The sequence below is a fragment of the Gobio gobio genome, assembly GCF_949357685.1.
Source record: "Gobio gobio genome assembly, chromosome: 11".
Taxonomy (NCBI): Eukaryota; Metazoa; Chordata; class Actinopteri; order Cypriniformes; family Gobionidae; genus Gobio; species Gobio gobio.
In genome coordinates this window covers 44,414,633-44,475,580 of record NC_137104.1, presented here as the reverse complement: position 1 = coordinate 44,475,580, position 60,948 = coordinate 44,414,633, and the positions used below count along the sequence as shown (strand labels likewise).

The following is a 60,948-nucleotide window of genomic DNA, read 5'->3' as shown; positions in this document are numbered from 1 at the left end:
CTCGAATCATGCTCTCAGTTTTTTTGTGTGTTCACAAATCTAATACTAGATTAAAATTCCAAATGTGGTTCATAGGTTCAGTTTTTCGTGTGTGTGTGTGTGTGTCAATATCACATTCTTGATGTTTTAGAGTGTCACCCCTTTACTGCTGTGTACTTTTTTCAGCATGGTGGTCGATTTGTAGATTGTACACACACAAATTCTGTGTATTGTGTCTTTGCAGATTTCCCATTCATTTCTTATGGGGGTCATTTTTGACCAAAGAGCACAAGTGGGAGTAATTTTTTACGACCACTTAGCATGCTCGAATCATGCCCTCAAATTTTTTTGTGTTAACATACCAAATGCAAGAAAAGTCACCAAGTTTCATATCATTCTGATGAAGCTGTGATTTTTAACATTTCAAAACTGAACATTTTCCGGTCAGAAATGACCGAAGAGCACCTGAGGGTTAAAGAAAGGTTTTGAGACTTGAAATTGCATGTAGTTATTTATTTATTTTATTTGTTGTTGTTGATTTAAATGAGTTTTGAATGAACTGAGTGGATTTGAAAAGTTGTTAAAGCCATATTGATGAAATTGTATTGTCACTTTAAAGAATGTTTTTGAAGGACCAATGTACTGAATAGTATTTAATAAAATTGTTCACTCATTGGATTGATTATTTTTTGATTAACTTGATAGTTTAGGTTAGTTGAACAGCAACTTTAAGTTTGTAAATGCTATAAAACTCAAGTTGAGTAAACTAAAAAGTCCTGTAGCTGGTTGCTTAAAATTAAATTTCTACATTGAGAAAACTCAATATTTATAGTCAACTGAACATATTGGTAGTGTAACCAAGTTAGTTAAACTTATTATATTATGTTGATTGATTGAACATACACACACATTAGTTTGTACAACTAATTGACCCTAAGTTGAGAAAACGTAAAAATGTTCTGCAGCTGGTTGCCTTAAACTTTTAAGTTTTCTCAACTTTTTTTTTTTTTTACAGTGAACGATTAGGCAATATACACAACAAGCTTACGATATATCTTTAGGATTTAGTTCAAAACATTAAACAGTAAAAACAAATAATATGATTTACCAAATAAGCTCAAGCAGCACGAACAGGAAAAAAACGCTAATAAAGCAGACTGGACAGTTATTGTGCTCAACTTAAAAACTTATCGTGTTTATTGTTTCATATGCTCATGTTGAGGAAAAACAATACCACCACATGCTCGGGTGAGAATGCGCTCCGCTGACAGACAGTTGCAGAGGCACACAGATAACAGTGTGCTATAAGCGAAGTTTCTAACAGCACTTTGTGTTTTCTGTTCTTTAACCCGTCTCATTCGACGAAACTTAAAGGAAGCATATGTCTAGAGATCATTTTGCTATCACATGTTATCATCTCGGCTCATTCAAGGTACAGCTGCGCTTACCTGCAGTCGTGAATGCAGTGGACAGCTGCCTTTCCTCATTCTACATGGTGTTTGGATTTCGTGTGATTTCTTATTGTGGTGGTGATATTATGATAACTTAGTTTCATTTATGCATTTGATAAAAAGTAATATCGCAAGGCAGACGACATTATGTGATCAAATCGGATCAAATACAATAAACTTATCAACACGATCCACAGCGCCACCCAGAGAATTTATTTATAACTGTGAGCTTTATTCGGATTGATAATTTACGGCCAGCAAAGCAACTTAGTAAAATTTGAATAGTATTTTTTTTTCTTCCGAATATTAATTACAGATTGAATATTCGTGCACACCCTTAGTAAGAGAACTGATTGAGGTGTAAATCGTGTAGATGATTAGGGAACTGATTAAGACACACTCATACAAAATATGCAGGTTCCCAGAACCATGATTGAAAACCACTGGTCTAGTCCATCTTTGTGTTTTAGGGGTCTCAACTTTGCAACAGGTTATGCTATTAGAACTGTGTTTGAGTCTGTGCTGAACTGCACAACTGAAGTATTTGTCCATTCGTTGGTCAGTAGATCATCTCTGTCGTTTGCCTATAAAATAAAACGAAAATGTTGTAAGCAAATAAACTTTCCACAGTTTACTGTTGTGTTGGTTCTGTTTTTAAATAAACAATTTATTTATATATATTTTTTCATAATTGTAACTTGTATTGTAAATTGTATTTTCTTATTTTTCCTAAATAAATAATTTAGCATTTTGTCAAATAATATTGTTTATATTGTTAAAGAATTATTTACCTGCAGGTCTGTTGTTATTTCTGTTGCTTCCTCTCTTGTGATTGCCTTTTCTGAAATGTTCAGGGGAAAAAATATTTATAAAAAAAAAAGAATAGGGAAGAGAACAATAAATATTGATTGAAAAGTGAATGTTTATTGAAAAATTCAGTGTATTATATAATAATCATCCTCATAATAGTAATAATAATATTAGTCATAAAAATAATAGATTTCTTACTATTCCATGACCGCAATTTCCAAGAAACTCCAGATACCAAAAATAATATAAGCAGTGCTCCATATACTAGTGCAATCACCCGAATAGCGCCTCTGAAAAAATAAGGAAATTGCTAGACTCAGCTAGTATCACATACTAATAAATAGAACTGAACAGATATGAAGTAGCATTTATGTTTTACTAAAGATTTATTTGAACATACCTGTGTTCATAAGTGGGTGTGGGTTCAAATATTCTCCCTTTAGATGATACAGTAACTGTAGAGTTACTAGCAACATATGGAGATGTTGATCTACTGGTTAGTGGAGTCCTAACGGTCCCACTGCTGTGAGATTGGTTCTCTTTTGAGTTCTCTGTTGTGGCTAGATAGGATGAGGACTGTATCGTAGAAAGAAACTGCTTTGGTGATGCAGTAGATGTCTGGTCAGGTTTTTCAGTCTGAATCGAAGTGCTTTCTGGTAATTTGGATTTTGTGGGTACAAGAGGAGTGACTGAATTATGGTTGTCTACATCCATAGCTGAAGTGAAGGATGGTGCTGTGGTATATGTGGAAGGTCCTGTAAATAAAAAAGAGCAGGTCAATGACACAGTTAAAAAAAGTTTTGCTTTACCTAGAAACTCATTAAGAAAGTTATTATTTATTTTGTATGCACTGCCATTGTCTTTGAAGAAGAAGTGTGTAATTCCTTGAATGTTAAAATACTTTCACAGTCAGAACTGTGGCGCAGTGGTCTGTATACACTCATGATATAAAATGTTAGATTATAGGACCCAGTTTCTCAGCCCCACTTTCGTGTCTACACTTTTGGTCTTAAAGGGATAGTTCACCCAAAATGTTTTTTGTTTATTTGTTTGTTTTGTGTCCATTTATCCATTTAATCCATTTAACATGTTGCTTTCAAAATATAGCTATGTTTGTTTGGTTGGCCCTATGGCAACACTGACATAAACAATGGCGGGATTTTGGGGCAGGTCTATCTGCTTAGCTGACCAATGAATGATGAGGGAGTTTTCGAGAAAAACTTTAAATGACATTTGAAACAGGTTTTCGCAATTCCATTGGGGCCGAAATGACACAATTAAGGTGTGATCTCATTAGAAGAATTTTGGTTACATTTCTTTGCAAAAAAGGTCTACAGTCCAATGTCAATAGTGTAGTGTTGTATGAAGCAAAAGCAGGTTTCTGTTGGTCAACACAGTGAATTTGCTTGGCCCTATAGGTCTTTAACCCTCCTCATCCTTCGGATTGCCAGACAGAGAAGCGTGATTCGTCATTCCAAAGAACATGTCTTTACTGCTCTAGAGTCCAGTGGCGGTGTGCTTTACACCACTGCATCTGACGCTTTGCATAGCATGATGTGAGGCTTGGATGCAGCTGCTTGGCCATGGGAACCCATTCCATGAAGCTCTCTACGCACTGTTCTTGAGCTAATCTGAAGGCCACATGAAGTTTGGAGGTCTGTAGCTATTGACTCTGCAGAAAGTTGGTGACTTTGGCGCACTGTGCACCTCAGCATGCGCTGACCCCGCTCTGTGATTTTACGTAGCCTACCACTTCATGGCTGAGTTGCTGTTTTCCCAATTGCTTCCAATTTGTTATAATACCACTAACAGTTGATGGTGAAATATTTAGTAGTGAGGAAATTTCACGAATTGACTTATTGCACAGGTGGCAACCTATCACGGTACCACGCTTGAATTCTCTGAGCTCCTGAGAGCGACCTATTCTTTCACAAATGTTTGTATATATATATATATATATATATATATATATATATATATATATATATATATATATATATATATATATATATATATAAAGTCTCTCTCTCTCTCTCTCTCTCTCTCTCTCTCTCTCTCTCTCTCTCTCTCTCTCTCTCTCTCTCTCTCTCTCTCTCTCTCTCTCTCTCTCTCTCTCTCTCTCTCTCTCTCTCTCTCTCTCTCTCTCTCTCTCTCTCTCTCTCTCTCTCTCTCTCTCTCTCTCTCTCTCTCTCTGTGTGTGTGTATGTGTGTGATTTAAGATATTTTAAGAAATTATAATTTAAGTTATTTTTAAGATCTGAGGTAAATTGTTCATTGTTGCTTTCATTATGGCTAATTAAGTCATGAAAAAAATGTAGTATATAAACTCAAATTAAACCATTTTGTGTTGCAGAAATAGAAACCATTTCCAGAAATAGAATCCCTGGTCGCTCATCGCATCTTGCCATCTTTTCTCATTAGGAGAAAATACAATTAACATGTTAAAGATACGTGTCGCTGCGCATCTGCTAGGGACACAGTATTAATCCAATATATTTGTAAACTACATAACATACATGGAAACTTACTTGTGTTGGCATCTGTAATGAGTTGCCTTGAATGTACATTGATATGAACAGGAGCCTGCACATCCCCAGCCATACACCAAAACCATCCTGCATCTGCCGTCTTCAGTCCTGTCAGTGTCACTGTATAAACACCATCATATGTATCGTTTATCTGTACAGCTGCACCAGTTGATGGCTCTAAATCCTGAGCCGTTTGACAGGAGTGCAAATTTCCACTTCTGCACCATTTTTTCTCATCGTCTTTAAGTTTGTCACTGTAGAGACATTGGATGGTAACATTGCTACCCTCTTCACCTGACACATTGTTGCTGGCCACTGACAGATCTGGAGTACCTGAAAAGAATCAGATGACAACATCAATTACTTTTGGAACCATCAAATATCTCATAGTGGTGCTAAAGTATCTCAATAACATTTACCCTCAGTTACGGTGAGTTCAAGAGATGTTCTAACAAAGGAACCTCGCCTCTTCACGGCACACCAATAACGATTTGAATCACTTCTGCGTAGGTTCGTCATCGTCATGGTTGTTACCAGTTCATCTGGGCTGTTGTAAAAGCTAATGCCTGGTCGCTTCTCTTGGTTGGTAGGTCGCATTATCATGCAGGTATTCCAGTATTTTCCCTTGCACCAGAATTTAGGAAGGTCCTTGAGCTGGAGATTGTAGTGACAGGGAATGGTGATAGATCCCCCACTTTGAGCTGTTATCTTCGTTACTGTCCATAGAGAGTTGGTGCCTGTGAGTCATAAAATGATTAAATACTCTAAAAATATTTTCTTTGTAACACAAAGACATTGAAAGGCCAATTCACACTGCACCAACAGATACTGCTGACCAACGCTGACAATCACCAGTTTACAGTACGTCACTTCTCAGACATCCCACGACCCGATAAGTGCCGATTCAACATGTTCAATTGGCTAAAATAAGCTCTGTCAGATGCCAACAGGCGCCGACAGGGGTAACACACTAATCCGATAAAACCCGTCGAAGAGTCTGTTGCTGTCGGTCGCTGTTTGTTGGTGCAGTGTGAATTGGCCTGAAAAATCTAATGCTGAATTTTTCAAAAGGTAAAATACCAGCAATATGGTTTTGGAATGACAATGAACATGATTTTTGGGTGAAAATTCAATATGAAGGCGTTGTACTGGTCGTAGTAGGTGAGCATTAAGGTCTGATGCTCACACAGTACAAACTTCATGTAAACTTCTCTCTACTGTATATTAAAAAGGTTTTTTGTCAGATGTAAACTGCTTCAGATCAACAGCAGGGTCACCAAATCCGACAGGGCAGCATTAAAGGTTACCCAAATACATTACCACCCTCTACTTCACATAGAATGACTTTAACGTTAGCCAAATTCACTCTGATGATGTCTAAACATATTTATCTTATATTTTAGAAAGTAATTTTCTCTGATGTGAACAGTTGCCGATATCTACATCAGGGGCCACCAAATCCATTACCCTCCTGAATTTCACACACAATGGCTTAAATGCTACGCAAATTGAACAGTGACTTCTAGTCAAAAATACACAGATATTAGGAACCTGTTCCCACCTTTAGGTGGGTTCCAACTGCCATTGATTCAAAGAGCTGATTATGAGGTAATAATAAAACTGTTCAGCGAAATTAAGCTTCTATACTTAACTGCACAGTTTACAGTGTGCCATAGTTTCATTTGGACAGCTAAATGTGAACAAATAATTGCTGCTGTGACCCAGTGACCTTTAATTACTTTTTTCCCCTTCTGCATTGCATGGATGAGATCCTGTGGACACCCCTGCTTTGTGTTCAATATTCTACAGATTGTGACTCTTTGTTTTTGCATTTAAGCTATTTCATTAGCCTTTGGTCTGCTTTTAATGGATGTACACAAATATACTATGGACTGTTACATGAGAATATCCAACATTCTGTGTCACATTATCAGTATATTATATAATTATAGGCTGATAAAAATATTAGCCTAATAATTAGCTTGTTTCTGCCACAGAATAAAAAAGGTAACAAGGTAATAAACTTTTTTATCTAACAATTAAGACTTTTTTCTCACAATTGCAGGTTATATCTCACAATTATGACTTTATAACTCACAATTCTGAGTTAATATCTCACAATTATGACTGTATTACTTACAATCAGGGACATTTTTGGTCAACACGTGGAGATTTTAATTTGTGCTCTTGTATGAATATATTTTAAAATGACATAACTTTAGATACTTTTCTTCCTTGTTTTTCTAGCTAAAAAAGTCCTTAATAACATCAGTAAAATCCTATGTTTTAAAGAGAAGTCATTCACGACATTAGTTGTTGTTGTTTTATTTTTTATTTCCAAAGTTTTCAGAATGACTGGCTACACTCACACTGTGTTTGTGTGATTAGTGAGTCTTGAAATATCCTGTTCTCTTGAATGTATGACGTTACAGAAAACTATTGTTCAGTCCGGCTCTGTTCACACAGCAGGTCTTTGGCAAAAATTTTTATTGCGAGTACAGAAATTGAATGGGTGTGAGTTTGGTGATAGAATGTGGTTGTCACTCCTGTAAACTTATTTTACAAAACGTATTTTTGTGCAGCCACTCTCCTCGGTGTAGCTCATGGAAGCCTGTTGGGCCCCTCACAATTGCTTGTTTATATCTCCCAATTCTGAGAAAAAAAAGTCACAATTTACTTCATTCTTTATTCCCATTGTGGAGTGAATAAACTGTAGAAAAAAGAGGATGTCTGCTGAGAGGGAACATCTGAAATCTGGCATCTGTCATCTGACATCTGTCATCTCTGTTGCAATGACAGGCGAGCATGATTATGTAAAAAACTCCACGTACCCAAAACCCATATAGGCTACTTTAAAAATTTTTTTTTTTTTTACTATCGCTACTGATGAAGTACATAGTTGATGGTCATATTAGTCATTGTATAATATGCAACATTCTTATATCAGATTTATTATTTTCAAAACATATGAAAAATGTTTCAAAAACATTAAAACAGCATTTTTATGACTGACAAAGCAGGAATAGTGTTTTTAAAGAATCCTATTCCCTAGAAAAATTTAAACAACCAACGCAGGTTTAGTATACAGCATTGGATTATTTTTCCTAAGGACTTACCTTGGACTCCTAAAAGCAGCACTAGGGTAGTCAGCAGAAAAGCCATGATTTAATCAGTGATTTTACAAAAATGATAAACCTTCCCCGCATGTATCTTCGACTTGTATCCTAACCATTTGAATCATACTTCCTTTTATACACTATTCTGGATTGCAACATTTCCTGCACAGTCTCATATCCTTCTTTCCTCTTGGTTCCCCCACACGGGTTGGGGTTGGTTCTTCACCATGAGAAAGTAATCAATATTACAAAAACAAGGCAACGCAACGCAAAGCAAATATTGCAAAATGTGTCATCACAAATTGTAAAAGTCACTAGTGTTTATAAAGTATGCCTAACACTGTCCAACAAAGACACCCACAGGTAAAGTTAATGCATCTCTCATGCCTCTGATTTCATTGCCTTAAAGGAACACACCGACTTTTTGGGACTTTAGCTTATTCACAGTATCCCCCGGAGTTAGATAAGTCCATACATACCATTCTCCTCTCCGTGCATGCCATAACTCTGTCTGACTTACCCACCGCTAGCATAGTTTAGCACAAAGACTGGAGGTAAACGACTCCATCTAGCCTACTGCTCAATAAGTGACAAAATAACGTCAACATTTTCCTTTTTACATGTTGTGATGTGTATATTTACATTGTGTGCTAACACCGCCGGAAAATGAAAAGTTGTGATTTTCTAGACCGATATGGTTAGGAACTATACCCTCATTCCTGCGTAATGATCAAGGGACTTTGCTGCCGTACTATGGGTGCAGCGGTGCAATGATATTACGCAGCGCCTGAAAATAGGCTAACTTTCGTCAACATAACCAACGTGACAACCTGCTTGCATAGAGAGCTTGCTGGGGACTATTTTCAGCTGTTGTGTTATATCCTCGCGCCGCTGCACTTTTCCAGCAGCACCTGACCAATCAAGAATAGCACTTATCATTCTATTAATTTTCTGTTTGTTCATTTATTTATAAAAAAAAAAGTTAAAAAGACTCAGGAGAATAAATACTGTGACAATTATCCATTTATTAACAACCCAGCAAGCAATAAAGTACTTTGGCATAAGCCCCGTCCGTAGCTCGCAATCTGAGGGTCCGGACTCTGCATATCCTGCCTGAAGACAAAGGCAGAGGCGCAGCCGACCCCCAAAAATTAGGTGGAAGAATGCTTCTACCCAGACGGAGCCTATCCTATCCCCCAAAAACGGTAAATAAAGTAGACCCACCGGTCTTGTGTCCTGGAGTTCCTACAAAGAAGAAGAACAAGAGTTAACGTGTTAAGCGTGGACATGGAACGCCACCTGCTGATGGCAACAAAAAAAACCACACGGTCTGCTAGACCACAGAGACAAGGCCGCAGGGCCACACGGTCTGCTAGACCACAGAGACAAGGCCGCAGGGCCACACTGTCTGCTAGACCACAGAGACAAGGCCGCAGGGCCACGCAGTCTGCTAGACCACAGAGACAAGGCCGCAGGGCCACACGGTCTGCTAGACCACAGAAATAAGGCCGCAGGGCCACACGGTCTGCTAGACCACATACACATTTGTTTTTTGTTTTTGTTTTATACACATTTACATCATTATTAAACCACCACCAGTAGTTGCATAGGGATTTACTTAGATTTTAGACCATGTACTATTTTGGGTTAAGATGCGAAACCACTGACCATCGTAGTTCCTGACGCGAGATTCACAGCTACCATGACGTACGGACATCTATTGATAGGACACATGGGCCACAGGCCAACTTTTGATAGGACACATGGGCCACAAACAATCTTTTGATAGTACACATGGGCCACAGGCCATCTTTTGATAGGACACATGGACCACAGGCCATCTTTTGATATAGTAGAAAGACCATGCTATCATAACGTACCGAGCCGAATTGGCAGGAACACCACCACCAGTAGTTGCATAGGGATTTACCTGAACCATTACTGGAGAGCTTGCTGAGCTTCAAGGATGATTTTTGAATCGGTCTTATATAAGACTCAAATGTAGAAGAACACCATCTCCCCAGTAGCTTGAAATTCCGCGGTCGTAGCTATAGGAAAGTCCGATACGAAGGGAAGGAGGTAAACTGCAGCTTTTAAGGTCAGTATAAAAGTGGGTTTGAAACCAGGCCTTAGAGAGAGGTGCTCCATTAGATAAAATAAATAGGGGGAGTGGTCAGGAGTCTTAGGACGAAGATATTTAACCATGGAAGTGAAGGGACAGAAATTATTCTTCATCTTAGAAATTGTTAGTGTGATACCAGAATCTTTAGAGTCATTCTAGAATGCTTAAGTAAAAGAGTAAAGAAATTGAGTGAGAAGTGGAGATCAGAATAGGAAAGACCGAGAGTAGGATCAAACTGATTAGTTTCTAAAGAGAATTTCCCTGGACACATGAAGCCGAAAAGGGCTGATAAAACACGGTTTCTAGCAGAATATCGGTGTAAATGGAAGAGCGACCTTTACGATTTAAGTGTTAGGAGTTCAATTAAAAGCTTTGAACTTACCTGATGTTTGTTAAGATAAGTAGGTAATCTTAGTTTTACCTTTGGAATTATGGGAGTTTACTGAACATGCCTGATGGTTTGAGCATTGCTGAAGAAAACCATCTTGACTATCATGGAATCCCGCATTCAGATGCTTCTTGATAGGGGAGACCTTGGTAGAGGATGCCAACTCCGCGCATTGAGCTATGTTCATAGCAACACCAATCTGAAAGAATGGCCCATGCACAGGTGAGTTGGAGATCACATTTCTTTCCATCTGCAGTTAGGAGGATTCTAAACCCCTGGGCGTAGCTCCCCCTCACAGCTTGATAGAACACCATCTAACCGTCAAACCTGCTAAGAGAACCCCCAAAAGAAAATAAACCAGAACAGCATGACAAATACATAACATGCGCATGTGATTGAGAACACCAGACGATGCCCTTGCAAAAGGAAAAGAACTTTACTAGCTAATAAAACCATAACTAGCTATATAGGACCCGACACAGCTACTGAACCTATGAAAGAGATCAATGCGAGATTCATCATTTGATAACCTAAACCAGGATAATACTGTGTGATTTTGGCCACGTTTGACAGTATGAGACAAATATTGCAATCCTAAAAATTCTTTTGACCTTGGAATAAAATCTGATGTCTTCAATAGTTAGTTTGACATGCTCACCAACGCCATGATTAAATTTTGGCCTGAATAATTTTGCTCAGTGAATGGTTGTTGTAAAACTCCGGACAAGTCCTTGTGCGTCTGATTAACGTACAGCCTGCCATTAATGCACTGAGATCCCACAGGGTGGCATCCGGATCACAGTCTGAAAAGCGACAAATCACAATGACTATAAGCGCACCGTGTGTGCCAGCTTTAGTGAAGAGAAAAAGCTCACTGCGAGAGAGCTCGTTGTTTGCGGTGCAGCCAGGAATCAATACGCATGTGCAGACTGTGTCAACAGTCAATGCTATATTTACTCCCCTGTATATTGTGTTAGTCATGATAGAATTAAAATATGTTGCCGTTTACAATGCGAGTGTAGCCGATCACAGACATGTCTTTTCTGTAGCTCAAACAGTAGAGCGTGGCACTAGCAACGCCCAGCCACGATTCGATTCCCAGGGAAAGCAAGACCCGAAAAAATGCCAAATGTGGACCCTGAATGCAATTCAAGTCGCCCTGGACAAAAGCGTCCGCCAAATGCATAAATGTTAATGTAAATGTCTGTTGAGCACTTGAATGCAATGCCAAATTGGAGGAGTTAACAAAACACAAAACACGCAATCAGATTGAATGGTTCAGAGCTTGTTCACTGGCTAATTCTGCCCTCTAGTGCATACGTTTGACCAACGAAGAGTAGAACATGCAATAGACTCATGATTCGTTGTAGTCAGATTGACCACAGCAGTTTCCACTGGTGTAGGAGTTTATCTGAACTGAAGCATTTGACAGTTTCATGCGTTTATAAAGGGAGTGCACTCTGCTCACTGTATTCATAAAAGATTTGAATAATTGTGTTCCTGTGCTGCGATTTAGATGCTGTACGATGCAATGTAAATGGGTCGGATTGAGTACAGAATTAAATTAGTGCTGCTATCGAACATCCAGTCAAACCTTGTTTTGTATGCAAACCTTACCCGACATATGGTGCTGAGAGTACAAGCGAGATACACATTTGTTTTATCCATAATTGTAGCCATGGCGTCCTAGCACGGAAGGACCAAGTGAGACGTAACAGTAAATACTACGTTTCTAGAAATAGAAAGAGGTATCCAGATATCAGTAGCTGAATAAAACACGAATAGAGACAAATTAACTGAAGTAAAGCGAAGACAAAAGCACACAATTACTATATATATATGACGTGTTTGTTTTTATTAACTAATTTATTAACATGTAGCGCATATTTATAATGCAATTAAGCACCTTTATATGAACACGTTCTTCCTCATAGGAAAGGAGCCATGTCGAATCACAAAAGGAAGCCATTCCAACACTGGGTGCCTGTATGTTTGAGCAAAATATGTACTCTGCTGGATAACAGGCCAAAACACTTCTAAGCTTGAAACTATGTTGTGTCAGTTAAATTGCATGTTATATGTGACGAACTCACAGCGCTTGGAAGATTAATCTAACGCCATTGAATCAGAACGGATCAAAGCACTGATGTTGGTGCTGTACTTAAATATGCTAATTTGCTTAGCATAGTTTTTAAATTCAATTTTAGCGATCTGATAACACTGAACCCATTCGCGATTTCGGTTTACTTCAGTTCATCATGAAGCCCTGATTAAATGGTTGCGTGTTGCTTTAAAACCCGTGTTGGTTTCCTTGCATTCGTGGGGAGAATGATAGAGGCTAATATGCTGTGCCATCTGTTCTGTTTCAGCTTTTCTAACAAAATACTATCAATAACGGTAACCGGTGTCATGCGAATCATTTACGAGCACTATGGAAAGTTACGACATAAGCGAGCCACAACGAGCGATCACGTTGCACAAGCAGACCGGCAGACACCTGTGCGCGTCTCATACGATGCATGTGTCTGCTCAATACAGACATGCTTGCGACATAATTGAGAAAGAGTAAGATACTACACCCAATCTACAGAGGTTTCTGTGAGAACAGCAGTTTTTTGTGCAGCGGTGAGCACGCGTTCGCACTAATCTGTGCTTTAACGCCAACACCAGCGATCCTCTTCGTTCTCCGGTCTGTAGATAGGGATGGCAGATGCGAAACAGACGTTTCGGGGCTTTGCCGAGATCCCGAAGCGCAGATGTTTTGAAACACTGCTCCGAACTGTGATTCGAAACACCCGTGTCACGTGACTATGGCTAAATGAAGCTTCAAAGTGTTTCATCAGGTGGCGCCTGCCGAAACTGCGTTGATTAAAGGGGGCGGGAAGAAACCACACAGTCACACATCTGTATAAACCTAATTCCCCACAGTTTAAAAGTGAAGTACATCCATCTTCACCTCGTGGGTTTTTGTGAGAGGAGAGTGATTTTGTGATAGCAGTGATTTTTTGATAGCAGTGAGATTTATAGTGCGCTTTGGTTAGTTATATTTAGGCTAGATTTAAATTTGATATATTGACTGATAGGTATAGACAGTGACATATAGTTAGGATAGATATAGTGACACATTCATATAGGCTAAGTTAGATAGTGACAGATAGATAGCACAGTATAAGTTAGATATGTAGAATTATATAGATATAGATTCATAGGTGATATATAGATAGATATATTAATAGAATATATAAAAATGGAGGCTCCACGCAAGAGATGCCGTACATCTGTGGTGTGGGAGCATTTCCATTTGGAAGCACCAAATAAAGTGAGATGTGTGTATTGTGATAGGCAGCTAGCCTTCTGCAACAATACATCATCCATGTATTTACATCATCCAAAAATATTTGTGCATGCCAGCAACAAGTGTCCCTTGTGAGAGGACTTTTTCAAAGGCTGGAGAAATTATATGTAAAAAAAGAAGTCGGCCGCAGTCCTTCAACCGCAGAGCAATTCATATTTTTGAATAAAAATGTTTTGTGACAAATGTGACACATTGTAGCTTTATTTATTTCATTAATGTTAATTTTGTATAACAAACAAAATATATATAGTTCTTTACAATGACGAGGCTACAGGTTACAAAACCAATATCATGTAGTTGTCAGACAGATGTTAAAAACAATTTTTTTTTACATGGATTATTGTCAAGGTATTTCAGATCAACACATGCAAATGACCACTAGATGGCGCTGTAGAGACGGGTGTCAGATTGATTCGAAGCTTCGAAACAATATGGCACATTTGCTTCAACTGCTTCAGTGCTTCACGAAGCCTCGGTCTGCCCATCACTATCTGTAGACTCTTTTCTGTAATAGGTGCTCTTGGGGTAGGGAAAAATCCAATGACACAAAAAAGGCAGGTCCCAGGCACTCAGTCAGACGTAAAAAGAGGAGAAGGAATGAATTAAAAAGCCTTTATTTGGTATGGCTTAAGTCATCTTTTAAAAAGCTTCAGGAGCCAACATGTTTTGACTAACAAATGGTCTTCTTCAGGGCAAAGCAGCACAAAGCATGAGAATGACACCAACTTATAAGTTGAACCCCACCCATAGTCCGAAAGCATTCAATTAGCCTAATACAATCAATTAACCCAATGAGGCAATCAGGTCTACAGGATTGGGGGAATCAACATAATGAGCAAAGAAAAAAGTAAAAAGAAAAAACAATACAGAGTGTTACGAACGCCTTGAGCGGTTGGAGGCTCCAATTGACAGAGGAAACAGTTGCTGTGGTTAACAGTGCTTTTATTATGTTTGACAGTGACAGTCACTCCAAATTTGTGGGAAGAAAACAAAAACAAAATCAAAACTCAGATGCAACAGAATATGAACGGAACAAAACTAAGGTCAAAACAATTTTTATAAACAAAACATAACCTGACCTGTATGTGCAACTGCACTACATAAGCAGCACTTTCTCAGAGACTCAGACTCAGACTCAGACTCAGACTCAGACTCAGACTCAGACTCAGACTCAGACTCAGACTCAGACTCAGACTCAGACTCAGACTCAGACTCAGACTCAGACTCAGACTCAGACTCAGACTGTCCATGGTCTGCCTAGACCTCTCCTCGCCTCCTATCTCTGAACTATCCAACTAACTTTCTGAAGCCATTTTATAGGCCTGACTCCTCCTACTCTGGAACGTACCACATGAAAGGTAACACGTTTCACATACATCACAGGAATACATAATGAAAACAACAAAAACAATAAATACAAATAAACATACATGCAAGACATCATATCTGCAAGTATACATAACATACATATTCAAAGGAAATAAATAACTTGAGAAACCCTTCTCCCTTACAGCTATGCAAATGGACTCTCCGGTGACATCACCCACATGCACAAGATGGTGGACACAAAGACCTATAAATAGACCGACTGCTTAACTGAACAGGTTTGGCAAATGACTCTTCAAAATGTGGTAAGCATAATCTGTATCTCTTACACTGTATTCAATAAACTATGTAAATCAACTACTTGTGGTGGCAATTTATTTCTGTATATGAGAAAAGACAATTCTATCATGTTATCATATGCACTCGTGTTATGGTTACTAGTTCTCATAACTCAGGTAACACTACATACAGGACATCATACCAGTTTACAACAGTGACATTGAAGGTCCATGCATACATAAATATATGTCGGCTAACAGACATACCTGACGCCGGTGTGTATGCGTAATGTGCATGTGTATGTGTGTGTATAGTCCATGCATAGTCACAGGCTTACCCTGTGACACAGAGAAAAAAAACTCTCCTTCAACGTAGGCATCCTGGAGAGAAAAAGCAAGTATCGCATATTAGAAAAAATGAAAAACAAAGAATGAGAAAATCAAGGCAAGAAGTAGAAAGCAAGAAAATCATAAGGACATAGAAAACACATCATAAAAAACACTTGAACTCTGTTCTCTCGTTCAGACCTGGATAACGAAGCGCATCCAGCTGATGGATCCAAAATGACTCGCGCTGGTTGAGTCTGCGGATCCTATCACCTCCTCTATACAAAGGTCTCACATGCTCTAAAACCTCTATTTTTAGTAGGTAATCATTCTTATTTTACATATGTAAAAAGTGTTGGGCCATCTGATATTCAGGATTACTGGTACGAATAGCATACTTATGCTCCGCCAATCGATCACGCAGAAGTCTTTTAGTACGACCTACATAAAACACATCCTTACATGGGCAGGATAAGCAGTAAATGACAAATGTGGTGTTACAGTTTATGAAATCTTTTATCTTGAATGTTTTGTTAGATTTGAAATCCACAAAGGTTTTCGAAGGGATGACATTACTATAATGGGGGCAGTTCATGCATCGGTATAACCCAATTGGTCTCTTTAACAAACTTTCCTTAAGCCAACTTATCAGGAAGAGTCGGGGCTCTTCTGTAAGAAACCAAAGGAGGTTGAGGAAAGACCTGTTGGAGGGCAGGGTCAGAATTAATAATGGCCCAGTTATCCTGAATGATCCGTTTTATCTGTCTAGCCTCCATGCTATATTCTGTGATAAAAAAGGGGCGGGATTGAGTATCTCTCTTGCGTCCCTTCTTAATCAAGGTATCAGAACGGTTTAAGGATTGGGCTCTGGAACGTGCATGAACGACGATATCTGGTTTGTAGGCTCTTTTAATAAAACGTTCTGACATATTGTCTGCCTGTTTTTCAAAATCAACGTTATCATCACATATGCGGTGTAACCGCTGGAATTAGCCAAAAGGCACATTATCAATGAGTTGTGGAGGATGAAAAGAGTCAGCCCTAAGAATGGTGTTTCTAGAGGTCTTCTTTCTGAAAATTGTGGTGTGTAACTTCCCTTCTGAATCAATGGAGATGGTTAGGTCTAAAAAATCAATGCTGTTTTTGGAGTATTCTATGGACAATTTAATATTCCTATTGATGGAATTAAGGTATTGTTGAAACTCCGGTACCTGAGTCTCAGTACCCTTAAAAATAAATAATAAATCATCAATGTAGCGACCATACCATGTTATGCAATGATAGAACGGATTAACCGAGTTCAGGACATGCAAATTCTACCATAACCCCAAATATAGGCAATCATAATTGGGTGACAAACAACAGCCCATTGGAACACCAATTTTCTGTTTGTACAGCTTGTCAGTAAACACGAAAAAATTGTTGTGAATAATAAACTCAGTGAGTTGTACAATGAAGTGAGAAGGAGGTCTGGTGTCATTTCTATCAGAAATAAAGTGTTTCAAAGCGTGTAGACCCTCCTCATGGTCAATGTTGGTATACAAAGACTCAACATCCATGGTAATTAAAAATTGGGACTCAACGTTACCTATACTAGACAAACTATTTTGAGACATCCACAGTATCCTCAATAAAAGAAGGGAGAGTCCTAACAAAAGGCTTAATGAAAAAATCAACAAACTTCGTCGCTGGTTCAGTAAGTGTACCATTACCCAAGATAATGGGTCGCCCCGGGGGGTTATCGAAAGGAGGTTTGTGCACTTTAGGAAGTAAATAAAATGTAGCCAAGGCAAAAATTCGGAATGGATTACTGAGAGTGTAATTAAATATATGACAGTTGAACCCCCCGTTCAACTGTCATATATTTAATTTCACTCTCAGTAATCCATTCCGAATTTTTGCCATGGGTTAGAATGTTATAAAAATATCGGTCAATTCAGACAAAGGATTACTTCGAACTCTTTCATAGTGTTTGGTTTCTAGTTGTCTTGTTGCCTCTAGGATATACATGTCTTTAGACAAAACCACTACAGCCCCACCCTTATCAGCAGGATGGATAATTATATCATCAATCATAGAGGGCTCCTTAAGAGCCTTACGTTCGCCTATCGTCAAATTACATTTCTGTGTGGGTCTGGACTGGGCATCAAAGAATTTCTGCACATCAAAATCAATTTTCTTACAAAAGGCGACAAGAGAAGGATTCGATACCACCGGTGTAAACAAGGATTTAGGTCTAAACAAAGGGTACGAGTCAATGATGTGAGAGCTGTCAGAAACAGCTAAATTATTAAGTGTGCTGTCAGGAGGAATGTCAGAGTTGACACCCGTCGTAGAACAAGAGTAATTGTGTCCTGGCTTGTGATAAAACGTCTTTAAATGTAAATTGCGGTAAAAACTGAATAAATCCACTCTAGTGTTAAACAGACTGGATGTATGAGTGGGTGCAAAGGACATACCCTTAGACAGTACAGACAGTTGCTTGTTGGACAGTGGCGTGTCAGAAAGGTTGATTACCGAGGATATTTCTTCCTGGATAACGGTCTCAGTGCTGGTGGTCGGGGTCGCTCCTCTCCCTCGAGAGCCACGGCGCGTCTTATTGGATCTTGATGATTGGTCTGGAGCCGCGGCCAGTCGTCCTCCAAAAAATGGTCAGACTCAGAACCCAGGGAGCGACCCTCATCTTCACTGGATGTAAGGTTGAAGGACACCTTATAGGTTGGCGGAGGCGTGGTTGATGGTCTGGTTGACAGTAGGGATGACGGTGATCACGGGACAGGCGTGGTTGGTTCCACCGATAAACCGGTCCTCTCTGGTAGTCCTCCACGTTGCGCTTGAACTTCCACACCTTCATCTCCTTGATGGTCATCTCGAGTTTGAGTATTTCCTCTCTGATCGTTTGCATAATAGGAACCTGTTGCTCCAAAGGGGTGGGTAAGGAAGACTCAATGTCTCTGATACGGGACTGGATTTGCTCCCTCTCTTTCTTGCCCTCTTGTATGCAAGTCCATTGAGCATTTATTTAAAATAGACTTCCATTTCGATTTGAAAGCGACATCCTCAGGTAAGGAAGCAGGTAAGTGTTGCACAGCACACTCAGACCCCACTTCGGGCCGCCACCAGGCCGTCCGTGTCGGGTCCCTGCATGCCGCCTCGCTGCCCCGCTGGGGGGGAGCGTCTGTGGTGCCGTTGGTCCCGCCCTGCACGGTCCCTGGGAGCCTGGCTAGCGCTTCCCAGACCGTCTCGCTGGCTCATCCGTACTATCAGATTCGGCTATGCGATTCGGTTCGCCCGGCGGAGATTGCGGTCCTACTGGTGAAGGACGTGATAGAGCCGGTCCCTCTAGCCGATATGAAGACCGGCTTCTACAGCCCGTACTTCATTGTACCCAAGAAAGGCGGCGGGTTACGGCCAATCTTGGATCTGCGGTTCTTGAACCGGTCCCTTCACAGGCTGCCGTTCAAGATGCTCACGCAGAAACGCATCTTCAGGTGGATCTGTCCCCAGTGTTGGGCACGTTACTTTAAAAAAGTAATTAGTTATAGTTACTAGTTACTTCTTACAAATAGTAACTGAGTTAGTAACTGAGTTACATCATTATAAAAGTAACTAATTACCAGGGAAAGTAATTACTGCGTTACTTTTTTTTTTTTCCCAAATGTTCAAATATGTCAAATAACTTGGATGCCCCCAATATTTAATATGTTAAATGAATGAATTGGACACTAAATAGAATAATTTATTATTAGAAAACATTGTACATTAATGTACACTATTGTAATGTTGCTGTGGGACAATGTGAGAGACACCTATCAAATTCAATGCATTATTGTGTAAATATTATCAGTAGGCCTACTATAGTGTAAATATTGTGTAAATATTATCAGTACTATACTTTCCTTTGGTAGTGTAGCTCACGTTATCACCTGGGTTTTTAGCCACTAATTTTGTGGCTGTGATGATGTGAGGCGCTTCAGAATCACTTGCCACCGGCGTGGAGAGACTCTTTCTTCCTGGGCATAAGTTGAACGTTAAATAAATATTCTTACCTTTCACCTCAACGAGGGAAAAGTAGCGCTTATACTTCCAGTTTGCGAAAGCTACCTTTGAAGTCGTTGGACCATCGCTGAATGTGCATATGCGTGTGCGTCATAGGTGTGTGTGTGTGAACCATAGACCGTGAAAAAAATATGTGTGAACTCAACCTATCAACTTCAACCTTGTCTCCCACCCACCAATCATCATCAGTTATGTGTACCACCGCACCCACCCCCAACACGCATGGCTGGTGCGCGCGCACACACACACACACACACACACACACACACACACACACACACACACACACACACACACACACACACACACACACACGTTGCAGGTCCGACTGACAGAGAGCCTGTTCGGATGAAAAGCGCTTCAGTGAGCTCAATTATAGTAACGCGACTAACGCCTTATTTTTTTTCCTCAGTAACGCTAACGGCGTTGTAACGGGAGAAACAGTAATTCATTTGATTACTCGTTACTGAAAAAAATCATTACGTTAGTAACGCCGTTTATCTGTAACGCCGTTATTCCCATCACTGTCCGTCCCCAAGATTGGTTTGCAGCGATCGATCTGAAGGACGTGTACTTTCATGTCTCGATTCTCCCTTTTCTTCGTTTTGAATTCGACGGACGAGCATATCAGTACAAAGTCTTACCCTTCGGGCTAGCCCTGTCGCCCCGCGTCTTCACGAAAGTCGCTGAGGCGGTAATTGCTCCCATGAGAGAGCGTGGTGTCTGCATCCTCAACTACCTCGACGACTGGCTGATCCTTGCCCAGTCGCGAGGGCAGTTGTGCGAACACAGAGACATGGTGCTCCGACACCTCAGCCAGTTGGGGCTTCGGGTCAACTGGGAGAAGAGCAAATTCTGCCCCACGCAGAGGATCTCTTTTCTCGGTATGGAGCTGGACTCGGTCGCCCAGACAGCGCGCCTCACCTCACCTTCAAACGCAGGACAGCGGTACCACTGAAACATTTTCAGAGGCTCCTGGGGCATATGGCATCAGCAGCCGCGGTAACGCCGCTCGGATTGCTTCATATGAGACCGCTTCAATGCTGGCTACACGATCGAGTCCCGAGATGGGCGTGGCACAGCGGATCCCTCCGTGTCTAAGTGACACAGAGATGCCGCCAAACCTTCAGCCCGTGGTCGGATCCTTCATTTCTATGGGCTGGAGTTCCTCTAGAACAAGTGTCCAGGCATGCTGTTGTCTCCACGGATGCCTCATCCACCGGCTGGGGTGCCACGTACAACGGGCTTGCAGTTTCGGGTCTGTGTACAGGACCCCAACTGCAATGGCATATAAATTGCCTGGAGTTGTTAGCAGTTCGTCTTGCACTCAGCCGCCTCAAGGCAAGCATGTTCTGGTCCGTACGGATAGCACTGCAGCTGCTGCGTACATCAACAAACATGTCACAACTCGCCCGCCATCTCCTCTTGTGGAGTCAGAAGCATCTGAGGTCGCCTCGTGCCCCTCACATTCCGGGCCTGCTCAATCGTGCAGCCGACGAGCTCTCACGTCAGCAGGTGGTTCCCGGAGAGTGGAGACTCCACCCCCAGGTGGTCCAGCTGATCTGGAGTCGCTTCGGGACCGCACAGGTAGATCTGTTTGCTTCCCCGGACACAACCCTGTCCAAGGTCAGGGAGGACGAGGAGCAGGTCCTGTTGGTTGCTCCGTATTGGCCCAACCGGACTTGGTTCCCGGAACTGATGCTCCTCGCGACAGTACCTCCTTGGCCCATTCATCTGAGGAAGGACCTCCTGACTCAAGAGACGGGGCACCCTCTGGCACCCACGTCCGGACCTCTGGAGACTCATGTCTGGTCCCTGGACGGGACGCGGAGGTTCTAGGTGGCCTGCTACAGAACGTGGTAGACACCATCTCTTCCGCTAGAGCTCCCTCTACGAGGCGGCTCTATGCGTTGAAGTGGAACCTGTTCATCGACTAGTGCTCTTCTCGCCGAGAAGACTCCGAAGGTATACGATCAGCTCAGTGCTTTTCTTCCTACAAGAAGGGTTGGAGCAAAGGCTGTCTCCCTCCACCCTTAAGGTGTATGTTGCCGCTATTGCCTCTAATCATGACTTAGTAGATCCTTAGTAGTCCTTTGGTAAGCATGATCTGATTGTCAGGTTCCTGAGGGGGGGAAGGAGACTAAATCCGCCTCACCCTCCCTCTATACCCTCTTGGGACTTATCTCTGGTGCTTACCGCACTGCAGAGGGCGCCCTTTGAGCCTTTGCTGTCAGCTGAGTTGAAAGTTCTGTCACTAAAGACAGTACTCCTGACTGCATTGGCCTCTATCAAGAGGGTAGGGGACCTGCAGGCATTTTCGGTCGAAGAATCGTGCCTGGAATTCGGGCCTGGTAACTCTCATGTAATCCTGAGACCCCGGCCTGGATACGTGCCCAAGGTTCCCACCACTCCCTTCCGGGACCAGGTGGTGAGCCTGCAAGCGCTGCCTTCGGAGGAGGCAGAACCATGCCCTAGCTTTTCTTTGTCCGGTCCGTGCCCTACAGGCCTACGTAGACAGAGCGCAAAAAGCTTCAGGACCTCAGAGCAGCTCTTCGTCTGTTACGGAGGACAGCAGAAGGGAAAGGCTGTCTCCAAGCAGAGGATGGCCCACTGGATAGTGGACGCCATCGTCTTGGCGTATGAAACCCAAGACGTGCCCTGCCCGCTTGGGTTAAGAGCCCACTCCACCAGGGGTGTAGCTTCTTCCTGGGTGTTGGCTCATGGCGCCTTGCTGACAGATATTTGTAGAGCTGCGGGCTGGGCGACACCTAACACGTTCGCTAGATTCTATAGCCTACTTGTAGAGCCGGTAGCTTCCAGTGTGCTCGCTTCCCAGAGTCAGTAACACCGGAGTGCCCGTTCTAGTGTCGGCTTGCTGCGCCATTCCCTTCCCCATGGAACGGATACGTGCGCTTTTATTGCTCCAGTCGAGTTCCCCTAAGGATAGGCGAACCCTGTCAAGTCCTCCGCAACCTGCGGCAGTCGGATGTGGCGGAGCATCCGACACCAGCTCTAACACTCGTATGCATTGGTGGAACCTGTTTTAGGCTGGGTTCCATATGTTGTGACCCCCACGGCGGTTCCATATGTGTATTCTTCCACGGTACAGCTCCCTACGGCGAGCTTGTGTCTTTCCCTTGGCAGAATTCTCTGCCGTCCCAGTACGGTGTTGTTCTCCCACCGTAATTGGCCGGGGCCACCCCTGGGACTTCCGTATGTTGCACTGCCCAAGGCCAGTCCATACGTGTATTCTCCACATGGTAACTCCCTCCGGGCATGATGTGGCTTCCGCAGCGGCCCTCTGGGCACGCTTTCCCAGCATTATCCAATAAAAGTGTTCTGAATGGGTCTTGCGGAACAGCAGTGCGACTCTCTCTGCGTGAGTTTTCCCGCCTGGTACAGACGGGGTCTGAGGGGCTCTTTGCTGGGCGCTCGAAGTGGTAGTAACTGTGGCGTTTTCCAATGGATCCCCATTTGTCGGTGACGTACGTCGAACGTGACCGACTGAAAGGGAACATCTCGGTTACGTATGGTAACCCTCGTTCCCTGAAGGAGGGAACGGAGACGTACGTCCTGTCGCCACAGTTGCTGTACCATCACGGCAGGGCCGAGTCACTAGTTCGGCTCCTCAGTGAAAAACAATAGTGCGCTGCTCTCGCTCTCTGTTCATACCCGCGATGCGGGGAGGAGCGCAAGATGCTAATCTCGCACACCATTGGCCCATTGAACCATTCTCTATATCTCGAAGCTGATAGGGGCTCCCTGAATTGATCGCAATTCGTCGGTGACGTCCGACGTACGTCTCCGCTCCCTCCTTCAGGGAACGAGGGTTACCATACATAACCGAGATGTTTTTTGTGTTTGTTTAAAACAAGACAAATCTGATATTATTTTAATCTTATATCTGTTATTTAACAGTTGAGATCGTTCTTTAATGTTGATCTAACAGCAGAAGACGGGCCACGGTTTAAATCCTATTTGTGCAGGTGGGGTGCGTTGTAACACTGCGTTACAATGAGCCCCTATTAGAACTACGCTATTATATTCTATACTTTTATTAATTCTTTTGAGAAACCATGAGAAAAGGGTGAATAATGACTGAGTCAATGTTCAGAAATTATTCATTATCATTGTGTTTAACTATGCTGTTTAGCTGTATTTAGCAATGTGTTTGTTGTCAAACTCAAAAATCTGTATATATTTAATGATTAAAAAATGCCATTATTTTATTTTAAAAAGTTATTAATTGTATTTTATTGACAAAATATTTTAGTTTGTTGTATATTTTTTTATTATATCAGGTAACATTTTAAGCTGTTACAAGCACAGGGGCATGTTGTTACATTTCACTTCCATTCTTTCGGGATAAATCAAGAAAAAAGTATACACTGTTTTAATGAAGCAAAACCACATATTTGTACTAGACATGTGGGGAATTTATGTGAGAAAAAATAAATACTCTGGACCCCAAGTGAATTTACACAAACTGAGTCAAAAAGCATTAGGTTGTGCCCCGCTCTCCCCTACATAGGGGTGTAACGGTACACGTATCGGTACAAGCTTTCGGTTCGGTTCGGTTCGGAGCACGCGTGTACCGAACAATTCCGATTGCGATCTTTAACAGTTCACAGTCAGCTTGTTTTAAGCGTGGAACACACTTAAATCCAAGTTCCCACATGAACATATTAAGTATTCAGTCCATTTTATTGTGAAATTCAAACAATAAATGACGTGACTGAATAGGCGCTATATAGACGCATCAGTTCGACTTCAAGCGGCAGCGCGGCGTGCAAGTGAATGCGATCATCTCTTCCTAAAGAATAAACATAAATTATTATCTCTTAAGGTATGTTGAGGATACATGACAACTTACTGAAATGTATCATATGTCATATAATCGTTCAATCTGTGTTTCAACCGCAGAGACAATAAAACAGCTTGTAAATGTAGCAAGTGGCTGATTTGTAATGACTACGCCACCCCGAAAATGGGGAAATTATCAAAAAGAACACGCAAATAAGCTCCACTTGGAAAGGGCAAGAGGCGTGAGTTTCCGTTTAAACAGATATCTTTATTAAAGTTAAAAAGAGTTTACAAAATTTAAAATCCTCACAGCATTTAATTGTCGTAGTCAAATGAAAAAGAAAACAAAATTAATCAATGCAAAGGGAGGCTGAGGCTTCCTTTATGAGAAGCGGGCTAGTATGGTACACCCAGTGCACAAAAGAAATCTCACCAATCAAAATCACATCCACAAAGAATCACTGCAAATAATGACCAGAAATAGTGACACAGCAATAAATGACAACCCGTACAAAAGTGAAGCCTGTGTAACCCAACACCAGCCCGCTCCCAAGGAACACTCAGCTCCTGCAAAACACAGAAAAGAATTACATTAAAAGACAAAGAAACCAGAATCAAAATACTGAACAAATATAAACAAAACGTACAATACTCAAATTAGAAAAACGTAAAAGTATTAATTAAAGAAGGCAGCGTATACTGTCACAGCAGCAAAGCTCAAACTCAGAACTGATCACGGCTCAAGATTGCAATATCACCGAGATCATTGATACCGCATAGCGGTAATCACTTCAATTAATAGTGACTGTTAACAAAACAGTCAAAATCACAAAAGGAACTGAGAGTTGGTGACAGTAATACAAAATAACTCAATACAAATAACAAAAACAAATTAAACCAACCAAAATAACGACCACAACAAAAAGAAACAAATATCCAGCCCACTTAGCCACTGGACTAGAAGTGTCTGATGACCCAAAGCAGCAGCGCGGCCCAGAGCGCGGATTGGAGAGAGAGAGGAGAGAAGGCGCAATGCCTTAACGAGGACCCTAAACGTAAACATTTATTACACTTTCAACTTAAAACATACACGATTTACAAGGGAGAAACAAACTACTCACCTTATTAGACGATGGGACACTCACAACCACACACACACGTCATACTGTAGCTCCTTTAGTTGGTGGGTGAACAGCTGGTGCACGGATCTGTCTACTGTGCTGCCCGGACGCACAGGTGGGCACCCTGTAAACACACCGCGCTAAAACGCATAACTTACAGGAAACTTAAACCAAACTTCTCACAACACCGAATGTACCACATTAAAACGTACCTGAGGGTAAGCAGTACACCACGCACACACAAAACTCTGGCGGACCAACGTCACACTAAAGTAAAGATCGCATGATATCACTCATAGCATTCAACTCTAACAACAAAGCTACATTGCTACACTCTAAAAAAAAAAAGGCTCGTAATCATAGGGTAACCTTTTTTAGTGCTATATAGCACCAATTTTGGTGCTTCAGTGGTTCTTCAGCGGTTCTTCAGAGGTGCTATATAGCACCTTAGTCAAAGAACCGGTGAAGAACCTCTGAAGAACCGCTGAAGAACCTCTGAAGAACCGCTGAAGAACCACTGAAGCACCAAAATTGGTGCTATATAGCACTAAAAAAGGTTCCCCTATGATTACGAGCCAAGAACCATTTTTGGTGCAATATAGAACCTTTTTTTTTTTTAGAGTGTACAAACACATACCTCTGCGATCCACAACAGTGCGAGGAAAAAGGGGCGGGCTTTCGACCAAGACGCACTCTAGGGGGGCATGAACAACAAACTTATATACAAAGTGGAGAGGTACCCAATTGGCCACGTACTTAATGATGGTGACGTTTCAAACACGTCACAAACATCACTACATGAACAATGTCACATAGCATCACATTTAACTGTTAGAAGTCATTAAGTGTCCATAGCTGTTAGTTCACTAGAGAGATTAACTCTTTCACTAAATATATGCACTATAATAGCCTATACATTCATTATATTCTACTTTACCTGTTAGCGATGTCTTATTTATTTAATGTATGTTTAAATAAATCTGTCATGAAAATGACAGCCACTGTGTATAAATGATTATATTTCAACATATTTTGCAGAAGAAAAAAATATATAATTTGATTTATAACTAATGCAAAAACTGCCTTATGTGAAGCTTGAGTGTTGATTATTATATCTAAAAATAAATAGCAACTGAATTTAGGCTAATAGTTTGGCCTCTGTTGTTAACCTTTAATATTATAGCAATGTGTAAAGTAAGGGCTCACTATATAGTTTACAGCATTATCTTTAAGAAACTTTTAGTTATAATTGAATTCATTTAAGACAGACAAATTTTTTTTCAGTAAACCACTGTTGAATAAAAATAAATAAAAAGCAATTTTGTAAAACTGCTGTACCGAAATTGTACTGAACCATGACTTCAAAACCGAGGTACGCACCGAACCGTCCGTTTTGTGTACCGTTACACCCCTATACGTTCATGTAACATATGTAACAAGGACACTGTAAAATAAAGTATAACCCACTACTCTTGTGATTTATTGTGATTCATTTACTCTTGTGAGTTATGTCACATTTGCTTTGTTAACACTATTGGGTAGGTTTAGTGTAGGTGGTACGTTATTTTAAAACGTGATGGAGCATTAAGCTTTTAGTGTCGCTCACTGGACATTTCAATTCAGAACTACGGTGATACATACAAAAACCAACGTAATGAAACGTTGCCATATTAGTGTTCATCTGTTCCGGAAAAAAATTAAGACGTTTATATAGCGCCACTCACTGGACATTTCACACTGAAATGTAGCGAAATGTGCACGACACAACATATTTTGTGTTTTGCACAAATGTTGCCACAGGTAGGCTACATTTGGTGGGTTTAGTGGAGTGGAGTCATAGACCAGGGATGGGCAAAGGCGGTCCTGAAGGGCCACTGTCCTGCAGAGTTAAACTCCAACCCTGATATAACTCACCTGATTGTAGCTTTCTAGTAATCCTGAACAAAGCCACTAGAAACGGCCAATGCAAACACTGCGGCTTTGTCGGTACACAGGAAAGGAGACCAGAGGCTTTTTTTTTTTTTTTGGGATGTTAATGGAGAACATGCTTCACTACACTAAATTAATCGAAGGCAGAAAAGGCAGAGAAGGGAATGTTGCGACAGGTAGGACTCATTTACTGCATTACCATAGTATTTAATAGTAATATTGAGTGATATTGAATATTGCCTAAAGAAAGTAAAAAATACAGATGTTTTCTTTCTTTGGTTTTACCAGTTATGATTTAATGAATAAAGAGAAATTTATATATTTGAATTATTGTGTTAGTATGTTGTGTAATGAAAATAAAAAATGAAGTGTTCTTTCTATCTGCCAGTGCCAGGTTAGTCTTGTTTTGCAATTATTTATGACTGCTGTGTGCCTGTGATGATATAACGCTTTTTAATGAATGATGGTAAAAAAATACATACCTTTTTAATGAATTAAATATGTATTAAATTACAATTACATTTTAAGAGTTCTCTTAAATGTAGTTTTAGGTGCCCTGCAGGCATTTTTTATGTTATCCTCCAAAAACGTCAAAAAGAAGTGCCCAACACATTCAGGAAACACAGGCGTATATGGTGAGTTGCCCTGTATTTCGGTATCGCCTCTAATCTGGATTGCAAAGTGGCACAGAGTTCGGAGAGCTCCAGGCTGCGAGAGGGCGGTGGTCGCACAATCCATCCAGACACACCGTCAACAATGCCGTCTTCCTCATCAGACATGAGTTCAATGGTCGCGCACTTCCAAATGTCCATCTCATCCTCAGCCAGCACACTTCGTCTCGCTTCCAGCAACTGTAATACAATCCATAAAGACAATAAGCAGCCTGAAAAATACTCACATTGACAAAAAACGGATCTAATATAATAAATCTTACCCTTTTTCTTCTTGATCGACTCTAAACTCTTTGCAGTTTCCGCCTGCGATACAAGTTCAGGTTGTTTGTATCTGAAGCTCCGGTGTATCGATTCATAATACGTCTTACAAGCAGCTGGAAAACAATTACATGAGACTGGTATTAATAAAAACAGTCACGGTAAAATTAAACAAGGAATGAGGAAAAACATTAGAAGTTATACTTACACACAATGTCTTCATGATCAGCGGTTAAATCTGGACTCGCGGAAATCGCTCCAAGCAGATAAGAGGTCACGGCTTCGTTATGAGGCGAGGATAGTCTGTGAAAACAAAATGTGCAGTTTTAAGCTCGGATCTATTAACGCATTCATTTCCTTATACAGCTGCAAAAAAGCATATTCTTTAAATCGTAACGTTATATTACCCATGCTCTGGTTCATAGCGCCTCCAGTTTGCCTCAGAGTTGTGAAGACGCCGGACAGCCTCCTGAAAATTAGTCGAAAAAGTTGGTCGCGTCCATGCAGATGAGACGGCGTCCTGTCATTGTTGATCACGAAAAATCAAAGCATCAAAAACCCAGGAAATGTATAAAAAAAAAGTCCAAAACACGTCTGTTTAAAGCTCGTCTTCACGTCTTGTACGCGTCATGGCCATGAACTCGCACGTGATTGGACGAGGGCGAGAAGCTCGTCGGGCTCCTCCAATCACATGCAAGGTCATTGTTATAAGGAATATCTCGCGAGACGTGCTCGCATACCTATGAGCAAGCGGTGTGCATATTAAACGCTGTGTGATATCAACACGGTGTGCTGTCAGTTGAAAGTCCCAAGACTGAATAAACGACCTCGGCGCTTCTGTGAACATTGCAACACTGAACTGTGTCATACACAGTATTTTGACCACAGAAAGCGCCATTTCAAAAATGTTTTTTTTCAAGAGTTTGGGAGAAAAAAATAATTGGATTTATCCACCACACTATGCACAGTATTTGAGCCCTAGGAAACTGATGTAATTGCACAATTATGGAAATCCATAAAATGTTGTTTGATGTTATTTGCATAGAATGCACATTTTGAGCCTGATTAAAACTCTGTTAAAACAATTAAATTATTTATAAATATAAAAATATAAATTTTCTGTGTATTTTTTTTTACATAACATTGGTTATTGCTAATGACATACAGAGTAATTAATATACACTGTTAGCCCGGACAAGTTGAATCTACTTAAAAAATTGGAGCAAACTGGTTGCCCTAAAAATGTAGTAATGTGAACTAAAATGAGTATATTTAATTTAAAATTAGGGGTGTAACGATTCATCTACTACATCGATGTATCGATTTATTTTCCTACGATCTAACTACATCGATCTGTGCTCGGCAAGTTGGCCTTCCGGACGACATATATCGATCTAACATCGTTTTAAAAGGTAATCAATCGATTGTATCGATCATAGGAAATAACGCATTGGATTTAAGCACGTCAGACTTTAAATGGATGTTTTTTCTTAGCACTTTTAATGATAACGGCGTTAAACGTTACTCGATTCAGTCTGCCTATCTGTGACATCATCGCAACGCACGCACCAGCAGCAGCGCTAAGAAAACAAAACATAGCATGGCGGATGGCAGAGGAGAAGCCAACCAGCGAGAAATGATCAAGCCACCAGGAGAAACAGCTAACGTTACTTGTACTTTCAACCCTTGCTAAATGTTACCTGTGCATTCCTGGGACCAGTGTGCCAGCAGAGCAAGTTTGTAGTACTGCTGGCGACATAGTGAACGTACAGAGAAGTGTTCTGCGGTCAGATCATGTTGATATTTTTGAAAAAGAAATATGTTGAGTCATTGAAGAGTAGTTGGTTACATTTTATCTTTTGTTAAATATTGTTTGTTTATTAAACTGAGAGTAGTAGCAGGTTTCGCCAGTTTATTCAACCTGAAGAAATGTTGGTTGCACTTTATTTTTGATATTAATATTGTATTTGTATTATTTTAATGTTGAAAAGTAACAGGTACACCTACTATTAATTAAAACTGAAGAGAAGTTAGTTGCACTTTATTTTTTATATTAATATTGTAATATTATGTTGGATAACAAAAGCAGAAGTAGCAGGTTAACCTACTGTTGAAATGTTGGTTGCACTTACTGTGCTTTTATTGAAAATGTATTGAATATTGAAAATGAGAGCAGAAAAGGTTAACTTCCTGTTAATTCATGGGGGGACAACTGCCAAGCAAGGCCCATGTCAATTTCCGGCAGTTTTCGGTGTTGCCTGCAAAGTGCCGTGCACAGTCGTAAACCTGAAGTTCCAAGGCAATCTACAGTGCCACATACTGACGAAAATCCAACTTTTCATGCAGTGCCCACCTGAAGAAGAATCTCACAGCCTCTTCTCCATGTGGGACGGCACCTCTGGACGAAGGCGTGAGCATAGGACCGCGACTTCAGATTCCAGACTGGGAAAGATAGGGGGTTGGTAACCTATACTACACTCATAAGGCAAAAGACCCGTGGATGATACTGCTAACGAGTTATGGGCGTACTCAACCCATGAAAGTTGTTGGCTCCAGGAGAAAGGATTCTGAGCTACTCTACATCGTAACGTTCTTTCTAAATCCTGGTTGGCTCTCTCGGTCTGGCCGTTACTCTGGGGATGAAACCCAGAAGAAAAGATGACAGTCGCTTCCAATAATCTACAAAACTCCTTCCAAAATGTAGAAGTAAACAGATCCGAAACCACGTCTATCGGGAGGCCATGAATACGAAAGACGTGATCAACAACAGTAACCACTGTCTCCTTGGCTGACGGTAATTTGGGCAAGGGAATAAAATGTGCCGCCTTAGAACCGGCCCACTACGGTTAAAATAACCGTATTACCCTGTGATGGAAGAAGACCCATAACGAAATCTAGCAAGATGTGGAACCAAGGTCTCGAAGGGATCGACAGTGGTTGAAGAAGCCCATGAGGGGAACGATTGGAAGTCTTACTACTAGCGCAGACCGAGCAAGCCAAAACAAAATCTTGAATGTCACGAGCCATTCTGGGCCACCAAAATCATTGCTTAACCAAAAAACTGGTACGAGAAACTCCTGGATGTTGTCTGACAAGCCACATTGGAAGCATGTCCCCACCGAATGACATCTGACCGTAATCCCTCCGGCACAAATAACCTACTCGGTGGTCCCCCGAGCGGAGGCGTTACACCTTTGACTCGACCTCCCATGTGAGTGAAGAGATAACCAGTCTCTCCGGTAAAATACACTTGGGAGTGGACGGGTGCTCGGAACGATCAACAATACAAAATAATGCATCAGGTTTAATGTTCTTAGAACCAGGATGGTAAGAAAGCGAAAAATCGAAACAACAGAAAAAGAGAGCCTTTTTTTGAGGTTGGAAAATGCAGTTTCAGCTGCATTAGACCACCTGAAAGTCATTCTGATGGAGGTTAAAATGGTCAGAGGAGCGGCTAGTTGGCTGATATTGCGAATAAAACGCCGATAGAAATTAGCGTGTTGAACATGACGTGTTGAACATGTTCCTGGAGAGAAGAGGAAAATATCAATATGTTGTCCAGGTAGATAAGATATATGTCCAGTCCAGATAGATATATGAACTGATTGACCATATCGCTCAATACGTCATTGACGAGAGCTTGGAAAACAGCAGGGGAGTTGGACAGGCCGAAAGGCATGACCAAGTATTCAAAGTGCCCCCTGGGGGTATTAAACAGCGTTTTAGACGCTCCCTGCAATCGTTCAAAGGCTGAAGCCATAAGCGGCAAAGGATAAGTATTCTTTACCGTGATGTTGTTCAGCACTCTGTAGTCAATACACGGTCGCAGAGAGCCATCTTTCTTACTCAAGAAAAAAAATAACAATAACTCTATAGGACAGTCATAGGGACAATGCGGAGGTAGAGAAGTAGCGCAGGACTTACTGAACACTCCCTTCAGGTAAAAATATTCCTCCGGCACGTCAGACAGGTTCACAAACTCCTCCTGCAACACAGAACACGAGACAGACGGACAAGCAGACACTAAACAATCAGCGTGACAGTCTCTGCTCCACTCCGAAACAGATCCTAGTCCCCAATCGATCCTGGGTCTGTGCTTCGTAAGCCAAGGATGACCCAATACGATTGGCACGAGGGAGGACCTGGAAATAAATAAAATAAAGTCTGTTCTGTGTGATTACCGGCAGTGATGAGTGTGAGCGTACCCGTAGTGTGGGTGATGTCTGGTAATTTCTGTCCGCCCAGAGCATGCACCGAAATAGTCTGTTTAAGAGGAACCAAAGGAATGTTAAGACGCTTGGCCAGAAAAATGTCCAACAGGTTGCCCTCTGCTCCCGAGTCCACTAGCGCCTGACAGCAGTGAAATCCCGCTACCCATTGCAGTCTTACCGAGAGGAGAGTGGCTGATGAGGTTTCGGCCAAAGATATACTGAAAGATAAGTAACCGCTTGCCTACTGTCCTCTCACGCCAATGTTGTCTCTCCTCCCGGGAAAGCTGAGCCCTACCCACCTGCATGGGCTATTGATCGACCGGATGGCTGACTGCACTACCACTGTAGCTGCTGGGAATATCTCAGAACTCGAAACTCATGACTGGACGTGTACGATCCCTCCGTTGCTGCAAATGGGGCGTCCACGCGTAGAGCTAACTCGATCAAACCATCGAGTCTGTCCGGTAACTCCAGTGTATAAATCTCCTTTTGGATGTGGTCAGCCAGCCCATGCAGGAACATGTCCCACTGTGCCTCCTTGTTCCAGCTACACTCAGCTGCCAATGTACGGAATTCTATGAGGTAATCTGAAACAGGTCTCCCTTCCTGGCGTAGATCAGCGAGTTGAAGGGGCCGCTTCACGTCCTGCCACTGCCCGGTCAAATACCTGCTTCATTTCGTGGAGAGTGTGGCGAACAAGGTACAACAGGGATGATCGTTCTCCCACACCGCTGTCCCCCACAGCGCCGTGTGTCCCGACAATAAAGTCATGACCAAAGCCACCTTCGATGCCTCTGAAGATAATATCACAGGTTGCAGCAAGAAAAATATGTCACACTTAGTTAGAAATGCACGAAAGAGATTGGGCTCACCAGAATATCTCTCGGGTGTCGGTATCCGTGGCTCCTGATGACCACTCGGTGGAGGAAGTTGGAGAGGGACAGGCAGTGTGGGTGGCACAGCGGGTGCCGATAGATGTTGTACCTGGGTAGTGAGCTCGGACAGCTGCTTCACCAATGCCTGTACAGCACAAGCCGTGGCGAGTGCTTGTTCGTCCTGCTGATCCATCCTTTGAACGCTCCTTGCAAGATAATCCTGTAGATCCGTGCTTCTCGCTGGATCCATGTTGGTCAGTTCGTTCTGTCACGAAACACTACTGGAAAATAACAGAAGATCCAATTGCGAGTGCAAAAAAGGAATTTATTAACAGACTCTCAGTGGTACAGTTCAACAGCAAACTGAAGAGAAGAAGCAGGGAGACTCTGTGAAGCAGGGACCGCAATGGGCAGACGAAGGTCAGGCAAGCCGAGAACTACACCCAGGAAACCTCACAAGGACTCCGGGAACAACCACGTCTTGGAAGACGGAGAGACAAGGCAGAAACCAGACCCGGAAAACGCCTGCAATGAACTGACGAACAGGACACGCAAACGCACACGTTAAATAGAGCATAAATGAGGAACAGCTGAAGCTGATAATGATCAGCACTCAACCCAGCCACGCCCCACAACACACACACAAGGGTGAGTCAGTGAACTGTGACACTCTCTCCTATCTTCCATCCATCCATCCATCTTCTTCCGCTTATCCGGGGCCGGGTCGCGGGGGCAGCAGTCTAAGCCGAGATGCCCAGACTTCCCTCTCCCTAGACACTTCCTCTAGCTCTTCCGGGGGGACACCGAGGCGTTCCAAGGCCAGCCGGGAGACATAGTCCCTCCAGCGTGTCCTCGGTCTTCCCCGGGGCCTCCTCCCGGTTGGACATGCCCGAAACACCTTCCCGGGAAGGCGTTCAGGAGGCATCCGGAACAGATGCCCGAGCCACCTCATCTGTCCCCTCTCGATGTGGAGGAGCAGCGGCTCTACTCCGAGTTCCTCCCGAGTGACTGAGCTCCTCACCCTATCTCTAAGGGAGCGCCCAGCCACCCTGCGGAGAAAGCTCATTTCGGCCGCCTGTATCCGGGATCTTGTCCTTTCGGTCATGACCCAAAGCTCATGACCATAGGTGAGAGAAGGAACTTAGATTGACCGGTAAATAGAGAGCTTCGCCTTACGGCTTAGCTCTTTCTTCACCACGACAGACCGGTACATCGACCGCATTACTGCAGAAGCTGCACCGATCCGTCTATCAATCTCCCGTTCCATCCTCCCCTCACTCGTGAACAAGACCCCTAGATACTTAAACTCCTCCACTTGGGGCAGGAACTCTCCACCAACCTGGAGTGGGCAAGCCACCCTTTTCCGGCTGAGGACCATGGCCTCGGATTTGGAGGTGCTGATCCCCATCCCAGCCGCTTCACACTCGGCTGCACACCGTCCCAATGCATGCTGAAGGTCCTGGTTAGAAGGGGCCAACACGACAACGTCATCCGCAAAGAGCAGAGACGAAACCGTGTGGTCCCCAAACCTGACACCCTCCGGCCCTTGGCTGCGCCTAGAAATTCTGTCCATAAAAATTATGAACAGAACCGGCGACAAAGGGCAGCCCTGCCGGAGTCCAACATGCACCGGGAACAAGTCTGACTTACTGCCGGCAATGCGGACCAAACTCCTGCTTCGGTCATACAGGGACCGGACAGCCCTCAGCAAAGGACCCCGGACCCCATATTCCCCCAGCACCCTCCACAGGACGCCGCGAGGGACACAGTCGAATGCCTTCTCCAAATCCACAAAACAAATGTGGACTGGTTGGGCAAACTCCCATGAACCCTCCAGCACCCTGTAGAGGGTATAGAGCTGGTCCAGTGTTCCGCGACCAGGACGAAAACCACACTGTTCCTCCTGAATCCGAGGTTCCACTATCGGCCGGATTCTCCTCTCCAGTACCCTGGCATAGACTTTCCCGGGGAGGCTGAGAAGTGTGATCCCCCTATAGTTGGAACACACCCTCCGGTCCCCCTTCTTAAAAAGAGGGACCACCACCCCGGTCTGCCATCCCAGAGGCACTGTCCCCGACCGCCACGCGATGCTGCAGAGGCGTGTCAGCCAAGACAGCCCCACAACATCCAGAGACTTGAGGTACTCAGGGCGGATCTCATCCACCCCCGGTGCCTTGCCACCGAGGAGTTTCTTGACCACCTCGGTGACTTCAGCCCGGGTGATGGACGAGTCCTCCTCTGAGCCCCCAGCCTCTGCTTCCTCAATGGAAGACGTGACGGCGGGATTGAGGAGATCCTCGAAGTATTCCTTCCACCGTCCGACAACATCCCCAGTCGAGGTCAACAGCCGCCCATCGCCACTGTAAACAGCGTTGGTAGGGCACTGCTTCCCCCTCCTGAGGCGCCGGACGGTTTGCCAGAATCTCTTCGAGGCCAGCCGATAGTCTTTTTCCATGGCCTCACCGAACTCCTCCCAGGCCCGAGTTTTTGCCTCCACGACCACCCGGGCTGCAGTCCGTTTAGCCTGTCGGTACCTGTCAGCTGCCTCAGGAGTCCCACAAGCCAGCCAGGCCCGATAGGACTCCTTCTTCAGCTTGACGGCATCCCTTACTTCCGGTGTCCACCACCGGGTTCGGGGATTGCCGCCTCGACAGGCACCGGAGACCTTGCGTCCACAGCTCCGAGCAGCCGCTTTGACAATGGAGGTGGAGAACATGGTCCACTCGGACTCAATATCTCCAGCCTCCCTCGGGATCCGGTCGAAGCTCTGCCGGAGGCAGGAGTTGAAGATCTCTCTGACAGGAGACTCGGCCAAACGTTCCCAGCAGACCCTCACAGTACGTTTGGGTCTACCGAGTCTATCCAGCTTCCTCCCCCGCCATCGGATCCAACTCACCACCAGGTGGTGATCAGTTGACAGCTCCGCCCCTCTCTTCACCCGAGTGTCCAAGACATACGGCCGCAGATCAGATGAAACGACCACAAAGTTCATATTTTTAAACAGATTTAAATAATTAATAGGATATTATTTTCCTATTATTAAATTAAATATGCATTTATTCTTATTATACCAAGCATATGACATTTTATTTACAGCATACAATTAAGTTATTGACCATATAAGCAGCACGTTCCCAGGTGCGCATGATCACAAAACTCACTGCTCCACCTTGAATAAATCACTATCCGAATGTACTAGTTTTATCACTGAGGTGACATGCAAATTTATTTTTAAGGACTTCCACGTGCCTAACATCCAAATAGGGCTTAAGTCAATAAACTCTGTTCACGTATCCCCTGCTTTTGAGTCCTCTGTTCACACTCCTTAACACTCCTACAAATACAAAAATACTCAAAGGGCACTTTGTCACTGGTCTACTCAATATTTGTATATGCAAAGCGTAATTTTTTAGCACCTCACCCGACCAGTGCAATAGGTGATTCTCAAGAAGCACCTGACTAATCATCACATATTATTTTGATACTCGAGTTTTCTAATACAGGTAAGTTAACTTATTTCTCAGTTGATACAGATAGATAAATTATTTGCATTTATTTATGCTTCAGTATCATGTTCAGTTGACATAAAATAATGAAATACGGTTTATGTTAACTTATAAAATGTGATTTAAGCTTGTGTAATGCATACAATTTACTTTTATCAAATAACTTGTTACTTGCTTTATAACTACCTTACATTTCTTTAATTGTATTAAATAAATGGTCAAATACATGTTAAATTTACAAACATGTATTGTTACAATTGATCCATGAGTCAAAAGAAACCAATCTGACAAAAAAGAAAAAGAAATTAGGACATAATGCAGTATTTCACAAATAAAGGCAACTGTTTTCTGCAGTTTTGTGCCTCCTCCTAAACTGGACCGTCCATTGGTTTTGGCTCCTTGTTTGACATTTTAGCTTTAAGCCTGTGTGCTAACAAGGAACCATATTTCAACAATATTATTTTCACATATTCAATGTAACATTGTGATCTCACTGCAGAAAAAAAACAACCTACCCGAAGAATTATATTTTACTTTACACATGACAGGTTTTCCGTTTCTCCATCACATTTCAACATTTAGGCATTGAGCAAGTGTCCTGCTAACAAGTTGACTTCCTGGACAAACAGGGGCGATTCTAGGATGTTTTCAACTGGGGGCAAAAGAGGGGCCACAATGAATACAGATGGGGCCAATCTTATGTTGGGTTTTATTTGTAAAACTGTAGATATCCAAATCATTTAAAGTTCAGGAAGTTTCAAAATCGGTGATGAACATAAAACCCTTATTATCTTTGAATGGCATTCAGTATTTCCCATAGGATTTAGTGAAACTGTGGGTGGACCTTTGTCCTTCTTTGTGCATTTTAATGTTAAATTCATTAATCTGGTGCACTTTGAGAGTTCAAAATTAAGAGCTACAACCCATATTCAGTGTGCAAATTGAGCAAAGAAAAAGTCTTGACTTCAAGCATTGACTTGAACCTCAACTTTAAAGGGACCTCTTACACTCCATAGTAATAGGATTAATATTATACCTTATTATTATGACGGAAATTGCCATATAATGTAAAACAAATGCACTGGAAACTGGAAACAAATGCATGAGCATTTATTTTGATGTAAATTGCAGTCGAGCATTTTTTGGCGGAAAACATTACAAACGCTCATTACAAATCTAGTAAAATGCAGTAATCGTAAACTATGCAGATGTGAAAATAATGCGTAACTGCCCATTACTTTCCTAAATGCACGCTAAACTCAGTAACGTTACATGCACAGATGGAGTTCACCGCGTTCATTCACTGAGAACGGAGACGCGGAGCTGATCACGTGAGCAAAGCGCACACTTCTCTTTGCGCAGCGCAAACAGAAATGCTGTGTCCCAATTCGCATACTACCCGTACTAAATAGTATTCGAAAAAATTATTAGTATGTTCCAAATCGTAGTATGTTGAAAAGAGTATTCCAAATATTCCCGGATGGTCTACCATTTCCGGTCAGAATAGAGGGTATGCATCGACGTCACTTTCTCGCCGGAACACGCCCCCTCAGCCGGGACTGAGTGGCAGAAGAGCAGCTGCGTGACTGGAGTTAATAAGGAAAAACCCTTGTAAAATAAACAGTTATCAGTTTATACTAAAGGTTGGACTTGATATAGTGTTCTTTACAACTTGGCAAAGATCCAGTGACCCATGAATATTGACATGCAACCAGGAATCGTGTTTTCCTGACATTTTGAGCCTGATTTTGATACATAAATATCACTGTCAGTCATCACAATTTCGAGAATGAATATGCGTGTATATGTCACATGTATATGCGGATATGGAGTGTGTATGTGGCCGCTTGTCAAGCTCGTCGGGCCTTGTTTTGTGTGTTTTTCGCGGCATTCACGCTGTAAACCAATGCTGTCTCTCAGTCGTTTTGCCGTAACCGCAGTCACTCCAGCTGAAGGTGACGTCACGTGCATACAATCTATTCGAAGTGCAGATCGACGCACATTCTAACTGTGTGTTCACACCGCTGCCGGTGAGCTCCGGCGAGAGCGGCGGCATCTTGGACTTGGATTTGGCCGTTAATGAGAGTTTAAATCAGCTCAACTTTATAGTAATGAGCTATGACGCGGTTCGGTGGCAACGGGCGGCAACCAATCGGAATGTAGAAGTGCTCCACTTGAGAGGATCCCAGAGAATGAGTCCTGTAAGCTTTGGTTCCGACCACATTAGTTCCCAAGCAAAAAATGGTGGAGAGGTTGATCGTTGCTGTGGTGGGTTTGATAAGAAGGCGCGTGACACTATTTATAGGCAACATTTTTGCTCTAGAACGCTTGTTTCTCAGCGTGATTAATTAAAAAAAGCGAATTAAACAAGACCGATTTGACCACTTGCATTAATGCTGCACTTCACCCAGGACAGTTATTGTAATGTAGGCTGTGCACAAATTAATGTTAATTAAAGACCACGGCTAGCAAATGTCTGCTGTAAACTGCATGTTGAAATTATACTAGCAATTAACCATGAACACAAAAGCCACACACACTCAGAGTGGCAGCGCGTCCACAAATCTTTCTACAGTTTCGATGGCAGGGCGGCCAGAGCGAAGTTTTGACGCTCTCGCCGGCGGCGGTGTGAACGCACAGTAATGGCTGATCTTGCCCACAACCCATTGAGAGATGGACGAGGATTCGATTAGAACTACAAACGCGGATAAAAAGTCTTGAAACACTACAAACATGACGGTTATGCGAGTCCAACGGTTAAGTAGAAAGGGTTTGATAAAGGGGTTTGAGTGAGCAATTATCAGTATTTAACCTGACGAAAATATATTTATTAAATATTATCCGCATTATATTTCACCTGCAGCAGCACTGTGAACTTTTGTAATGATACGTTTGGCCATTAACTTTTAAATGCATCATTATATTTAAACTGCAAACACATGAGGGGAGTCTCTGCATAGGCCTTTATCACAGAGGAATTGAATACCGGAAGTGCGCGTCAAAGCAGTGTGCTGATTCTTCCAGTTATGCATGTTTTCAATGTGCTGTGAACACCAAGCTGAACAAACGACAATTAAAATAAGCATCTGGAGGATGATTTAAAAATCCGGACATTTTCCGAGACAGGAGAAGAGATAAACTGATCATTACTGAGTACAGGATTTTCCAAACTCTGTTGAACTTGTAGTTTTTTAATCCGACATAAGCCGAGGGTCGTAAACATACGTGATTATTTCACCACACGGTGTCAGTGCACGTCTAAATAGTGTCCGCGATGAAGTGTGTATGAGACCTGACGAATAAGATCTGAATCAACATATTGATTTGTATTAATATTTTAGTCATTGTTCTGTCACTTTTCAGTGACAATCATTTCACTGTAGCCTACAGTAAATGTAATTCACACATTTATGCCAAAATTCAGTCACGCTGTTAACGTATTACTGTTTAAGATTAATTAAATGCTTAACATCGTTTCCTTTTTTTAAGGCAGTTACCGTGCATTCATTCATCTATTTATTACATGAAAATGAACCATGGTTTTATTACAAATAAAATAAAACATGGTTATTGTAGTTTATCATGGTATTTGTAGTAAAACTAATACAAATGGTAGTCAATCCACGAAAAAAAAACATGGTTACTACATTCTTACTATAATAAAACCATGGTTAACTTTCATAAGGGTGTTTATCAGTCAAATTAATTTAAAATGTAACAACAGGTATGAAATATGATTAGTAAGAGAAACACTGTTAATGAGAAGACTCAATCACTGGACTGCGGCAGGTTAGAAATGTATTTATTATTCAGTACATTTGGATGGGAACATTTCAGCAGGCTAACGATATGAGACGTAAACATCCGCAGTTTGGAAATGCATAGGCCTACAACACACAAACATAAAACTTCATCCCACCATATCAGTCTCACCCATGCTCTCCCATATTCTTTTAGTGTCGGGAAATGGTCAAATCTGAGGTAAGGATGTCATTATTTAGTATTAGAGCACCGGATCGCTGCAGCTACACCCGCGTTTTGATTGCGTCGCGATGGGACCGGAAGTAGCGGTGCACTGCTTCACTTACCGGAAATAGGAAGTGTGATAAACGCCTATTAAAGACCCACGAATGGCAGATCATCATGCTACTGCATCTCTCCGATACAGTACGAAATTAAATTGAATGATTGACAGGGCAGTTTAAACAATGATGGGATGCACGTAACTAAGCAACAGAGTCCGTTATAGATGACGAAGTATGTCCCAAAGCTTGCATACTCTTCTGCTACACACTCAAAAGTATGTACTTTTTCTTCACAAAAAGAGTACATACTTTTAGGTCGTACTATAAGTAGGCGAATTGGGACGCATCAACAGTCTTTTGCGATTTGATAAGGACACAAAACCTTATCGAGCTCTGATATCTATTTGTGGCGGTCATTGATATTGTGGCGGAGCACCACAAATAAATCAATGTATGGGAAACACTGGCGGCATTTATTCACTGCTGTAAATAATCAAATACAATTTGAGTGTACAACTCACTAAAATAATAAACATCAACAATAAGTTAAATAAACTTTACACAACCTTATACATGATCAGAACAAAAAGACCAGGTTTAAAAATAAAAAAATAGAACAGCCTTATTTATACAAATGCAGAATCATATTAATCATTAATCATTAATTTAATAAATACACAGTTAATTAATTAATTTAACTTCATAAATTAAACAATAAAAATAAAAAATATACAAAATTATAATGCATGATTTTTTGTTTCTGTTTTGAGAATGTTTCTGGATGTCATCAAAGGACGTTTTATTCTCTTCAGAGAAAACAGGCCTACACACACTAAATTTAATTTGAGACTAATTTTGTTCACTTTGCTGGACCAGCTGGAAAATTCTAAACTAAATACATGTGAAAGTTTTAAAGCACTTTCAAAGTTTCTAAATGAAAAAATTACAGTTAGATTAAGTTTGACGTTGGTCACATTATTGAAACTACATATTAATGATTATTATTAATAATTATTATTAATAACTAATGTGGATCAGAAGACAGTCCTAAAACACAAACTACATATACAAAATATCTTCATGACTAGATATTAGTCAAATTATCCATAAGAAACAGCCCATACCTATACCGTGTTTGCATGTGGGTGGATGAGGTTGCGGCAGTCATGTTTGGGGTGGCAAATTGTGCGTAGGTCTTACTAGAGTCGTACACATTTTTATGAATCCAATGAATTTCAAAGTGTTTATATACAGAAACGTTGCTCAAACACACTTTATCGAACGTACGTTATCTACAAATTAAACATGTGTTACATGTTGTAAAGTGTTTCCTATTTGACTGTATATTCAATCGTATTATTTCCTTCATGTCGTTACAAATAATAATTGTGCTGCATTCCAGGCAGGTAAGTTACGACTTCAAACCACGACTTTGTAGCGTTACAGGCAAATTCACGCCAAACTGCCTGAGTGCAAGATATTGTGATAGCTAGATGTAAACAAAGCATGGCGGACCGGACGGGGCTTATGCTCATTTACAATAATTTCTATTGCCAAAGGTGCTTACTTCTTTCTTATTTGAGGGAAACGGAGGAGAAAAATGGCGCATAAGGCAAGAGAAGCTGTTATACCTTTTATTTTACGTTATTTGTATATTCCCACCGCATCCGTAGGGGCTGCCATTGTTGTTTTGTGGGGTACATCGATCTAGTACGAGTTCACGAGTGGGAAGTCACAGGTTTGACTGCCGTTCCACTTTCACGGGTAGAAGGTTGGAAAAACACGGGTTACGGGTTGCCTGAAACACAGCATTAAACACAGAGAATGTGACATATTTAAAATGTTCAAATGTAAAAAAAAATAACCATTTATAAAATATTTCTAAAATAACAGGCTTAAAACGTATTAAAAACGGCTCATAATAAAAATAAAAACATGCAAACAACTTGTGAATCCTTAACCCATATCATGGCATTTCTGCAGAAAGACTTGAAAAGATGAAAGTCTTTTCATTCCTGAAAACAAAATGAATAATTAATTCATTATTTAATATTCACACGAATAACATATTTTGACAAATTCAAAATAAAGCTTTAATGATAAAACGTGAAAGACGTGAATATTCAATATTCATTCACCAGGGCTGCGTTCAGCCCCGACAATACATTGCAAACCGTTTTTTAAACGGAAATGGTTCTGTGTTGAACACCCTGTTCTGATGACGCAAGAGTTGCAACTATGGCAGCTGAGAAGGCCATTCTTTGTGTTCTTTTCGAAGAATAATAAAAAAATAAAATTTATATAAATACATGTTTATTACTGCAAAATATGCTCAATGCAATCACTGCCCTTGCCGTCCAATAAAAGAGAACATCCCCATCCCAATTAATTAACTTTTTTATCTCCTGGTAATCAATTCTAATTTAAATAATTGTGTTTCTAGTTCTTACTTTTTTAATACCTTGTATTTTCTGTCTCATTTTTATGTAAAGCACTTAATTACCATTTTGTATAAAATGTGGTATATAAATAAACTTGCCTTGCAATGAAGCTAAAAATATAAACAACTAAATCTTCTTGATATGCTATAGTTTTACTATAAAACTCTTAAGACAATCATGTCTTCTAATATCTTCAATTGTTGCATATACTGAGCTGCAGCAGACACATTTGTAAACAACTTTACTTGGACCCATTGTGCGAGCTGTCTCTTTAATACCGCGTGGTTTATATACATGTTGCTGCTGATTGGGCTGACATATTTGACACACCCACCAAACGAGTGAAAACGTATCTCAAACCCTGTTGCACACCAGTGCACACCGTTTCCAGGAAACATGTCGTTCAACCCGGAAACGTAGCAAAACGTTGTGAATTGGTTTGAACTTGAACGTGCCCACACAACTCACGTATTCTCCATCATACTTCTGTTGTCAAATGTCTCATTGGCTTAAATGCATGTTTCACTTGGTCAAGGATATGAACAGAACAATGACTTTATTTAAAAGTATTGTTGTTAAATATTGTAGACAATGATCAATTCAAATCCATGTGAAAAATTGTGCCGCTCACTTCTGGTTCGGGATGTGGTTCTGAAACTGCGGTGCTGCGGGCCTGGAATGACAACACAAGAGTCTCCATTTTTTTTAAATACAGTTAAAATAAAATACTACTTTTAGTGTGTCACGAAATGTAGTTTAAGAGTCTCTGTAGTGGTTAAACATGAAATATAATTTGTCTTGTGTAGATCTAACGGGCGATCTTTGGTCTCATGAATCTATAATTTGTTCCCTGGCAAATCGTTTTGGCTGAGGGCAAAGTGAATAGTTTCATAACTGTATATATATATTTAGGCTATTTAACTTCACCGTTGTAGACTAGAGCGCTAAAGTTGTATGTTTGACTGAATTGTTTACTCTATTCCTTATTGTAGCTTCTTGTACTTTTTTTAAATGGCTATTATTGATCATTAAAAGAGACAGCGCGGGTTGTGGTTTGTTATATTTTATAATTTATTACTGTGAAGTACATATGTACATATTGCCTGGACCATATATTAATATGTTAAATATTTTACAAATGTAAACGAAAAGAGTCCGCTATAAGGTTGTTTTATTTTTTTTATTTTTTTGTTTTTTATAAATATAGGCCTACATGTAGTAAATATAATTAATGTATGCGTTGCCTGAACCACATTTGTGTGGCTATTATGTTTAAAATGAAAAGAGGCAGAGTGGTGTTTTATAGCATATTTAGTTTTATTGTTGCCTAAAACATACATACAAAACCGGAGTAGCAGAGCGAGCTGAGTGACACTATCAAGAACGATGTTACATTTGCAGAATCACCGGACTTGCGTCCTCTCGAGATCTTTCTCCTGAGTTTGACTTTGCGAATTTGGTATTGAGAAACGCCTAATGACAGCGCTTGTCTTCTTGTGACAAACAGCCACATGCCGAGAAGCAAGAACAAGATCTGCTGTATGTGACTTTCTTCTTCGTGTGAAGAAACGCAAGCCAGAACAGGGAACGGTTCAAAAATGGTTCACTCATATTGCCTCGCTAGCCGCTTATGGGAAAACTTATTTTCTCTAAATATTGAAGCCTTTTTTTTAAACGCAGAGCAGCTGCACAGCCAATATAGTGCAAAGCTATAAGCGCGCTGATTGGTTGGGGTCTCACTGCCAGTGGGCTGAGCCCACCAAAATGGGCGGAGCTATTGGCTATAAAAGCAGCCCATTTCGCCATAGAAATCAGATTTATTCTCCTTCAGCGAAGATCTACCTCTTTGCTGACTCTCCTGCTTGAAAGCCTTCTCACCGTCGAACAAGCCCAGCAGCAGAACGGGTGAATCTTCGCTGCAATCGAGCAGACTACAGCAACAAAAAGCCTTGCTCGGCATACTCCCCAGCCAGCTGACTCGGCCCTGCTACAGCTGTTTCCCTGCGGCTATCCGGCGATTACTACGGGCAAATTCAAGTGCCTTCCGCTGACACTCGGCGGCTGAGAATGACGCTCCTCCCCTGTGACTATCAGTTGGGACCTCATAGAGCATATTCTCTCTATAAGAGCATCTTCACCAGCGTTTGTTTTAAAACGCCTCACATCTGAGTGTGCCGCTTGCCAGGCTCTGCCCCCGTAAGTCGGGTTCATTGAAGATTGACCCTCACTACGTGTCAAGTTTCCCTAGGTCTTTTATTTCAGCTCTGCCCAAACTTGAAAATGGCCCTCAAATCTTGAAGGATGCAAGAGGACAACTCATCGACTCTACTTTGTTTTATTTTCTTCTGTTTGCAGATGTATTGCATAAGTAATGATAGTTGCAGTAATTACAGTGGTTGCAATTGCATTAGCAGTAGCAATAGCAATACCAGACAAGTAGTTCCAAGCAAGGTTGATAACCTTTAAAAAGGTAGATCAAACAAAACATTAATACAAATAAAGATATTATTTAAACAAGCATTTAACATATTCAACTTCATCAAATGATTTATAATCAACTCAATCAAATGCTTTAACTCAAAGAAATTATAATGTTAACCTTAAAGCACACTTTTCAAACATAAATTGTTCAACACAAATCATATAAATCTTAACATCAATTAGTATTACATCAAACAAGTGAAACACAATACTGACATTTCACTTCTTTAAAGTTGATGTTTTACACTAATCATACTTGAAGTGATAATGTTCATACCAGTTGCGTCTTGAAGATTGAATTTGAGCTGAATGGGTTACAGTCCTTTGTCTGTCAAATGGAGAAACCTTTTCCAAACTTTTCCACATGCCTGCAATCTCACAGGTGCACCACTTTATTGTTCCCCCTGGAAACACAACCTATCAGGTTCCACCTCAGTCACCACAGTGCACTGCCCTCCTCAGGAACATAGAGGAACTTAAAGTGAAAACATTTTCTTGACTTGACACCTCCCACTTGACCTTCTGGTTCACAAACCCAAGGAGGTCACGTCAATTACTTATTTGTGCTTCTACCTTTCTTCTAGCTCTTGTTCTTCTGCAGGAAGTAAGACAATCAGTCGTCTGACATCCCTATGAAGGATTGTAGCAGGGATTTTAGTTGACAATTTCTTGACTTTATCTCTTTGTACAGGCTTCACAATTGATACTGGATAGTTAGGGTAGGTTCTCACATTTACATCTCGTACAATTCCCTTCTTATCAGTGTTGACACTCACGACTCTGGCAAGCCTGTACTGACCCCTTAATGCGTCCTGGTCAGCTAGCCATTCAATGTCTCCTATAGCCACATTTCGTTGTTTTGTGTGCCACTTACTCCTCACAAATAAGTTAGGTCCTGCTAATTGACTCCACTTTCTCCAGAACTGGTTCACTTCACTTTGGATGACTCTCAACCTTTTGTAGGGATAGCCTTTAAACTCAAAACTCCCGAAATCTCCCTTTGGTCTGGTTCTTCCTTGCAGGAGAGAATTTGGGCTGATATAGTCCACACAGTCTTCCCGACTCTGAGTTCTGGCATCAATGGGCCTTTCATTTGCGAGGTAAGCAGCCATGTAAAGAAATGTTTGGAACTCACTCCAAGTGAAGACTCCATCTCCTCCAAGGTTATGCAAGGTCCGTTTAACAGCGCGAACAGCTGCTTCTGCAGGTCTGTTTCTGTGGGGTGAATCTGCTGGATGAATTTTCCAACTCCAATCTGTTCCATGTTTGGAAACTTCATTCTCAGTTTCTGACCTCTGTAACTGGTCCAGGAATAAATAGAGTTCCTTCAGGGCAGGTCTGGCTCCCACAAAGTTTTTCCCAGGATCAGACCACAGCTTTCTTGGATGCCCTCTTAATGCCGTGAATCTTTGATAGGCCAGGAGGAAACCTTCAGTTGACTGGTCACTGACAACGTCTGTGTGCATTGCTCTGCATGCCATACAACAGAATACAATTCCCCATACCTTAAGCCTTACTTTCTTCTTTTCCTCATCCTTCACTTCATAAGGTCCAAATAAATCTACTGTTGTATATTCAAATGGTCTTGCTGGTGTTGTTCGCTCCGATGGAAGGTCACCCATTATCTGCTGACACTTTCTTCCTCTGGCTTTTCTGCATGCTACACAGTTGTCAACAACTCTTTTTGCTAACTTTCGGCCTTTTATCACCCAAGCTTTTTTCCGCATCCGCAGGAGCGTACCTGCTATTTCTTCATGGTTCACACTGTGGGCTTCTTGAGCTAGAAGAGTGGATATCCATGCATCATAGGGTAGGATGGGTACAGCAGTCTTCTCCTTATTAAAGATTTGGAACCTTCCTCCACAAAATAAAAGTCCTGTATCTTCATGGATACCAGATGGAACCATAGATCTGGATCAACCTCTACTTGACTGTAACTTTCAATGTTACTTCTTAGTCGTACTGCGAAGACTGCACCACATAATTCAGCTTTGACTGCTTCTCCTTTTTGATCTAATGGACTCAATGGGCTTTGGACTCAACCAATCGAACCTGGACACCTTCTCCTGTCTCCCACCTGAAGTACACCACAGCTCCATAGCTCTTATCACTTCTATCAGAGAATGTTACTCCCCAAGGTTTCTTAATCCAGTTGGCTGGTGTGAGGCTTCTATGGAAGGTGACTTGGCTTAGGCAGACATATTCCTCAAAAAGCTGAATGGCTTCCTCCCTCAACTTTTCAGAAAGTGGCTTGTCCCAAGTGTCTCGGGTCACACATTTGCTTCCAGCTTCCTGAAATGCTTTTCTTACCAGAATGGCACCCTTTTGCTTTGCAGGTGTGATGAGACCTATTGGATCATAATGACTAGCCACTTGGCTTAGCAGCTCTCTCCTAGTTAGTGGGTTAGGAGTTTTCCCTCTCACCTCTTCTTCAATGAGATTTCTTCCAACTCTCATTTTCTTCTTCCTTTTTGAGAAGTTGATTGAGGTCATTGGATATAATTTGTCTTCTTCAACCAGATATCCGACTCCCAGGGCTTTATTGTCTTCCCTTGTCATTTGGTTTGGAAGAATGAGCACTTTTCCCACTGATGCTCCAGCCGTTTCTGGTCCATGCTCCTGCCTCCCACTTTGGCCTGACCGAACCCATGGTTTGAGGAAGAATCCACCAGCTTTTAGTATTACTTCAACCCCTTTGGTGATCTCGTCTAGCCTTATCCTGTCATTGTGGGAAGTCAAGATATCATCAACATACGAATCCTCCTCCAGGATTCTACGCTCCTCTTTCAGGTGAGAAAACTCAGTTAGCTTTGCTGTTTCTCTCATGGCCAGTTGTGCGATGAACCCTACTGGTCGGTCACCAATATTAACTCGAGTAATGGCATACTGTTCAATTTTTTCTTCTTCTGTGTCTCTCCACAGAAATCTATGAAGATGCATCTCTAGATCTTCCAACCATACAGAATTGTAAATTTTTTTAATGTCACCAAGGGCCGCATGCACGCCTCTCCTGAACCAGAGGAGGACTGCCCGGATTGGATTGAGAACATCAGGTCCCTTTAGCAGTAGGTCATTCATACTGTGTCCCTTGAACTTCTGACTGCTGTTCCATACAAGACGCACAGGTGTTGTCACAGAATGTGGGTTAGGTGCTACTAAGTGACTTACATACCACACTGGTCCCTTCCATCCAATGGTAATGGTCTCTATGGTGAGTTTCTTTGCTGCTCTTCTTTCCATCATTTCATGGACTTGGGCCGCATATGCTACCTGCCACTCTGGTTCTTTCTTGAGTTGCTTCTCTGTCCTTAAAAAAGTGGACTCCACTTCCATCCTGTTATTAGGCAGAGAAATTGGGTCTTCAATCCAAGGATACTTCGTGTCCCAGTGAGGTTCATCACTATGTTCATCTGCTCTAACATATGTAAGACCTTTCTTTATGACTTCCAATTCTCTTTCTTCACTTAGAGTCATTTCCTTGCCTCCTGGTTGGCAATTGCCACACCGGCATCCTCCACACTTGGGTTCGCATGCTGCTCCAATGCTGTCCCATTTCCACCACTCTAGAAACTCTTTGCTAGCAACTTTGGTTTCAGCTTTGAACTCTTGTGCTTCTGTGATTTCTTGATACCTCACTGCAGATGCTCTCATGGATCGAGCAAAGTGTGTTTCAGATTTGTGCATAGCCATATCTATCTTTTCACAGAGATCTGGATGTGCTCCACCAACAGTCCTCCCCAATGGGTCTTCCCATAAGACGAGGTCTCCAACTACCTTCACTCATTATGGAGCAAGTCTTGGAGCAAGACTTATCAGCAGTTCAATGGTGTGACGACTCCTCTGTTGAGTGGGGTTTCCCCAGGCTCCCACAAAGTTTTTCCCAGGATCAGACCACAGCTTTCTTGGATGCCCTCTTAATGCCGTGAATCTTTGATTGGCCAGGAGGAAAGAGCTGCAAAGAGGCAAAAGAGCTGGCTGATGCTAAACTTGAAAAACGGCAGGAAGGAATTAAGTGATTGTATGACTGTAAAGTAGAACCTCGGGTATTTGAGCCAGGAGACCAGGTTCTGGTGTCACGACTGTATTCCTTATATACACTACGAGAGCACGAGTCTCGTCTCGTAAATGCCTTTACGAGGCTTCTCGCATTTTCTACGCCATTCTCTTTCTCTCAAGCATGAGACGAAGAAACAGTGGAGCATGGGACTAAGTGAGCTCACACCGGTTTATCCCTGCGTGATTCACTCTCCCTGCAACGAAGGGTTTTCCCAGAGGGGATTCCCAGTGCGGCTGGCACTGCAAGAACGAGCACAACGCTGACTGCACTCAAAAAAGTACAATGCTGACTATGACACTCGCCCCTGTGATTATCAGTTGAGACTCATAGACAATATTTCCACTAAAAGAGCATTTTTGCCGGCATTTGTTTTGAAACGCCTCACGTCTGAGCATGTCGCTTGCCGGGCCCCGTCCCCGCAAGAAGTGTTCATTGAAGGCTGTAGACAGATGCTCTCGCAAGTAAAAAAAAAAAACGCTGTGCTTCTGAGTGCGTCGTTTGCCGGGACCACGCCCACGCAAAAGAGGAGTGGGTTAAGTCTTGTGTTTCTCTCCCAGCCTCCCAGTACTTTTCAGTTCAGGCGGCTGGAAATGTCCTTTTGCACTCAAAGGGCCCGTTCAACCAAACACTTTTATAGCAAACAAAATAAAAACACAAAAATTCTTAATGAATGAGCACTTTTCTCTTCCAAACACCACGGTGGCCGGGCCCCCTCTCTATGGCGGCCCGCCTCCAGAATTAATTCAGCCCCTAGCTACTCGGGCCAAGGCAGACAGTCGAGACAGTTCCCCCCTCACAGAATGATTCAGGCTTCTACAGCCGTTACTTCCTCTAGATGAAAAAGGACGGCGGCCTCAGGCCTATCCTGGATCTCAGACACCTGAACAAGGCCCTAATGAGACTGCCATTCAGGATGTTAACAGCCAAACAAATCCTCTCACAAATTCGCCCAGTGGATCTGAAAGATGCATACTTTCACATCCAAATAGCCCCCCACCACAGACCGTTCTTGAGATTCGCGTTCGAGGGGGTGGCTTATCAGTACACAGTCCTGCCATTCGGGCTATCACTGGCACTTCGTACATTTAAGAAATGCATAGATGCGGCTCACTCCCCCCTGAGACAGCGGGAAATTCTCATTCTGAACTACCTCGACGACATACTACATACAACTACCTCATTCTGGCTCAGTCGGAGGCCAAATTACTAACTCACAGATTCGAGCTCCTCAGCCATCTAGAATGCCTTTGGCTCAGGATCAACTTGTCCAAGAGTGTACTGTTCCCCAGCCAGCGAATAACGTTTCTGGGAGCAGTTCTCGAGCCCAAATGAGAGCTTGGCTTGCGCCAAAACGCGCTCTTACCATTCAACAGCTAGCTGCGTCGTTCAGAGCGGGATCCTACCTCCCCCTCAGAACTTTTCAAAGGGCACTGGGCCTTATGGCCTCTGCATCAACAGTACTGCAGAGTAGGCTAAACCGCTGAGTCCCAGCTCATGCTTGGCTATCTGGCCACCTTCGTATCAGGGTAAACCATGGCTGTATCAAAGCCCTGGCCCCTTGGAAAGACACCAGCTGGTACCAAGCTGGTGTAAGCATGGGTCTAGTCTCAAGGAGGAAGGTAATTTCAGCAGACGCCGCCAACCTAGGTTGGGGAGCTCTGTATGAGGGCAGAACAACCTCCGGCCTCTGGTCGATTCAAGGGAAATGGCTACATATCAATTGCCTCAAGATGAGAGCGGTCTCTTTAGCCCTACAAACCTTCCTCCCGAGCCTGACAGGACACCACTTGGTCCGGACGGACAACATGGCAGTGGTGTCCTACATAAATTGCCAGGGTGAACTCACGTCAGACAACCTGTACACCATGGCCAAGCGCCTCCATCTATGGGCACAAGTCAACCTGCACTCACTAAGAGTACATGTACTGGGCAAATTGAACCAGGGAACAGACATGCTTTCACGAGACAACATAAATGGTCAGTGTTCACCAGCTGGTGCTTGGCTTGGAGCCAAGACCCCTATTCATGTGAAGTACCACATTAGTACCACACAGGTACTTGCATTTTTATAAGAGATACTGGACGCGGGTCGTACCCCCTGGAGGCTCAAAGTATACGTGGCGGCCAAATCAGTTTTCCATGCTCCCATAGCCGGCCAATCCCTAGGAATAAACTACTGAGTCGTACACTTCCTCAAAGGGGCTAGAAGGCTGAACCCGCCTTGCCCCCCTTCTATACCCTCAGGAGACAAACCGTACTCATGCTAGCTTTAGCATCAGTAAAGCGAGTGGATGACTTACAAGCACTCCCAGTGAATGCTTCCTGCCTTGAGTTTGGGCCTAATGACTCCAAGGTCGTCCTCAAACCAAGACATGGCTGTGTACCTAAGGTGCTTTCAACCTTAAACTTTAAAGGGCTCATGACATGGATTTATTTTTATTATTTTATTATTTATTTTATTTATTATTTTAATATGTTCCTTGAGGTTCACTAATAATGTTAATGTTTTTACACACACAAAAGCTAGATAATGTGATGTTTTTCAGACAAAAATTCTTAGTGTAGCAGTATTGAGTTGTATGAAATAAAATTAAATGTGAAAAATAGGATGTGCAAAAGTTTGGCCACCCTTTCATTTGCATTGATTTGAATACCTGTAGTCACTTAATGCTGACTGATTGCAGCACAAAATTTATTTGATTGGCTCAATGAACATTAGACTGAAAACACAGGTGAAACTAATCATGAAAAATTGTATTCAAGGTAGATATTTAATAGATTCTATACTGCAGTGGTTCCCAACAACGTTCCTGGAGGCCCACCAACAGTGCACATTTCGCATGTCTCCTTTGTCTGACACACCCACATCGGGTTTTGGAGTCACCACTAATGAACTGATGACCTGAATCAGGTGTGTTTGATTGAGGAGACATGCAAAATGTGCACTGTTTGTGGGCCTGGTTGGGAACCACTGCTCTACTGGAAAGAAGCAACATGAGAACCTCATAAGAACTCCCTAATGACTTAAAAACTAGGATAATTCATCAATATACATTAGGAGAATGATACAAAAAGTTATCACAACTGTTTAAGGTCCTTGTCTCCAGAGTCAGAAATATAGTTTAAAAAAATGGAGGGCCACACATTCTTGTGAAGGAAAGATTTGATAGGCAGAGAAAAATATCTGAACGGCAAAAGCCAAGAATGGTTAGAATGGTCACAGACGAACCACAGACCACCTCCAAAGAGCATTAGGAACAAGGAACAGCTCAATGGAAGGGTGATGTGGAAAAAGCCTTTTCTGCTTACTGCCAACAGGAAGAGTAATTTAAGGTATGCGAAGGCTTATCTAGACAAGCCAGAATTTATGTTGGAATCATGCCTGGCGATATAAAACTAAGATCAGTTAGAAGCAATTTCCATGGCAGAAAAAAACCACACAGCAGTCCATTAGAAGAACCTGCTGCATAGTGTCCAAAATTCAGGGAATGAAGTGAACAGGAGCAAGTGCGAGTGGCTATAACAAGCATCTATAGGCTGTTATTTCAGAAAAAGGAGGCTCTACTATATTGATTTTTCCACTGGGGTGGAAACTGGCACTTTTAGAGAGGTGTTCTTGTCACGGATAAATCCCCGTTTTCACTGTACAGGGCAGATGGTAGACAGCGTGTATGGCGTTGTCTGTGTGAGCGGTTTGTTGATGTCAACCTTATGGATCGAGTGGCCCATGGTGGCGGTGGGGTTATGGTATGGGCAGGCGTATGTTATGGACAACAAACGCACAGAGATACTGTGACGAGATCCTGAGGCCCATTTTTGTGCCATTCATCCACGACCATCACCTCATGTTGCAGCATGATAATGCACGGCCCCACGTTGCAAGGATCTGTACACAATTCCTTGAAGCTGAAAACATCCCAGTTCTACCAGAAAGACTCGGGAGAATTAATGCTGTAAAAATAACATTTATTTAGGAGCTCAGCAAGCAATCAAGTTCTTTGGCGTAGGCCCCTTTCGTAATTCGCATTCCGAGGGTACGGAATCTGTGTATCCTCCCTGAAGACGAAGGCAGGGGCGCAGCCCACCCCCGCAAAGTAAGGAAGGGGGCCATCTGGTGGTGGTGTGGTAGATGGAGGAAAAGAACATCCAGAAGTCTTCGGGGTAGAGGGGAGAGCCCATCTGTTGGTGTTGAGGATGATAGGGGGGCCCGACTGGTGGTGTAGGGGGGGATGGAGGAAAGGTCCCATCTTGGTGGTGGTGGGGAGGATGGTGGTGCTGAAGCGACAGTATCTGCGAACTCAGACATGAGTAATTACTACCTTTTTATGCTACAGAAAAGGATATGATTGGATAGAAGAGAAGGTAATTAGTGACGTAACGATTGAGTCTTCCTGGCAAAACTTGCGCTAGCTTCATTTCTTGCATGGCCAGCACACTCACCGGTAATGTCACCCATTGAGCATGTTTGGGATGCTCTGGATCGGCGTATACGACAGCGTGTTCCAGTCAGGGGCGGAGCTAGGGGGTGGCCTGTGAGGTGGATGCATTATCTCGGCAAAGGAGAAGTGCTCACTAACACAGATTTAGACAGATTTGTGAACAATATTTGAAAGAAATAGGCCTTTTGTGTGCATAGAAAAAGTCTTAGATCTTTGAGTTTAGCTCATGAAAAATGGGGGCAAAAATAAAAGTGTTGTGTTTATAATTTTGTTCAGTGTATATACCGCCACTGATATGATTGGTAACGTCATTGCATAGGAAACAGTATCAATGCCAATTTTTTGTTCAATCAATGTTTCCGGTCCCACTTTATATTAGGTGGCCTTGACTACTATGTACTTACATCAAAAAATAAGTACAATGTACTTATTGTGTTCATATTGTATTGCAAAACACTTTTGTTGATATTGAGGTGGGATACATGTATGTACACAATAAGTGCATTGTATCAAATTATTAATTAAAATGTTTGTTCATAGTAATTAAGCCCACATAATATAAAGTGGGTCCAAAGTTTTTTTGCAAACTCTCCATTATTTTGGCGAGTACACAGATGTTTCAGAGACATTTTCATTCAATACTTTATGCATTGCTTAATACAGAGTCTGTTTATACAAGAATGAAGTTCAACAATAGCCTACTACACTATCAATGAAGTGGGGTCTACGTTTTTTTATCAGTTTTATTTAGATAAACATGACACATTATAAACGTGACTACATGAAAAGAGCTTTAACTGTTATAAAAAAAAATGATTTGTGTGCTTTAGTGGCACTGAAGGTGTCCGAATAAACACGAAACACACATGCTCGTTGTCATGTGGTGAATGTGGCCAATCTGGACAGATTTTAGACACAGGCCTATCCAGCTGTCCTGTTTTTGTCTTCAGTTGGATTGTGGAACAAATTCAATTTTATCAGGATAGGTTTGAAATACTCTTCCCATCAACCAGTAGCCACGAGGAGGTACAGGATCCACGATAGCAACAATGTCTCCCATGGTAAAGGTTCTTTGTGGTTTTATCCATTTCTGTCTCTCTTGAAGTAATTGTAAATATTCCTTACACATAATTTCCAGAAGTGATCTGACAAGTATTGTACCTGTCTCCATCTTTTCTTGATATACAAATCTCCTTTAAATCTCCTTTCTCGAAAACATCATTAGTGGTTTAGACTTTAGAAGGAGAATATGATTACATTGTGTCCTAACTAGACGCGATGCGATGTCTATCCACACCAGACATGACACGACTATGAGATGCGACAAAATCAATCAAAAACCACAGCCAATAAGAACAGCGTGTGGGTGGGCTCTCGCAGCAAGTGTAGGCTATGGCACCAGAAATTAATGTGAGACAGCACTCGCAAGGAAATGGATAAGTACATAATCAAATTTACAAATATTGCACCATGTAAACATTACAAAAAAATACTGAGTAACTAAAACAATCTTGGCTACCCAAAAATGGCTACCCTGCAGCCATATCACCCTGTAGCCCAAGACTGGTTTCCCACTGAAGCTAAGCAGGGTTGAGCCTGGTCAGTACCTGGATGGGAGACCAACTGGGAAAACTAGGTTGCTGCTGGTAGAGGTGTTAGTGAGGCCAGCAGGGGGTGCTTACCCTGTGGTCTGTGTGGGTCCTAATGCCCCAGTATAGTGATGGGGACACTATACTGTAACAACCACTGTCCCTCGGATGAGATGTTAAACCGAGGTTCTGACTCTCTTTGGTCATTAAAAATCCCAGGATGTCCTTCGATGAAGAGTAGGGGTGTAACCCCGGCATCTTGGCCAAATTTTCCCATTGGCCCGTCAATCATGGCCTCCTAATCATCCCATATATATATACGATTGGCTTCATCACTCTGTCTCCTCTTCACCAATCAGCTGGTGTGTGGTGAGCGTTCTGGTGTAATATGGCTGCCGTCGCATCACTGCACATTCGTGGTGGATGAGGAGATTCCCCCCTTCTATGTAAAGCGCTTTGAGTGCCTAGAAAAGCGCTATATAAATGTAACAAATTAATGAATTAATCATTCATCTTTGTCATAGAATATGCTTGTTTGTTCACAGTTTGAACGTTCTTGTTTCCATTTGTTTAATTTCAAGATTTGAGGTGAATTATCCATTAATGATATTCAAAGTCACATTACATGCTTTTAACATTAAATAAAAAACACAAACATTAACTAAGATTATCATTGCCATGTTTTGTGTTGTTGTTCCAGCCGCCACGTTGCAGAAATAGAAACTGTTTCTAAAATAGAATCATTGTGTGATGCCGTCGCGGCTGGTTAGGACAAAAACTCTAATTAACATGCAAAAGATACCTTTTATCGCGTCGCTTGTAGTTAGGACACATGTTAGGCGTAAGTGCCTCAAGATCATTCACAGCATTGGAGGCTTTCATAATGGGATGGGCATTAAGGATTGCTTCTATCTCACACAAAAGAGTTTTAAAGTTTTCATCATCCATAGATTGTTTAATGGTTGAATACAACACATTTTTTACAAGCTGAATAAGCCTCCCACAAATTCCACCAATGTGAGACCTGGCAGGAGGGTTGACTTAAGTGGTTAAGTCATCTTGATGACAATGCATGCTGGATCTTGTTAAAGTTTAACCCAGCTACTGCTTCCCTCAGCTCCGACAAAATTTGTACTATTATCTGATCTCAACTGGCCAACTTGACCACGACAACACATAAACTGGTGAATGGCATTATTACAGGAGTCTCTATTTAAAGTATAAGCCATCTCAAGATGCACAGCCCGGCTTGCCATGCAGATCAAAATTACCCTCTAGTATTTAACTGTTCCTCAACCTCTCTTGATTTCAATGGGCCCAAAGTAGTTAACACCAACGTTTGTGAATGGTGGTAAATCAGGTAAAACTGGCAAGTCAGACCTGTTTTGCTCTCCAACCTTTCCTTGAAGACGACAGCACATGACACCATCAGAAATTATTTTCCGACAAGCAGAATTAGCGTTATTTATCTAGTAACGCTTACAGAGAAATGACAACATATCATTTCTTCATGCATGGCCCAGTTGCTGATGTACATGCTTCAAGATAAGTTGAGAAATAGCCAGGTCCTTAGACAAGATAACTGGATGCCTTTCTTCCTCAGGCATGAGAGCCCTAGCAAGTCTCCCTCCTACTCTCCAAAGACCATTTTCCTGCACTGGATCAATCTGAAAGATGACACTCTTTTTCTTGACAGTAGCTCTTGCCTTCAATGCAATAATCTCATCAGAAAATCTTTCTTGTTGGTAATAGTCAATAATAGCAGTTTCTGCTCCCATGAGATCAGCAGTCAATGATTTGCCATCTATTTTGGCTTTCATCTTTCTTGTTGCAAGAAATCTATTTGCTTCAGATTCTGGAACGTTCTTTGCACAAGTAGATGCCTGTAAAGCCCTCCTCTGTTTCACAAGCTGCATAAGCATCTCCTTGACCTAGAGCAGTGGTTTTCAACCATGATTGTTTCGGAAGAGCCCAAGCTGTTTCTCTTCACGCTGTGTGAAATACAGACTGAAAGGTGGCTTAAAACACCCAACCGCTTCATGAACATAGGATAGGCAAACTCTCAGTTGGATGTTCAGTAATTTTTCTTAGTCTTTTCTCCATTTCAAAAATGCTGTTTCTTTCAATAACTGCATACATGGCCATACACTGAATTGCACTAAACAACATCGGCATCCTCCTCTGCACTCGTGAATTCATCATCATTAATTTTCCCAATGACACTCATTGCGCACATAAGCGTGTTTCCTTTAACCCTCTAACTGTCACCCCCCTTTTTAGAATACACATGAAAATGCACTATCCAAACTTAAAGGGTTGTATTTCAAGAATGCTTTGGAATATAGACCAAAGTTTGGTCTCGTTTTAAAGACGACATTCTGCAGATTATTGCTGAAGTGAAAGCAATTCAAAATATGAAAGTATGAAATAGTTATGGAAGTTTAAATTTACTGTAAATGAAAAATACTGTACTAAATATTTTTATTTCATATAAAATATATATTTTACAAAAAAGAATTTACTCTAAAATTACTATAAAATCAAAGCCATATGTCTAACCAATTTGTGTTCCAAATTTGAAGTTGATATCACAAAAATTGAAGTCCCCATGAGATGCTGTACCAAAAATAGCCACTGGGTGTCATTCAAATTCCATTTATTGTTGTTTTGATGCATTTTCCTGTAAATTTCTGTCCAAATATTACTTCCATCACAAAACAGTCACCAAATATGGACCCTTGAGACTCAGACCTTTCCAACAATATGCGTTTTGTCAAGATTGGAAAAGATTTTGAATATAAAGTAGTTAAAATAATTGTTGTAATATGAAACATGACAGCGCCCACTAGGGGAGGAGCCCACTAGAATAATTTAGAGTAACGTTTCCATGGCAACACAATGTCCGATTTCAAAACGGTTTTCACAGGATGAATTTTTAGCTTTCAAATGATACCTAATTTGTGATAATTACTTAAATATATGATATGAAAAAAAGGCGATCAAAAAAAGAGCACCAGGCGTCCCACCTGTGGGACGGTGACAGTGAAGGGGTTAAAATGCGTTCAATAGAGGGTATGCATCGACGTCACTTTCCCACCGCAACACGCCCCCTCAGCGAGACTGAGTGGCAGAAGAGCTGCTGCGTGACTGGAGTTAATGGGGAAAACACGAGTAAAACAAACAATTATCAGTTTAAACTAAAAGTTGGACTCAATATAGTGTTCCTTACAACTTACCAAAGATCCAGTGATCCATGGATATTGACATGCAGCCAGGAATCGTGTTTTTCTGACATTTATATGAGCCTTATTTTGATACATAAATATTTATCACTGTCAGTCATCACAATTTTGAGAGTGAATCCCGTATATGCGAATGGGCCTATGTATTGAAGCGTGTATGTGTACACTTGTCAAGAATGGAAAACAAAAGTTTATTCAAATTCTAAATATATTATAGGCCTATTAATTGTTTTTTATATAGATTAGATTAGATTAGATTAGATTAGATTAGATTAGATTCAACTTTATTGTCATTACACTAGTACAGGTACAAGTTAACGAAATATAGTTTAGGACCAGAAGTGCAATAGCAGCAAGTGCAGGATATACAACGGTTGCATAAGTGCAGAATGTACAATGGTTGAATAAGTGCAGGACATGGATATGTACTGAATATATATATATATATATATATATATATATATATATATATATATATATATATACATATATATATATATATATATATATATATATATACATATATATATATATATATATATATATATATATATATATATATATATATATATATATATATATATATATATTTATCTATTTATTTATATATTAGGGATGCAACAATACAGTGAGTCCACGGTTCAATACATACCTCGGTTTTTAACCACAGTTTTCGGTTCGGTTCTGATGGCTTGTCACATTAGTTTTTTGCTATTCTATTCTTAAGCGACAGGAAAAGCAAGAGGTTAAGGAGAAAAAAAAGACTATTTTTTAATTGCAATACTCTTTCTTTATTTTACTTAAAATAATTGAAAACCCTTACTTAAGCTTAAAACTTTACTTAAAAAAACCCTTGTACACATTCCTAGTGTATTGTATAATATAAAAAAATATATATAAAGATTTACACTGGAAGCTCAGAGCTGTACAGCAGCATTTAAGTATGAAATTGAATTAATAAATGTAAAAATAAAACACTACATTGACTTCACTATAAAATATACACTGATTCTTATTAAAGCTACTGTATTAAAGTTTTTCAGTCAAAAGCAGTGAGTGATTTTCTCTTTGTCTTTTGTTGTTGTATTAACATTAAAGGGATAGTTCACTCAAAAATGAAAATTCTGTCATCGAGAAATGAATACAGGTTTGGAATAACATTAGAGTGAGTAAATAATGACATAATTTTAGAGGTGATCTGTCCCTTTAAGGACAGCGTGTTCATTAGGCTGCACTGCTGTCATTGTGCATGCATCTAATATACAGACACGCGCCGATTTTACTTTCGCTTTAGACATAACCGACTGTGTTTATGTAAACCTTGTGTGTATTTGACAGTACAGGGCTTGGGCGTCGCGTTGCATTCTGGGACGTGGCGGCCATGTTGATGGCCTCACGAATGTAAACATACAGCAAATCGAACGAGGAGAAGCAGAGTTGGGAGAAAGAAAAACTACGTTAAATTCCCGAAAAGGATGTGGAATTTACCGGGATACATTAAATAGGGAAGCCAGGGACCAGTAACTTATATGGACAAAATCGGAACTATTAACGGTTT

General features: G+C 41.6%; 1 protein-coding gene across 1 annotated transcript; it reads right to left on the bottom strand.

The window, feature by feature from the left end:
* Nucleotides 1-479: 479 nt before the first annotated feature.
* On the bottom strand, nt 480-8,002 carry LOC307133394 (uncharacterized protein). The gene is made up of 7 exons (XM_079828464.1): nt 7,885-8,002; nt 5,188-5,505; nt 4,769-5,101; nt 2,641-2,995; nt 2,439-2,530; nt 2,222-2,271; nt 480-2,014 (listed from the first exon to the last, which is right to left on the bottom strand). The coding sequence occupies exons 1-7, from the start codon at nt 7,928-7,930 to the stop codon at nt 1,922-1,924; spliced, it is 1,287 nt and encodes a 428-aa protein (XP_079684590.1). The 5' UTR covers nt 7,931-8,002; the 3' UTR covers nt 480-1,921.
* Between the last annotated feature and the right edge of the window lie 52,946 nt (nt 8,003-60,948).

What these genes read in the sequence shown, in the direction of transcription:
- LOC307133394 (XM_079828464.1), bottom strand. Translation starts at nt 7,930, where the DNA reads ATGGCTTTTCTGCTGACTACCCTAGTGCTGCTTTTAGGAGTCCAAG. An exon ending in CATTACAGATGCCAACACAA is followed by an intron (nt 2,996 to 4,768) that starts GTAAGTTTCCAT and finishes TTTTATTTACAG; the next exon opens with GACCTTCCACATATACCACA. An exon ending in AAATAACAACAGACCTGCAG is followed by an intron (nt 2,015 to 2,221) that starts GTAAATAATTCT and finishes TTTATTTTATAG; the next exon opens with GCAAACGACAGAGATGATCT.